The 72,089-nt window shown below is 36.2% G+C and overlaps 2 protein-coding genes and 1 long non-coding RNA gene across 5 annotated transcripts; 1 reads left to right on the top strand and 2 right to left on the bottom strand.

The window, feature by feature from the left end:
- The first annotated feature begins 26,343 nt into the window (after positions 1-26,343).
- LOC145092891 (uncharacterized) lies at positions 26,344-31,566 on the top strand. 3 transcript variants are annotated; one of them, XR_013702675.1, is made up of 4 exons: positions 26,344-26,667; positions 26,812-26,953; positions 30,110-30,714; positions 30,933-31,566. It is a non-coding gene; the product is annotated as an uncharacterized LOC145092891 (long non-coding RNA). The 3 variants fall into 3 exon arrangements; XR_013702676.1 differs by having other exon boundaries at positions 30,110-31,059; positions 31,145-31,566; XR_013702674.1 differs by having other exon boundaries at positions 30,110-31,566.
- A 7,198-nt stretch (positions 31,567-38,764) lies between these two features.
- Positions 38,765-43,293, bottom strand: LOC145095536 (uncharacterized). The gene is made up of 6 exons (XM_079033394.1): positions 43,203-43,293; positions 41,231-42,534; positions 40,236-40,629; positions 39,886-40,093; positions 39,350-39,368; positions 38,765-38,815 (listed from the first exon to the last, which is right to left on the bottom strand). The coding sequence occupies exons 1-6, from the start codon at positions 43,291-43,293 to the stop codon at positions 38,765-38,767; spliced, it is 2,067 nt and encodes a 688-aa protein (XP_078889520.1).
- Positions 43,294-49,138: 5,845 nt separating this feature from the next.
- LOC145095535 (uncharacterized) lies at positions 49,139-50,707 on the bottom strand. Its single transcript, XM_079033392.1, has one exon. It carries the CDS (start codon positions 50,705-50,707, stop codon positions 49,139-49,141), a length of 1,569 nt encoding a protein of 522 aa, XP_078889518.1.
- Positions 50,708-72,089: the final 21,382 nt, after the last annotated feature.

The following is a 72,089-nucleotide window of genomic DNA, read 5'->3' as shown; positions in this document are numbered from 1 at the left end:
CACATTGATAATATGTAAACGCACTAGTAACTTGGTGTTATAAAACATATTGTTGTGTGTGATTCGGTGAGTGAGTGCAAGCAAGCATTGTATCAAAGTTTATCTGTTCCTTTTATTCAAAGTAGGATAAAAGCGATATCTTTGGGCCCCTCGATGGTTTAGTGATGACAAACGTAAATGCTCGGCCGGGCTAGGGCTAATTTGATTTGTTCAACTAGTCAGTCCTCTTAAATCGGGATTTGAGATATAGTGAAAAGAGAATGATTAGAAATCATGTCTCATACGTTATCTAGAATGGAGGAATATATGATCCCTTACCTAAGGACACGCGTATCTGATAGGATCAGAGTTGACAGCGGCTTTGGAAAGCTACGATTGCATATCAGGATCTGAAGTCATACGCATGATAGTTATTAGACTTATCCAAGTGGGAGACTGTTAGATTAGTGTCTACGTCCATAACTATTTTGGTATGTACTTGAACCGATGGTGCATGGTCCTTTTGGGTTGCCTTCACCAAAGCAACTTGATAGGATGAATTATGGAGAAATGATGAAATAAGATTTATTAATATATTATGAGAATAATATATTAAAGGAGAAATCATATTGTTTAATATTAGTCAAGAATTAATTGGTAATTAGTTTTGTGACTAAAAGAGATTAATTAAACTTAAGGGACTGGAATTGTAATTATAAGATAATTGCAATTTGGGCCATAGATTGCCTTATATTATAAGGTGGACGAATTCTATGGGGGAAGCCCATATGAAATCGTCCAAGGCCTTATGGAAAGGGCTCCATGGGTTGCTTAGGGCTTAAGCATCCAAATTAGGGTTTCCTTGTTAGATAACCCTAATTGCCTCATTATATATAGATCCCTTAAGGACCAAAAACGTGGACAAGCTTCTTGCTAGGGTTTCACACGAGTTTTGGCAGCCTCCATCCTCTCTCCTCTTCATCCTCTTGCTTATGGTGTTTGTGAACCATTAGAGGAGTGACACTTGTGACTCTAAGCCTTCCAAAGTCAATACAAGGAGATTTGGGATTGTTATTGTTGGAGAATTCAGGCAAGGAGCCGAAGAAACTGTGACCCAAACGTTTGATTGCTTCAATCATCTTCTCAGCAAGATGATCAAACATGACATCGAAAGGAAGCTTATCGAGCAGAAGGTTACATTTTTAAATGGTCTAAGATCAGAGTGGAGAGCAGTGGTGTCTACAGTTAAAGCCCATGAGCAGTTTAAATCATATTCTTTGGCGAAACTGGTGGGTATTCTCAAGTCTTAGGAGAAAATTGTGCTGCAGGAAAAGAATGTTGTCTCAAGCCTAGGTTCGCTGGCCCTCCTGTCAAAAAGTAAAGTTGTGATGGAGGACGAAGACCTCAACTTGGAGGAGTATGACCTCACGGCTGAGGATTATGCTATGATGGTGTCTAACCCCAAGAGGTTCATTAAGAAGAGATTCCCTAGCAACAAAAACCGAAACTGGCAGGGGAGTTATAGTTCAGAAAAGGTTAAAGATGAACCGAAGGTTGATGAATCTAAGAAGGAACCGAAGGCAGATGGTGATTCTGGAGTAAGCTGTTACTACTGTGGAGGGAAAAACCACTATGCTAAGGACTGTGTCCTCAAAAAGATGGCTAAAAAGGATGAGGAAAAGGATGAGGAAGCTTTGCTGCAAAAGAAGCTTGATGAGATGAGGAAGAAGAAATCGACCGCTAACCCTTCCATGAATGTTCTAATTGTGCAGGGTTCGGTTGCTAATGACGAGTTCGGTGGCGTGGAAGTTTGGTCAACCGACTCTGAAGACGATGAAGTGAGGAAGCCTTCTCATGGAAAGGCTTATGTGGCAAAAGAGGAGAGCAGTGGAGGAAGGTGCTTGATGGTGTTCGAAGTATCTCAGATGAGGGGATACAACATTGATGGTGGAAGCAATGAACCGAAGGAGCAGCAGGATATGTGCTTTACAGCCAAACCGCTCAGCGTGCAGTTCAACAAACTCGATGAACTGATCAAGAAGGTACAATCGGTTTTTGTTTCATTTCAAGTACCACAATGCTCATATGAAAAAGAACTAAAAAATGTTAATTCACGAATCTCTCATCTAGATAGTAGTTTAACTCAAACTCGAGTCACCAATTCTAACCTAACTGATCAATTAAGCAGGGTGTCTTCGAAGAGTGAGGAGCGGCGCATGTGGATCGAGTTGAAGGAGTCAGAATTAGTTAAAATAAAAGATGAAAACATTTATTTACAAAGAGACAATTTAAAGTTGTTAAAACAACGAAATGTTTTTTGTTTGATTGCAAAACGTCTTTACACTAATATTACTCAGCTTCACTTGGACTGTGAAATAGGACAAAAGATTCATCGCATGATTTTGCCCTTCCTTGAGTTTAAGGAGGATGAAATTGATGCTGAAGCTTATAATTGTGAGAGTGTGATATCATCTGATGACGTCAATCCGACCTATATGTATGGACTGGACAAAATAGAATCTTTCATTAAATCCAAGGACCATAAGGACATGCTTAAAAACCTTTTGGATGAAAATGATAGACTTAAACTGAGAACCGAAACCATACAAAAATTTGACTCTTTAAACGCCAACTTGAGCTCAGAAAACAAAATTGATGTTGAAAATGCATCTGAGCTTAATGAGGATGACAATATGAGTGAAATTTCTGTAGAGGACACGGTTAACTGCTCAGAATTTGTGAAAAGTGAACCTGAAAACCACAAGAATCTAATTTCAGAAAATTCAGTGAAGTTCGCTCGATTGTCCCAACAAAAGTCCCCGATCTTAGCAGAGAAAGCGGTTGTATATCAAAAGGTCAGGACCACTCCAAATCAAGTGTACAAGGTCACAGGAGTAACCGAACATCAGACTGCTGAACTCACAGCTATTGTAAACGAAGACAATGCTGATGGCTGCGATGAGTTCTTCTGGTCAGCTCCAATCGATAATGCAGATGAAACGGTAGGCTTATCAGAAAGGACCTCATGGATAAGTAAAGGTAGATACATACCAGAACCCTTGAACAAGCCAGATAATTTCGATGTGCCAAGTACCAGTGGTACGAAAGACATTCCTCAAGAAAATGGAAGTTCGGCAAAAGAAGACGTTCCCTCTAGTTCCTCGGTTCAAAGTAAAACTTCCACAGTTCAAAGTGAACCAGCCAAAGAGAAACCAAAAATGAAAGCCAATATCCATCATCAACCGAAGCAGATGAGGAATCAGAAACGTCAAAGGAACCAGAGATACAGGAAGAATCTCTCTGAAAGGAAACAATTTTGGCAATCCCAGAATGCATATTTCTCACATCAAGACAAGAATCTGAAGTTTGAGAATAATCCTGTTAAAAAGCACGAGAGCCATAACAACCGAAAGCCAAGGTTCGGTTCGGAAAAGAATACCAACCGAAAGCAAAGGTTCGGTTCAAAGGATGACTCCAACCGGAAGCAAAGGTTCGGTTCAGAGAACGATTCCAACCGAAAGCAAAGGTTCGGTTCTGAAATCAAAAACTCTAAGGTCAGTCCCACCAATGATCAAAAGTAAAAGGGTCACCTAGAGTCTCCAGACAAGAAGTCATCTAAGCCCTCTCCTTCTCACTCATCTAATTCTTCTAATTCTTCCAATTCATCTCCATCTCACTCAAAAATTCATTCTGTTCGTTCTCAAAAATCTCATTCGTCAGCTGAACAAAAAGGCAAACAGAAGGTTTCTGCATCCAAACCAGAGTCTAAACCGAACGCACCTAATCCTAATAAAATCAAAGTTTTTACCATCAAAAAGAAAGATAAAACAACACTAATAAAACAAACATATCTTGTTGACATCTCTCTTACTATTCCTTTACCTGTGAAAGGCTCACGAGGACCCAAGAAACTTTGGGTTCCTAAATCTACTTAATTTTTGCAGGTTATAAGTGACGAGCAGTTTGACGAAGAATGGTACATCGACAGTGGCTGCTCGCGTCACATGACAGGGAGGAAAGAAGAGCTCAGAGAATACAGGTCTCTTTCAAATGGTGGCAACGTCAAGTTTGGAAACAACTCCTTCGGCACCATAAAGGGATACGGAATGATTACTAATGGTGATTTTACTATAAGGAAGGTGGCATACGTGGAAGGACTACAACACAACCTCATCAGTGTATCTCAGCTTGTTGGAGGTACAGTTCTCAAAGTCTCATTCGACGATGAAGGTTCTGAAATTATTGAGAAGAAGACGAAGAAAGTAATTCTCAAATCTAAGCGTAAGGGTGAAATGTTTCCTCTAAACCTCAAACCCATCAAAGGAAACCCAGCTATATGCCTGTTATCAAAAGCACAATCTGATGAAAGCTGGTTGTGGCACCGAAGACTGTCTCATCTCAACTTTAAAGATATCAACAAACTTGTCACTGGAGGTCATGTTCGAGGTCTTCCATCGCTCAAGTTCGACAGAGATCATTTGTGTGCTGCATGCGAAATGGGGAAACAGAGTCGTCAAAGTCATCCATCTATAATTAACACGAAAGTTGTTGAACCACTCGAATTACTTCATATTGATTTATGTGGTCCATCATCTATCGAAAGCATCGGTGGTAGCAAGTATATTCTTGTTATTGTTGATGACTTTTCGCGGTTTACATGGGTGTTCTTTCTAAAGCTCAAATCTGAAGCGACTCATAAGCTGAAAGTGTTCATCAAGCAGATTGAAGTACAGCTCAAGAAGGTCGTTCGCAACATCAGGAGCGACAATGGTCTGGAATTCAAAAACAGAGAATTTGAAGAATTTCTGGCAGAAAAGGGAATAAGTCACAACTTCTCAGCTCCCTACACACCTCAACAGAACGGAATTGTCGAAAGACGAAACCGATCTTTGTGTGAAGCTGCCCGAACAATGCTAAGTTTCGCTTCATTACCTCTTTATTTTTGGGCTGATGCTATTTCTGCTACTTGTTTTACACAGAACAGGTCATATCTCAACAAGCGATTCACGCTCACACCTTATGAGATTCTCAACAACAGGAAGCCCAATGTGAAATTTTTCCATGTGTTCAGCTCACGGTGTTTCATCTTTAACTCTAAAGAACACCACAACAAGTTTGATGTCAAAACCGACGAGGGAATCTTTCTAGGCTACTCTCTCACTTCCAAAGCATACAGAGTTCTAAACAAGCGTTCGAGAAAAATCGAAGAGACTTATTACGTGACTTTCGACGATAGCTATGTCAAAAAGCTACAGGCCAAAGAAGACACAGCTGGGGAAATCTTTCCTCAAACTGGCCAAGTCACAGTCTCGATCGCTAATCTATTCGAAAAGTTTACGGAGCTATTTGACGAACCAGAGAAAGCTACTCTCTCAGAAGCAGGCGCAGCAGACAACAAGGTAGACCATATGAAGTAAATTGTCAAAGAAGCTGCCAGGAGAATGAACGAAAGAGGATCGAATTCTGACGAACCTCCATCAAACGATGCTTCAGTCGAGGGGGAGGATCAAGCGTCATCAACTCAGTCGACCTCACATGTGGAGGGGGAGCCAAGCTCTCTAACTGCTCCCGAAAGTACTTCTCCAACCGAAAGTACTCATTCAACCGAAAGTTCTTCACCATCCGAAGGTGCATCAACGCCTGAAAGCCCAGCACCACAAGAAACCTCTGATCCTCAAGTTTCTCAAAGCATTCCAGAAAGCCCATCTATCAAGGGGGAGCAAGCTGATATGTCATTCGACTACGAAAGCCAATCCGAGCCAGAAGAAATGATCAATGCTGAACTGGACCCAACCTTTGATCCAAACTACCCTCCTCTTACCAAATGGACCAGAGATCATCCTATCTCTCAAGTTGTTGGTGATGTTTCTGAAAAGGTTCTAACCCGATCACAACTCAAGGCAAAACAGACATCCTTATTTTCCAAAGTTGAATTTTGCATGTTTAACTCATTCGTATCAAAAGTTGAACCGAAGACAGTTAACACTGCTCTCGATCACTCCGATTGGGTTCAAGCGATGCAAGACGAACTGAACGAATTTGAAAGGAACAAAGTCTGGCGCCTCATTCCAACTCCTCCAGATGCCTCGGTTGTTGGTCTCAAATGGGTCTTTAGGAATAAAATGGACAAGAAAGGGAACGTTATAAGGAACAAAGCTCGTCTGGTCGTAAAAGGATATTGTCAGGAGGAAGGGATTGATTATGAAGAGACTTTCGCTCCTATAGCTAGGCTGGAATCTGTAAGAATATTTCTTGCTTATGCTGCCCACAAAAACTTTGAAGTTTTCCAAATGGACGTCAAGTGTGCATTTCTTAATGGAGAACTCGAAGAAACAGTGTACGTGGAGCAACCTCCTGGTTTCGTGAACGAAAAGTATCCCAATCATTGCTATATTCTGGATAAAGCCGTGTATGGACTCAAACAAGCTCCGAGAGCCTGGTATGAAACGCTAACTAAATTCTTAAAGATGTCCAAATTCAAACAAGGTTCGGTTGACCCAACCTTCTTTCACAAAAAGGAAGGTAACCACCTTATGATCGTTCAAATTTACGTCGATGATATCATCTTTGGCTCAACGAATCCCAGCCTAACAGCTGAATTCAGAAAGCTGATGGAGACTAAATTTGAAATGAGCTCAATGGGTCCTATTAACTTTTTCCTTGGTTTAAATATTAGACAGGGACCCGAAGGCATCTTTATCAATCAGGAAGCTTACACGAAGACTCTCCTAGCAAAGTTTGGTATGATGGGAGATTCCAAAGTCAAAGTCCCAATGGCATTCGGCACCAAGTTAACTCCATCCCTAGACAAACCGGCTGTTGATATCACGCTCTATCGTCAAATGATAGGCTCACTAATGTATCTTACTGCTAGCAGGCCTGACATCATGTTTTCTGTGTGTTACTGTGCTAGATTTCAAGCAAACCCACGTGAACCTCACATGCTTGCAGTGAAGAACATTCTACGCTATCTCAAGCGAACCACCTCCTTAGGTCTATGGTATCCTTCCAACTCAGGCTTCTTCGTTCAAGCCTACTCAGATGCAGATCTTGGAGGATGTGGACTCGACCGAAAAAGCACCACTGGCGGCTGTCAATTCCTTGACGGGAAGTTGGTTAGCTGGCAATCAAAGAAAAAAACGTGCGTGTCGTTGTCTACTGCCGAAGCTGAATACATAGCCGCTGCATCCTGCACCTCCCAAGTGATTTGGATCCAGAGTCAACTTCGAGACTATGGACTCAATATGAAGAAGATCCCACTATATTGTGACTCAGAAAGTGCAATTAGGATCTGTCATAACCCAGTGCAATACTCTAAAACCAAACACATAGCACTGAGGTATCACTTCATCAAAGATCATGTGGAAGATGGAAACGTTGAAGTACACTTTGTTCGAACCACTGATCAACTAGCTGACGTCTTTACCAAAGCTCTTCCTGAAGCATCATTCAACAGAATTTTACAAGGGCTAGGTATGATGGAATCAGAGTCAGTACCTCAAACTACCTCTCAACCTCAAACGTAAGAAGTGAAATTGACCGAACGTTCAGGTTCGGTTAAATAATCTGACTCGCTCATTACCACAAAGGTAGATTTCTTGGTTGTATATTTCATGTACAAAGTTGTTTCTCTTATTGTCAAAGGTATTTTCTTATTGCAAGCCTAAATTCCTTGGTTTTCTCAAAACTTTCCAAAACCGAAACCTACCGAAGGTTCGGGTTCGGTTTCTCAAAATTTTCCAAAACCGAAACCTGCCGAAGGTTCGGGTTCGGTTTCTCAAAATTTTCCAAAACCGAAACCAACCGAACGCTCGGGTTCGGTTTTCCAAAATTTTCTTAAACCGAAACCAACCGAACGCTCGGGTTCGGTTTTCCAAAATTTTCTTAAACCGAAACCAACCGAACGCTCGAGTTCGGTTTTTCAAACCTTTCTCAACCGAAACCAACCGAACGTTCGGGTTCGGTTACCAAATTCTTCCAAAGTTTTTTTTTTTTTTTACTCTTTCTAAGTCTTATTTTTTTATTTTTTATTATTTTCTTTTAATTTTTTTTATATATATCAAAAACTCCAAAAATATTTTCTTATTTTTTTTATGTGTTCGTTCGTTTATGGGGATATAATTGTTGGATTACTTAAGTGTCCCTAGAAGCATGCTGTTGTATGTGTCCCAAGCCTCATAAGATTTTGAATAATAGTCTTAATGACCTGGTATAAACAAACCTTGTCTTCCCAATTAGGCTACCACATTTATTCTAATCGTGAGCTACCTCACTCTCTTCTCACATGAGATAAGAGTTTCCTGCTTGGTCCTTATTTTCGCAGCAGAGGTACTTTAATTTCTTACACCATCTCCATTACATTTCTCCATTACATTCGTTTCATCAACGTAACCCTTGAGACTCTCAGAAATTACCACTGAGGTTTAAGGTTACACAACAACTGTGTTTATGATCTTAGTTTCGTGCCACTACGAGCTGAGTGAAACCCAACATTCAACACCAAATCTGAATTGACGGTGAACAATTAATTTGTTCAAGTTTTCACCAAAGAATTGACGGATGTATCTTGATGAAATCTCAAATTTTTATTTTGTGTGGTTCCTATGAAATTGTTAAACACCATAACATTTCTTCCCTTGGGAAGCCAATGTAAAATTAATTCCTACCTACTTGTTCAACATACTACACCGGTCTCACAAGTACTTTGATCACTTTCTTTCTTATTTCAAGATTAGAATTGTTGCATCAAAGCGAAAGCCACCCTTATGTAGCCTAATTAAAAGAAGCCTTTCAACATTTATTAATAAGTGTTTGATCGTCATTTAACGGGAATCCACATAAACACTTAAGGTCTCTCTTGATCTTCAAGGAAGAGATTCGTGCCCGGGATCATTTGTTTCGTGTCATTATTGACATCACATTTATTCCTAAAAAGAGTTGCTTTATTTCTTTTCTTTTTTACACTCTTAGCACGAAAATCTTTGATTTTCCAACATTCTGGTACTAATAATTACAGGCTGTATTATTGCTTTGGTGGTTCATTATCGGGTTATGGTCAAAAATAATCCACGTGGGCAATTACTTCAAAAGATGTCATTTAAAAGATAAGATTAAGGGTTGCTGACTCAGGCGGGAGATCAAAGGATTAAATTTCAAACGGCAGTTAAAAAGGGACGTGTGCGAATTTGAAACGCCCATTCTTTTACTGACATAATGGACGCGTGTGCGAATTTCAAACGGTTCCTCTCTGGCACTTAAAGGCGCGTGTGGATTTGAAACGGTTTGTTCTGAAACGGCGCTTGTTGGGCGGCGTGTTCCTAGGAATCTGACACTCTCTCTCCTACGTGATCATCGCATGCCTTAACTGTCACGCATCTGTCATTCCGGAAAACCTTTTCGTATTTCCATAGAAGATTTGAACCGATTTTTCTCTCTCCTTTCACCCACTATAAAAGGCAGTCTCCACTCCCATTTACCTCTTTACTGCATCCGGATTTCCAAGAGAGCAAAAACTCCCAAAAGCTTTCCTGTTCATCTTCTTCTTCCTACCTTCAACAATGGCAGAATCATCCTCAGTCCATGCCACATCACACATCCTTCCCATTCACCCTCAACAGTGTTTGGTGATTGACCTAAACCCGCTGGCGTACGATTCTTATATGTCTCCGATCATCGAGTGCCTGAAGTACTCACAAATCGCTCCTGCACTTTCTAGGGTTGAGTCTGTGCCCATGGAGCTCCTATCGCAGGTGTATACGACTGCACATTACGATAAAGCAGTTGATAGGGTGTTCTTCGAGGTTTCTGATCACAAGACCTCCATTTCTAGACAACGATTTGGCACACTGCTAGGGTTGGCTGCTGACCCTTCAAGAATTAATCCGGAGACGATTCCGATTGGGCATCTTTACAACATGTTTTATAATATGGGGTACACGGAGGCACTCACCTCCGTCGCGAAGTTTAAAAAATCCTGCTTGCCGCCACAGTGGAACGACATGTTTACAGTCCTCTTCAAGGGCTTATCTAAACGGAGCTCAGGATCCGATGATTCTAGTCGACTGTTCTTGTCGATTATGTATGGCGTCTACAACGGAGTCAATCTTGACTATGGGTTTGTTCTCTGGCAACAACTCATCCAGAGCCTCTCTTCTTCTTCACGACATTCTGAGGTGTCGTATGCCCGGTTCTGGATTCTCATCACAAAATGGGCGATGGATAAATTTGATGTCCCCACTGCTGCTGGTGCATCGATGTCTTCGATCGGTTCTTTTCATACCACGAAGATCATCGTCTCTGATGCATCCAAGTTTTCTTTCATTGGCTCCATTCTGGAGACAATGTACGGCGATGTTCCATCTGACAGCAGGATCATCCGGACCATTAAGGAGTTCAGGGCGACTGGACCTAGGGAACTCACACCGGAAATGCTCAAGTCCATCCATGATGCTAACAAACCGGTTAATAGGGGCAAACAGGCGGATAAAGGGAAGCAAGTGACCAAAGCTGCTAAAGGTCCTTCTCCCAGGAAGAGGAAACCAACCAAAGTTGCACAATCCCCGCAGCCGAAGAGACGGAAGACTTAACCGAAGCGAAAGCTTCTCATCGCTTCCTCTTCGAGTGACTCAGAAGGCGAGCGTTCGGGTTCGGACGGCTCTCAAAGAGGCGAAACCCCTCCAAGAGGAAACACCCCACCTCGATCACCTACCCCAGACATGGAAATTCATGTCTCACCCATTCCCTCTCCTACTCAAACAATCCCTACTTCCATTCCCACCATAAACCCCACTACCACCATTCCTAAAACCTCTTTCCCTATACCACCACCCATTTTCACAGATACCACTACAACAACTGCAAAGGTTACAACCAACGTATCTGATACGGGGGTTCATACCGATGCAACCGAAACACCACCTGTAACTGAACCTCCTCATACAACCGAAACCCAGCATACAACCGAACCTACCAACACTCAACCACCACCCGAAACTACACCCACCAACACTCAACCTGAACCTACACAAACCACCACACCCCCAGCTTCCCCACATCCAACATCTCCAGATCATGCCTCTGATGGAGATAACCCTTTCCTTGGAGGGGAAAATATGACCTTCGATTCGGTCTACTTTAGTCCGTTTCAGGTTCAAAGCGACAACGAGGACGATGCTCCAGTAACAAAGAAGCATCTTAAGGAGCTAAACGAGAAGGTCGACTTGCTTCTTGCTTCATCCTCCAACACTCAGTCCTCTCTCTCTGAAGCCGCTCTTCAGAAGATTATTGATGCCTTCTCCAGGGCTCAGCATGATTCCGTCGCTTCAGCAACTGCATCCATTGACGCCTCCACAAAAGCTTGTGAGGCTGCGACCGCAAAAGTCGATAAACTATTCACTGAAGCCTCTTCCCTATTGAAGTCCTTACAGGAGAGCGCTGTTTCTACAAAGACAACGTTGGAACCAATCGTTCAACAATTGGCCACGTTCGTCTCAACGAAGTTGCAGTCGTTCGCTTCCCTTCGCCAATCCATCAGCGACGACAACTCGGCCCTTCGTGCCTCCATTGACGAGCGCCTCGCTAAACTTCAAGAGGATCTCGCTGCAGAAAACTCATTAATGGACGTTCTAGCAAGTAAAACCACCGCCCTGAAGGTCAAGAGCACTCAGCTTTCAAACTCTCAGCAACAGATTGAAGCTCTTCGATCCGAACGGGAGGTTATCAAAACCTGTGTTTCGGATGTACACTCTGCCCTATCCAACATCCTGGAAGCACACGATCTGATTCTCAATCATTCGGTGAGGCGAACCCTTGCTGAAAAACTTGCTCCTGCCCTGGACCTCCTCAGCAAAATTGAAGGGCTACCTAGTTTCATGTCCAATCCGAAACAAGGGGGAGAAGTGAAGTCCGGATCGAAACCACCTCCTTCCTCAAAAGCTGCTTACACAACCGAACCACCTCCGACTGGTCAAACTTCGGGTTCGGGTGTGAAGGATAAAGGAAAGAAAATAGCTGAGGAAGAAGATGAAGATGATAAAGAAACCATTGCGGACATGTTGAAGCGCAAAAACAGTCGCAATGTTGATGATGATAACATTCGTGTGGCGCAAGAAGCTGAAGAAGCTGAACGCAAGAAGAAAGAAGCCCACGATCTCCTTGAGAGCAGGAAGACTCTTTTCCCTGCTTGGACTCGGGAGAGAATGATAAAGGAGGCCATAGATACTCCTAGCATCCTATGGCTCGAACCGGTGATCTCCTTCGACTGCTACAATTCTGTCGATTCGCAGTTCGATATGCCATTGACTCGAAAGGCGTTTATCTTCCACGCCTTCTCCAACATTTTTGAAGTCCCTCATCCTAATCCTGAGGTCGATAGGGAGCTTATCGAATTCTATCTGAAGGCCGCTCAACCACAGTATCAAACATGGAGCGCTCAGAAGATCGTTAATGTTCGAGTTTTAAAGCCGTATACCGAAGGGAGATTCATCAACGTTCGGTTCAGGGTGATCAGAGGGTCTGCAAGAACCGAACATCTTATATCCTTAGCAGATCTACCGAACCTAAACCCTCATGATTGGATCGTTTTGCATAACATCCTTTTGACGAATGAAGCTGAATATGGTCCAATTGTAGACCATCTCAAAAGGATGTTAGTCTGTTACATCATGGAGGTCACCTTGATGGATCAGGAGGTAGCCACTGTCTTCAAGAAGAAACCGAAGATATCTCCTGTTGGATCGGCTAGTGATCTCAATCAAATGAAGATGGGCAAGATCGACCCGAAGCGTAATTCGGTCATGTTCACTAGAGCAGAAGGACAGAAATGTCTCTTTGCTTTAGCGGATAAACATCTTTATACCACGGCTTGTCTAGAGCATGTGTTGGAGATCATCCGTCGGTGTAAAGAGAATGCAGCAGACGATGTCAAATACTTCAACGATATGATCCAATGGTACATCAGATTTAGACAGACGATACTTGCTCTTATCTCTTGTATGTTTCAGACTGTAAAGAAGAAAGTACCTGCCGCTGCTGCTGGCCCAAGTAACAAGTGAAGATCTCGCTCCAATTGACGCAAAGGGGGAGATTGTTGGGTTGATGTTTCGTTTAAGTGTTGCGTCATTGGGCTCGGCTGTTTGTCCAATTATTTTGTACTCCGGTTTGGGCCTGTCCAACCGTGAGCCTGTTAGGTTTACTATATAAGTATATGCTTGCATGCATATTAGGTTAACGATTTAGAGAATACGACTGATACAAGAAGACAGCATTACATAGTTCTTTCTTTATCGTTCCTGTAAACCTTCTAACCCTCTACAGTTGATGTTCTTGATCGAGCTCTTCTGAGGGTTGTTTTATAATCATTCGACACGTTTGATTCATTCTTGAGTTGTTCTTTATTTTTGCGTTCTTGCTGTTTAATCTTTATTTACCTGTTTAAGATCTAATCGATCTTCAAGATTAAGTTTTAATCTCATCAGTTAGTGCTACATAACAATCAACGTAACATTATAAACGTATTCTCATGTTAATATGATTATTTAAATGCTAGAATTAGGGTTTATAGTCTTGGATAACTTGCATGTACAATAGAGAAACCTAGATCCAAGCATTAGGGTTTGTATGAGCACATAGGATGTTCTTAAGACAAATCCCATCAGTAGGTGTAATCCCTCAGTAGTGAAGTGTATTTTGATAGTTATAGTGATATGCTTTCAACATGGTGACGTTGTGTGGAAGGCTAGTGGGCGGATCAGGCACTGGAGAGGGATCAGGATCAGGTTTAGGGACCGAGTAGCTCGAGGAGCGTAAGAGAGAGTTTGTATCAGCTGAGATCACGCACAGTATCTTAGACCAGACTCATGAGATCTTTGGCACGGTCAAGGAGGGTATACTAGATATTTTGGATGAAAGGCTTGGAGCCTTTCGTGTAGAGATGATGGCTTTAATAGGAGCGAGTACGTTGACATTTCGAGAGTTTGGAGCTTGTGGAGCACCAGATTATCATGGGGATAGGGACCCCATTGCTAGCAGCAGATGGTTAGCAGATGTTGTCAACGCTTTCCGCATGAGCCAGTGTCCCGAGGGGGACAAGGTCAGACTCGCCTCCTGTCTTCTGAAGGGCAGAGTGTGGGATTGGTGGGAGGAGGTTGTTCATGCCTTGGGGGATGATGCCACGTTGGACGCGATGTCATGGAGTGATTTCTCGGCTAGGTTCAGGGCTGAGTATGCACCAGCTATTGAGGTGCAGCAATTGGCATAAGAGTTCCAGGATCTTCAGCAGACTACTGAGACGGTGGTGGAGATCACCGCCAAGTTCAGGGAGAGGGCTCTCTTGGTTCCGTAGTATGTGGCGGACGAGGAGATGAAGAAAGCTCAATATCATGAAATGCTGAGATATGACATCAGGCAGTTTGTGAGCAGGTCCAACTGCAAAAGCGCTAGAGGACATGATTGCTCGGGCCAGTGAGAGGGAGATTGATCTGGAGATCAAGAAGAAGAAGCCGGAAGAGGTTCAGGTAAACACGGGTTCGGGCAAAAGGCCCAAGGGGTCAGATTCGAGATCAAGAGATTATCAGAGCCGCAACCGATGTGGAAAGTCGGGCGGGACACACGAGAGTTCGTGTAGGAGTGGTAATGGTGGTGATTTTGGCTGCTTCACGTGCGGCAGGACTGGTCATTTTAGCAGAGATTGTGCTGTTACCACCACTCGGGGGTCAGATCTGATATGTTTCCTTTGCAGTCAGTGGGGCCACAGGAAGGCCCAGTGTCCGAGTTTGTTTCTGGCAGTACAGATGATATCACATGTCCCTACCACTTTGAGGATCACCGACGGCCATCAGGACTGGGTAGAGGCGCCTACGGAGGGAAGCAGGGCTTTTCAGTTGTCTGCAGTGGAGTCGCTAGCTGTTCGCCAAGAACTACCCAACAATATTGGGCTAGCAGCTAAGCTTCAGGGTCAGTTAGCGACTACTCAATCGATTAATGAGGTAGTCCGGGTAGCTCGGGAGAAGGAGATTGGTTTGGATGGGGCAACACGGTAAAAGGAAGCGAGCACTTATTTCAGGACAATTGGGAAGAAGTGAAGAATCATACTCAGCTGACTTGGGTGTCAAAAATCAGGAAGACCTTGAGGTGTGTGGAAAGTGTGGAGGAACTCATAGGTTTTCTTGTCACAAGTTCAGGTGTTTCAAGTGCGGGGAAAAGGGGCATGTGTATCGAGATTGTAAGAAGGATCAAATATGTCTTGATTGCCACCGGCCTGGTCATTTCAAGTCTTGTTGTCCTGTTTTGGTGGTGGAGTGAGTCCAGGTTCAGGCGCCCATTGTTCCGTAGGAAGTCAAGATCGAGCCGTACTAGATCGCAGTAGCGTTAGCAAGTATGTGTGAGACTCGGTAGCATCTCATTACCTTCAGGAAGGTGTGGTTCGGGTACAGATTGGTTATATTCTAGCTCGAGGAGCACCTGAGGGAGGTGCTAGAGACTGTGAGGAGGGAGAGACTTTTTGCAAAGTACTCCAAATGTGAGATCTGGTTGTGCGAGGTGCAATTTCTTAGGTACCTTGTCAATCAGAAGGGTATTCTAGTCTTTCCGGCTAAGATAAAAGCCATGATATAATGGGAGTTTCCGAGGTCTCCAATTGGGATTCGGAGCTTCCTGGGTCTAGCAGGTTATCACGGAGATGTATTCAAATTCTTCGAAGTGGTGTGATCTTTTGGATTGGTTTGTAGCGACACACTAGCAATGACAAGAATGGTTTTCAGCAGTTTGGGCATAGAATGGTAAGAAGCATTGAGAATCCTTCCAACATTGTGTGCGATAAGACGTTAGTTGAGTCAAAGTGGGGGAGAATCATCCAAGGATTCAGAAGTAGGAGCAGTTTTGAAACTATGATAAGTTTTGCATCCTTTTCAGAAAAGGGAGACAGCCCAGGCAGTTGTATGATTTGAGGATAGTGTGAGAGGGAAGTTTGGAAAAAACTTGCCAATAAGGAGGTCGCATTCCCGTAATGTTTGCTAGCAGTCAGATAGTGTTAGAGTGTTGTAAGTCTGTGGGTGTAGTTGTTGCATTCACTAGCAGTCAGATAGTGTTAGAGTGTTGTAAGTCTGCGGGTGTAGCCGTAGCATTCACTAGCAACCAGATAGTGTTGGAGTGTTGTAAGTCTGTGGGTGTAGCCGTACAATTCACTAGTAGTCAGATAGTATTAGAGTGTTATAAGTCTGCGGGTGTAGCTGTAGCATTCACTAGCAGCCAGATAGTGTTAAAGTGCTGTAAGTCTGCGGGTGTAGCCATAGCATTCACTAGTAGTCAGATAGTGTTGGAGTGTTGTAAGTTTGCAGGTGTAGTCGTAGCATTCACTAGCAGTCAGATAGTATTAGAGTGTTGTAAGTCTGCGGGAGTAGCCATAGCATTCACTAGGTTAGTAGACAACGTTAGTCCATGGTTAGGACGCGGGAAGGACAGTAGTACCCACCAGTTCGGGTGTATCAGTGAGGAGATGGAAATCCACAGATTGGATTTTGAAAATTTACTCAGATGGGCTAGATCTAGTTAAGCCATAGATGAGACTGTAGAAGCACTACTACAGCTATGAGAGCAAGGAAGTAGTGGACGGATTAAGGTCATTTATGACATAAGGCTACAATTGGTCATGTAGCAGTCACGTTTAGCTGTGGTCTGGTAACATCAGGATTTGACCCACAGACCCGATCGGTTGGATCAGGAGGTTGTTAGAGTCTCAGTGACATGATAACTAGTGGCAACTAGTTCCAGAGAAGAATTTTATTCAGAATTCGTGAGAGGCGGCTAAATAGGGAGTCCTTTGGCTCCACAGCCGGGCTGGAACCTGATATTTCAGATGACTGACGAATGAATTGAGACCAGGAAGGTCTCGATTGATGTTGGAAAGCAGCCAAGTAGCAGCATGGTGGTTCAGGCAGTTTTGGGTCTCCAACGGTAATGGTATTTGAAAATATCATGTATGGTAAGCGTAACAGATTGTTGAGTAATGCTAAGTCACACCCCCCCCCCCCACGGGGTTCATCTATAATGATTTAGTATGAGTGGTATGCTAGGGATTCAGACCATCTCGAGACAACATATTTCAGACAGAGTAGATGTGATCTTGTTGCAAGGAATTTGTTCATCTGCAAAATTTAGGGCCTTGCGAAGGATGGCCAATTGAGTAAATTGATTTCTCAGGATCGTTAGGGGAAATTAGAGTGCACTTGAGGATTGTTATCTACGATGATTAGTTTTAGTCTGAATGATTGGGTGAAACGTCAATGGAAGTGGCCAGCAGGAGTTAGATTCTTCCGGCAACAGTGTTGAAAGTAGATTGTAGAACAGTTGGACGTAGCGGACTTCAAGGACGAAGTCTAGTTTAAGTGGGGGAGAGTTGTAACACCCAGAATCCAAAAGACCAAGAAAGGAATCAAAAGCCCTTAGTCAAAGGATTCAAATCGTCGAGTCCAAGGAGGAACTCGACAAGTCGGAGCGTAACCTGTGTCGCAGATTAAGTGACCGACTCGGCGAGTCTGGTCTGGATTGAGATACCCTAATTTCGGGACTTGACACCCTATTTAAGCATCTCATTCTCATTTCTAGGGTTTCATTTATAGCCTCCGTTGTCCAGAGACGAAACCCTAGCCACCCAACTTCATTCTTGAGCTTGTGTGAGAAGATTAAGCCTCTTGGTGTGCGTCTTGAAGATTGTGGAAGAAAGGGAGCAAGGAAAGGAGTATAGATCTAGAGTTCGGGTGACATTCCAGATCATTTGAAGGTATAAAGCTTATACCTTGGTTGTTAATCATCTAGATCCCTTTTCTAGCTTATCTTTTGTTACATTTGGACCGTTTCCAAGTGGAATTCGGGTGTTAAGCCTTGGAGGATGGTTTGGACATTAGATCTGGACACTTTTGAGCTCTAGAAGCTATGAGTTGTTGGCTTTATCTAAGCTAAGGCTCCACGTCTTGACCTTGAACTTCTTATTAGCTTGGATTTGGTGTTCTAGCCTCATAACCCCTTGCATGCACGTAAAGTTAGCAACTTTATGTGCAATACTAACATAAGAAGTCCATATCTATGAGTTGGAAGTGTCGTGTAGACTGAAATTAACAGATTAGAGTTGTCTCTAGGAGGACTCAGCGAGTCAGTTCATGGACTCGGCGAGTCGGGTCGCATACCTAAACCCTTCTATTATGACTCGGATTAGTGAGTGGGGTTAGAGAAGGACTCAGCCAGTCTGTGTCCATGTTAGACATGAATATCATGGTACTCGACGAGTTCGAGGAGGAACTCGGCGAGTCCAAGGTGATCTCTTTAGCTGATGAAGATGGACTCGGCGAGTTGTAGAACAACTCAGCGAGTCGGTTGAAGATAGTCTCGAGGTGTTAGATGAAGGAGAACTCGTCGAGTTCTCTCTAGACTCGACGAGGGGAGTCTAGGATTGTTTGGGATTTGAGGAGCATGGACTCGGCGAGTTGGTAGAACAACTCGACGATTCGAGTCATTTGGAAGGTTGACTTTGTCCAGAGTTGACTTAGTTGACCTCGCGAGGACAGTTTAGGCTAAGTGTTATTATAGGTATTCGTAGTTCAGGGATCTAGAGGAACAGCATTTCAAAGAGTTGTCGGTTAGCAGCCAGAGGGTTACCGGCCGAGTTCATCAGTTCAGATGAGTTTCCTTCCAGTAGGAACGGGTCTACGGCCACAATGCCGACCCGTTAAGATAGCAGTAGTTCTGGACTTTGGTCCGATGCAGTAGTTTAGTATGCTTGATGTCTTCGTGATTCGGGCATGTCTGTGTGTTAGTTAGTCTGGACCCCGGTCTGAAGCAGTATGCAGTATATGTGCTTATGTTATATGCTATGATCATTTTACGCTATGTTCAGTCATTTCGGACTTCGGTCTGATGCAGGGAGCAAGGCCGCAGTTAGTCCGGACTTCGGTCCGATGCAGGGGGCAAGGCCCAAGTAAGTCCGGACTTCAGTTCGATGCAGGGGGCAAGGCCCCAGTTAGTCCGAAATTTGGTCCGATGCAGGGGCAAGGCCCCATTTGGTCCGGACTTTGGTTCGATGCAGGAGGCAAGGCCCCAGTTAGTCCGGATTTCGGTCCGATGTAGGGGGCAAGGCCCCAGTTAGTACGGACTTCGGTCTGATGCAGTAGGCAACGCCCAGTATGTGCTTTATATGTTATTGTGTGGTATGTGGTAGTTTGGGGGAGCTCACTAAGCTTCGTGCTTATAGTTTTCAGTTTTGGTTTCAGGTAATCAGTTTTCAAAAGAGGAGCTCGGAAAGATTGCAGTGCACACACCATTTGTTCAGGCTGGGATGTTTATACTCTGATATTCTTGACAGTTGTTATAATATTTTGGGATACATTGTTTATTATTTTTACATGAGGTTTATCGACTATGATTTTTATTATTAAATTAAACGAATTTTTCAGACTGTGTTTTTGGGATGTTACAAAATGGATCCATGATGGTGTGGTTTTGTTATGAGCTAAAAATAAACTCGATATTTTGAAAGTATTCCGTTACCAGTTTTTATGAAAAACAAAATTTTATTTCGTATCAAAACCCAACATCAAATCTGCAAATTCAAAGGTGAGTCGATAGAATTTTTCATAAAGCATGTACATAATCGAAAACTACTTTCCTGAAACGGCTATTAGTCAAATTAGGATAATATTAATTGTTGATTATGTCAATATGTGCAATATGAGATATGACATTGTTTTGCCTTCTGTGACATTTGTATGCTTAATAAATTTGGTTGATATGCCTACCTTAGTACTTGATTTATGATAGATTATGCGGGGTTATGCATAGAGGGCAAGGGTAGAACCTAACACTTAGCTTGAAACCCTCTACGGATACCTTCGAGGTTGGTTGGTTAAAAACTAGCTTCTAGGACAATATCTTAAGCCACTTACGAGTTGCCCGGTCTTTCTAGATGCCCGTACAACAAATGGCATGTGTACACTTTGGTTTTTGCAGACTGGAGAGATGTTGGCCATTCGAACAAGGCTTATACAAGCATCACGTAGGTGTTAGGAGGTGTCGTATGAATGTCGCCACTTGTACAAACACCATAACGACACTGCAATGTACTTGTACATTCCATAGTCGGAGTAAGGAAAGTGGAGTCTCGGGCTCGGTGTTATAGGTGGGAGTCATGAACCACCTAAAGCATGTGGTTGGCCAAGCACACAAGTAGCGAACATGTTTTTCCTTTGGGGTTAGGTATCACTATGAAACTACCTATGATGATATGATGCTATACGATTAGGATATGATTATGCATGCATACGATCGATGTTACACAAATGAATGAAAGGTGAATGGATGATACAACATTGAATGATTGAATAATATGTGAAAGATGATATATTAACGATTGATATGCAAGTTTTGTTTATGTGGTTATAGTTTGAATGATTTACCCGTTAGGGGATGGTAAAATTTCTCTTTGATTGTGTACAAACTCCTATTGGCTCACAAAGCATTTACTGACACTTGTTTCTTTGCTTTGTGCCTTTATGATTAGTACAAGTAGCTTAGGAGCCTGGCTTGGTGAGATACGGTCACTTTTGGGTAGTTTATCCTTAGAATAAAGATGCCACTTAGACACATTGTTTACTTTTTGATACTTATGCTTAAGCTACAATTAAATACTTTTGATATTTTTGTCACACCCCCAAACCAGAACGGCGGAAACGTCTGGGGGCAGATGGATTCACTTCATGTATAGTAAGATAACAATTGAATACAAATGAAACATAACAACTCAAACATCATACATTGATATTTCAAGTTTACATAGTTTACAAACGTTGTTTTTTCAAAAGCAAATACAAATAATTTGAATTCATAAATCAAGATGTAATGACGCTTGTGCCCAAAATGTTTTCGTAATACCTGTTTCACTGAATTCCTGAGAATACAAGCAATTTTGAAAAGTGTCAACATTAAAGTTGGTGAGTTCATAAGCGTTTTTTATGAATAAAATCTGTAATGTTTTCTTGTAAATGATAGCGTAAGACTTTCCAGAAAATCCAATATTTTCTTAAATGTAAACTGTAGTCTTAAAAACCCTAAGACCAAAAATGTAAGTAGTATAGTATTGTAAAATAGTATCACATAGCTTTATATATTTTATAAAACCAATGAAGATGCATTAGCCATGTAAACCAAATGAATGTTAATACCCTATGTGAGTTATTATAACAATACTTAATACGGCTAGTAACCTGTACGACGTTCTCTAGGTGTCGGAGCTGGTAGACATTTGTCACCCTAGACTTCCGGTCTAACTATAGTGAACAGCTTAGGTGCGGGGTTGTCAATCCCGTATAGATCTATACACAACGGTCTCGCTCTCTATGCAGGAGACTCTGGTTATAATGCAGGACTTAAGGTGTACTTTATGTAAAGTACGTGAGGAGAGTGTATCTCACAAACTGTACTAACGGGTTACGTGTAATGTAGTGCAAATCCGTTTTATATGTAGAAGCATTTCCTTTCGATAGAAGTTTTTATAGAGTGACATAGTTATAGTTTGAAATAATCATCTGTAATAGGCCCGAAAACTGTTAATTAGTTGAAATGAACCACAAACTATACCCATTATAGTTTAACTGAAAAAGTTGTAGTGTTAGTGAAACGTAAACCCATTATACATTTTATTATACAAAATAATAGGTTTAGAATATTTATATTTTGGTTAAAACACAAGAGAATATTGTCTTAGAATAGTTATGAAAACTCATTGTTGATAGAAAATTTCCTTTTATCATAAAAGTCATAATTTTCCGATTTGTTCATGTAATATATTTAAACTTGTTTTTGTATAGTTATATGCTATAACTTAATCGTACTGTGCATGAAAGCTTGAAATAACTAGTAAAAATCACATAGCATGCACAATAAACCCTATAACAACATATGGATGAACACATATAACAACATTTTGCTATAATATAGTTTTGCTTATAATCCCCCTCCCCCCCCCCCCCCCCCCACCCGAAAACATGAAAAATCTCAAAAAAAAGGTGGGGTATGAACTCACCATGAGTGGTTTTGATGGGTTGATTTGAAGAGATGTTGAGAAGTTTGCAAGTCTAAATACTTGAATGGAGTTGATGAACTTCCTTGAGAATAATGTTATCCTAAGGGTTTTAACACATTTAAAGTGTGTAAATGGAATAAACTAAACATAAGAATGTAAAGGATGCTAAGTAGTCTTGAATTTACTTACCAAAACATAGCAAATACTTAGAAATAAGCCCCTTTTAAAGCATGGAACTTGACCTCTTGAGAGCAAATGGAGTTTTACAGTAAGTGAAATGGGATTTGTGGTATGTGAGGGATTAATTTCATCCTTAATAAAAGAAAGGAGATGATAGGATGTTTTCTCGCTTGCCTGGAGGTTAAAGCATGGATATTTGGTGGGTAATACGTAGGATACTACTATTTTATTGGAAATGGGTGAGAAATCAAATCCTAAAGTCAACTTTCCTTGTCTTATCCTTAAATGATAGTTAATTGATATTCATAAATGAATTTTATATATATATATATATATATATATATATATATATATATATATATATATATATGAACAAGTAATATTATCTTTTACTTATTCATATATGAATAAGTAATGTAAAGCATTACATATGAATAAGTATATTTTACGTATTCATATATGAATATATGCTACTCAGTTATGAATAATTAATATTATTAAAAATTCAGTTAGATGATTGCTCCTTCTTTAAATTGTTGCTTCCATTCATCATAACTTGTATCATCTTTAGGTCATTGGTCCAGTTGTATAAGTATGGTTCCACCAGGTGGAATGCCCAGCATGTCATGAAGAGACTATGCTATTACTTTCAGTTCCTTTCCTTCAACATCTATCACCATTCTCTCATAATCAAATTTTTAAAGAATATAAAATCCCAGCTTCAATGGTATATATGTGATTTTCAGTTTTAACAAACTTCCAAAACCCATAGATCTTACACATTCTTTTTGTTGTTTGCTCAACCTAAGGATTATAGATAGTAATGACTCTGGTGAACAACTGTTTTTCATCGAGTAAAAATCTTTTACCATTGGTTATTTTTTTCTCTTTCTTGATTGGTGACTCTTTTTTTGCCTTCTTTGATGGACGGCTACTTTCAAAATCAGAGTTTTAATCATGTAGTTGTCGTTTTTCTTTTTGATGGACTGTTTTTGCTTTGATGCTTTGTTTTCTTTGGTGTTTTTTTCTAGGAAATGAAAACATACAATACTTGAATAAGTTGTAATTATTCATATATGAGTAGTGCAAATATATAACAGGTATATAGAAGTTATTGATATATGAATATGATATATAAGCCATATATAGTTATCCATATATGAATATCCTTGTTGATTTATTAATATTTGTTTTTTACGAACAAGAAAACAAGGATATACTAGTTTATTCATATATGAATACATTAGATATGATAGGAATTTTATACCTTTAGCGTTTTCCTCTTCAAATCTGTTTCTCTCATTATTGGTGGGTCTTTATCAGAAATGTCAACTTCTTACCTTCATACATTAGTAAGTAGAAGATAAATAAATCTCAAATACATTTTACAAAGAAACTATTATATATTCATAAATGAATATAACAGATATATCCATATTTATATATTCACATATAAATATATATATGTTATATTCATATGTAAATATACTGAAGATCAATCACCAATTTCAAAAGAAAAATGTTCCAAAACAAAACAACATAAATGTATGAATAATTGTTTCCATTCACATATGATTAACTTTTGAATACAAACAAAGCTAAGCCATATATATTTATTCTTATACGAATACATGAATTCAATAGTTTGTTTTTTAATATAAAAATATATAGATTGAAGTATTCATATGTTAATAGAAAAAAATTATAGTAGAGATATAAAAGTTATTCATAAATGAATATAACAGATATATCCATATTTATATATTCACATATGAATATATATGTTATATTCATATGTGAAGATACTAAAGATTAATCACCAATTTTAAAAGAAAAATGTTCCAAAACAAAACAACATAAGGGTATGAATAATTGTTTCCATTCACATATGATTAGATTTTCAATACAAACAATGCTAAGCCATATACATTTATTCTTATATGAATACACGAATTCAGTAGATTTTTTTATTATAAAACATATCGAGATTGAAGTATTCATATGTTAATAGAAGAAAATTATAGCAGAGATATACAAGTTATTCATAAATGAATATAACAGATATATCCATATTTATATATTCACATATGAATATATATGCTATATTCATATGTGAACATACTTAATATCAATCACCAATTTCAAAAGAAAAATGTTCCAAAACAAAACAACATAAAGGTATGAGTAATTGTTTCCATTCACATATGATTAACTTTTGAATACAAACAAAGCTAAGCCATATATATTTATTCATATATGAATACAGAAATTCAATATTTTTTTAATATAAAACATATCCAGATTGAAGTATTCATATGTTAATAGAAGAAAATTATAGATATGATATATAAGTTATTCATAAATGATAGTAGGGATGTACAAGATATAATATGAATTTTATACCTTTGTGAATTTTCTGTGTTGATCGTGTTTTTCTTATTGTTGGTGGGTTTTTTTCAGAAATGTTAATCTTCTTACCTTCATTCATTAATGAGTAGAAGATAAATGAATTTTTGATATACATTTTACAAAGAAACTAATTTATATTCGTAAATGAATATTTGAATAAAACACACACATACACACACACACACACACACACACACATATATATATATATATATATATATATATATATATATATATATATTCATATTTTTTATTCGTATATGAATATGTATGTTATATTCATATGTGAATAGAACATATATAAGTCATTTTTGTTGTATTCATATTTGAATAATGAATATATGAAAACAAATTATGTTCTATTCATATGTGAAAATAACAAATATAAATTAGTTTTATTTGTGTTCAGAAGTAAACAAAACATATAAAAAAAAAATTTTCTTCAGTATCCTTATTTTATGTTGTATTTTTAAGTAAAATCTTATCTAAATGTTGGCAATCACTTATGAATAAAGTTAATCAGACCTAAATGGAATACCCATTTTATTTATCTTTTTCATTGATTTTTGTTTTTTGTTTATATATATGCTTCACTATTGGTGTTGTTTTTATAAGGGTAAATAGTTAATATTAGGACAACATAAGCGAAATATAAAGTAACGTTTATATTTTAACAGAAAATGTTTGAATAAGTATGAAAAATGAAGAGAAGATGTGAAATCATTTGTATATCAACTAATAATGGATGATTATTACAAAAATTTCAAGTAACTCAAGTCATAATGAAGGAGGATTACGAGAATGAACGAGGATCACAAAATTTGAAGTAAACAACCTAATTTGAAGAATCAACCGTATGAATACAAAATTTTAGTTCTAAATCAACTAATAATGACCGATGATTACGAAAAATTTCAAGTAATCAAGTAATAAATTTAGAAACAATTACAAATCATTAAAAATCGAAGAAAAAAAAACGCCGATAATTACCTTTCTTATAATATCTATGTTTTTTATTAACTTTTCAATATCATTATATACATAATTTATTTATTTATTTTTGATTACTAAATATACTAAGAGGTCAAGAGGTCAATATGTTTTCTATATGTTACAAACACATAATTTTTTTAATGATATTTTTATTTTATCTTTCATTATATTTTAATTTTAAATACTTTTATTTATTTACTAATTAAATAATTCTATTAAATATCAAATGATATCTTATTCATGAAAAACAACTTTATAACATATAATACGTTGAATATGTTTATAACTTTGACGTTATTTTTTAATTTACATTTATAAATTATTTACCTCATGTAGTTGTATTTCTGCTCTTGTTTATTTATGTGGGTTAATATTTTATGTTAAAACTTGACGTGTCTATAAAACATGACTAAATAAATTTATGGATTTTATGAATTATTTTAGGTAGATATGGATAATTATACTATATATCAAAATTGTGTGTTCTTAGCTACAGTAATTTGTGCTCTCTTTTGTCAAAATTGACAAAATTTTCCCTTCTATTATGGTCTTCTTGTCTTTTTTTTTTTCACCTGCCTTCTGTTTTGGCTTATATGTCCCTTCTATTTTTTGTGTCCTCTGTTCATTCGTCCTTCTAAATTGTTGTTTATCGCTCTGTACTTATATTTATTTGTTATTCCTTTATTTTATCTGTTAAGTCTTTTGTCAACGTAGATTGTTGACTTACTTTTAAATTTTCTACGTGTCTTTCTTTCCAGTCCTTTGTCGTTTGTTGTCCACGTGTTCTTCTTCTCTCTTTCTTTTGGGTTCGATGTCCACCGCCCTTCGCCGCCTATCTCTCGATTACATTACTATGGTTTCACATTTTATTTTATCCTCCCCAAATCGAGTCTCCTCTCTTCTTCTACCTGCTGCTACCTCCACCGCTTCAGGCGATGTACCGACAACCAACCACCGGAGTTCGCCGTTTACCCTCTGCTCCATATAAAGATGATCCAAAAGCAGAAACAAGGTTTCAAGGAGTATCAAAGGAATATGAGGTATTATTACTAACTATAAAAATGATTTAGGTTTAATCAGGCACCTTACCAGCTTGCTACAAGGTAATTTTTATTCACAGACCATTTGACTATGTTTGTATATCTAAAATATTTACGTTAGCGGTGCTTGTCTTTTTTCGTTAGCGATGAAGGACGGGAGGTTAGGGGCTGTGGAAGATGCGACGACGGAGGGTTCCAGAGTCAAGATCGATTGCGACAGAGGATACAAACAACTGCATCCATTATCAACAATAGACTGAATGATTGAAGCTCTGGAATCGATGAAGTACGTTTAGGATATATATATATATATATATATATATATATATATATATATATATATATATATATATATTCAACAGCTCTAACAACTGAATTATGCCCACCAACTGTTTGTGAAAATGCCAAGCAGAGGTTTTTGGTTTGTTACATCATTGGTTGCACATATGGTGAATGTAACCTCACCAGATCTCTATAATTTGTGATTGAGGACAAATTATAGAGATTAAGTTTTTAACATGTTCACGGAATGGGCCCTCTTTATTTTTATTTGTATGTGTTTTATATATTTTGCAGACATTAAGTTTTTCTTAAAATTGCAATTGATAATGACATACCATACATACTACACAAAAATTGTTTTCAGTTTACCTGTTTATTATGATTCCATATAAATTTTGGCTAATTGATTTCATTTGTTTTCGACATTTTGGTATGAAATGCTAAAAGCTGCCAATTAAAAACTTACTTCAGGTTATTCACTTTATTTATTCGATTGGTCAAAATATCTATTTTTATTTATATATTATTGGTAAATTTTCTCACTTTTGATTTTTTTTTTTTCCGAGTAGCAGATTCAAAAAACCTCTTCATCAACATCTATGGTAGGTTTATCTATCAAAAAATTTATCATCAGTTTTGGTTTGTTTGAAGATTTTTATTCCAAGAAGAAGATGAATCAATCAAGTTTCATTTTGACCAAAATATATGTCAACTTTCAGGTCGGGATTTTCACGATGGCGGTTTCAGGTTTCGTCATTATATATAACATTTCCCTCAAAATGGGAATGGAATGCATTAAAACGTAAAAGTTTCCTGTAAAGGACTGGAATGCCCTATTACTGGAAAAAAAAATTACAAAAAAGACCAAGACTTTGACTTTTGTCGGCTTTAGTGTATTTACATTTTAAAGTTCAATATTCACTTTAACAATTTCAATAGTTATTCCTATATTATCTATTTTATAATTTATAATTTCATACATCAAATTTTTTTTTATCATCATGCATAATTTTCTAATGTCCCGTTTTTTATTGTCGATTCCTTTTTTTACATCAACATTTTTGATGAACTCATCCAATTGATATGGCTGCAACACATGTAGCATGAATGTGTTTTGTTCTTCTCTAAACACATGATGATGGTGTTAAGGCTTTTATTATTGTTCTTACTCAGTTGATGCCGGTGTTGAGGTTTTTATTAGTCCTAAAAAAAATAAGTAATAATAATTTTCTTTATTATTATTATTATTATTATTATTAGACAAAATTACATAAATGGTCCTCATGGTTGACAAAATCGACCAATTATGGTCCTTATGACGAATTCTTTACACAGATGGTCCCTGTGGTTTCAAAATGTTGCAAAGACGGTCCTTTTGACTAACGACGTTAACCTTTTCAGTTAAGTCCTATATGAAATAACATATTTGCCCTTCATGCATAAGGACGCTTTATGTAATATGTATCTACCACAGGGACCATTTATGTAATTTTCTCTATTATTTATTATTTATTTATTTATTTTAATTATACATTTAAGGATTTAGATTTGTTTAAATTTATTGTTATATATATATATATATATATATATATATATATATATATATATATATATGCTAACATTTTTTAATGTTTTGCTCAAATTATTTTTTCTAATCGTTTTGACATTTTCTTCAAGTAAATTTATTAATGTTTTTTTTTTATTTTGACGTTTTATTCGAATATTATTTATTTATTTATTTATTTATTTGACGTTATGTTCGAATATATTTTTCAACATATAGTATGTTTATATTTGTTAAAGGATTTCACGGCTATTATAATTATAATTCGTAACTTAATTCACTTTCAACTATGTTTTCATTTTTTTTTCTTTTATCAGGTTATATAATTATTATTTTTTAATTCAAATATTTAATTACATAAGGTTGTATAATTATTATTTTTGTAAACTAATATATTAACATTTTTTATAAAAAAGTCTAAAATGTTTGTTAAACGTGAATATGATTAATATAGATTAGGTAGACATAGGCTAAGCTGAGACCGCCTCACAACGTTGCCGAGAACGACCAGGTCGTTTCACATTGGATTTAAATGTAATTATTTCATTTTTTTGTTTTTAGCAGTGTTGTAAAAAATCACAACGCAAAGGACGTCTAATCGGTCAGGTAGCGCTTAGGGACTAATATGAGATTAATCGGGACCTAGTTGTATTTTTTACAACACAACTAAAAACAAAAAAATAAATAACTCGAAATAATTACATTTAAATCCAATGTGAAATGACCTGGTCGTTCTTGGCGACGTTGTGAGGCGGTCTCCGCTTAGCCTATGTCTACCTAATCTATATTAATCATATTCACATTTAACAAACATTTTACACTTTTTTATATAAAATGTTAATATATTAGTTTACTAAAATAATAATTATACAACCTTATATAGTTAAATATTTGAATTAAAAATAATAATTATATAACCTGATAAAAGAAAAAAAAAATGAAAACATAATTGAAAGTGAATTAAGTTACGAATTATAATTACAATAGCCGTGAAATCCTTTAACAAATATAAACATACTATATGTTGAAAAATGTATTCGAACATAACGTCAAAAAAATAAATAAATAATATTCGAATAAAACGTCAAAATAAAAAACATTAATAAATTTACTTGAAGAAAATGTCAAAAAAGATTAGAAAAAATAATTTGAGCAAAACGTTAAAAAATGTTAGCATGTATATATATTAAACAATAATTTTAAACAAATCTAAATCCTTAAATATATAATTAAAATAAATAAAAAAAATAATAAATAATAGAGAAAATTACATAAATGGTCCCTATGGTAGAAACATATTACATAAAGCGTCCTTATGCATGAAGAACAAATATGTCATTTCACATAGGACTTAACTGAAAAAGTTAACGCCGTTAGTCAAAAGGACCATCTTTGCAAGATTTTGAAACCATAGGGACCATCCGTGTAAAAAATTCGTCATAAGGACCGTAATTGGTCGATTTTGTCAACCATGAGGACCATTTATGTAATTTTGTCTTATTATTATTATGATATAGTATATTTCTTTTGTTTTTCTTTTAAATCATTGTTTTTGTATACTCATTTTGTTTTGGATAATCTTTTGACATTTTTCAGGTTCAGTGCTTTGGATGCCCTTGGTTTTGGAAGTTAAGTAACTAATTGACTTATTTCTTCTGACGAAAATGGTATAAAAATGCAGTCACCGCCTCAGTAGAACTGATTGTAATTTATACAGGAGGTCTTCTTCTACATGACACGTAATTATAAAAGAAAAACTTTTGTAAATTGAATTAACCTTTTAAAATTTAATGATTAAGCAGAAGACATACATAGTTCCCATTCGTCGTTTAATTGCATCCAAGTTTCAATAAAGATTTGATACATTTTTTGGCTTCAATTTCAAATTCTATAGGTTGATTTAGTTTGAGTATACACATTGTAGACAAACCGTAAGCCCTCAAATAGGAGTAGTTGATACCTCCTACAAATGGGGTTACTTTTGGGGATTATGCAGTAAAAGACACCTCAAGACGGTTTAGGTTTGTGGTGTTAACATGAGTTTATATTCAACAGATGCATTAGAACATCAAATTACTTCTTTATATGCAAATATTTCAAAAAGGAGAAGGATGGTTTACATGATTTTTCTGCTGGTATGGTTCTTCAACAATTAGTCAGTAACAAATCTGACTTATTTAAGAAGCATCCAGTCCAACATGGTAAATTTTTTTTGGTTTTCTTTATAACAAAGGTTACTGGGATTTGGTATCTATATGAAATAACAATGGGGATTGTCACATCCTAATATAATATCTCATATATCTAATGACCTGAAATAAAAGAAGACAGTTGTTGCTACATCTGTTGAAATAAGAAAGTCGTTGATTGAAGTTCTAATTCAAGTCTGAAGTCTGAACAAATGAATGTTATTCTGTAGGAACTACTATTGCACGGTATGTGTTTGTTGAAATGTCAATGTTGATGAAGAGTTTGTTTTTTGATTTGGGATCGGTGATGATGGAGATATGAAAGATTTATGCCATCTCCTGGAAAAATTAACTATGGTATGCTCCACAAGAGTCTATGTCTGCCTCTCATTTTCCAGTCCTAAATGATTTTTCTATATTCATATTTATTTTTTCGTTTTAGTTTTCTGTGTATACAGTTTACTTATGAAAGATGTTAAGTCTGGACTGTAGATGTAGGTGAAGTCGTTGAAGGCGGAAAGGAGTTCGAGGGAGATGGGGAACAAATTAGCATTTGTGGATGTCGTGGCAACATCCGGTATTATATAGACTTAACAGAAATTGGCATTTGTGTTTGCTTTTTTCTTGCATCTTATGATGTTATTGTTTAGTTTGAACTTTTAAGGGTAAAACTGACAACTGGTATCGACATAGTTTTCAGGGAATTGATAGTTTAGGCCATAATACGGGTTTACAACGACAAAAACCTAATATGCAAAATCAACATTGGTTTTATTTAGTATCATAACAGCAACAGGTCTTAGGACATACCCATGGGCAACATTACATTGGAGCTTCACCGAATAGTAATTTCTTTTGGTATAATGGGATGTGTGTATCTACAATGTCCAAATGTATATCTATTTGCTTCACGGTTCATCATTATCATTTCGGACACTCATATATATATATATATATATATATATATATATATATATATATATATATATATATATATATATATATATATATATATATATATATATATATATATATATATATTAAATTCATAATAAATAAATAGAAAGACAAAAAAACAACAATAAAAAAATAAATTTCAAATCAAAAGGGGTTTTTAAGAGAACAAACTAAACGATAATTCATTTTATAACTTATTAATAACAATATTTTTTTTTTGTTAAATACTCGATATCATTAGACACACGATTTTTTTTAAATTTTTTTTTAATTTTTATCGATTACCGAATATATTGAGCGGTAAATATGTTTTTTATATTTAATTAACACTTCAACTTTTAATTACATTTCAGTTTTTACTTAATTATATTTTAACATTTAGTATTTCTTTTATTTACTAATTAAATATGTGTGTTAAACACCAAATGGTATTTTGTTTATAAAGTACAAATTTATAACATGTAATATTTTCAATATATTTATAACTTTCACAACTTTTTTGTTTTTTCTTTTTTTGTATTTAAAATTTTTTAATTTATAAATTATTGACCCCATATAGTTGTATTTATACTTTTGTTTATTTATATGCTCACTATTTTATATTAAAAGACGACATGTCTATAAAACATGACTAAATAAATCTGAGGGTATTATAAAATATCCTAGAAAATATGGATAAATTGTTTAGATATTTATAAAAAAAAACTATTGAAAGATGTTAAGCATTAGAGATTTTATTTAATAAAGTTAATATAAGAATAAGTTAACAATTGTTTTGAATGATAATATGAATTTGCTATTGGAGACGTTTTAAACTAAAAACATTAAAAAAAACACTAAAACATTAATAACATGCGGTTCAATGTATATCTTCAGAAAACAATAAAATTTTAAGACAATGACATTTATAAATTTTAAAATTAAAATTAAAATAATAGTCAAAATGGTTTGGTGTGTTTCTATATATATATATATATATATATATATATATATATATATATATATATATATATATATATATATATAATATGGAATTTACGAACTTTATTATGATATTAGTCGACTTCAATTTTCGAAATTTAACAAATTAGCAATTAATGGTCATAAATTAATATGACACTTAATCTCCATCTAACCGATTAATCTAATAATCACAGTCTATAGACTAGCTATCGACGAACATTTTTCACAAACTTGATATATATATATATATATATATATATATATATATATATATATATATATATATATATATATATATATATATATATATATAATCGTTCGTCAAAATATCGATACAAATCACATCAACATCATCCTTCGCCTAGCATCACCTTTAGCCTTAAACTCATCCATCACATGGATTATCTAAATGAAAAAAAAAATTAGGACATTAATAACATGTGGTGCAATTTACATATTCAACAAGCAACAAAATGATTAAGTGATGACATTGCTAACTATAAAAATTATAATAAAGCTAAATAAGTAAAAACTAGTAGTCGAAATGGTTTAGTATTACGTTTAGCCTTAAACTCATCCATCACATGGACTATCTAAATGAAAAAAAAAAACATTAGGACATTTATAACATGTGGTGCAACTTACATATTCAACAAACAACAAAATGATTAAGTGATGACATTACTAACTTTAAAAATTATAATAATGCTAAATAAGTAAAAACTAGTAGTCGAAATGGTTTCGTATTACGTTATATATATACTAGGTTACAACCTGTAATATCCACGGGTGACAAAACGAAAAAAAAATATTGAAATTTCAAAAGTATAAATATTAATTATAGATTTGGAAACAAAGATTTATTTGTAAAGTTATATGATTTGTTAGTAACAACGTATGAGTGTTCGTTTGGATGGATCAGTTTGATCCGTCCGTAAGTGAATCCAAATAGATTTTGGTTTTCAAAACATGGATCCGACCGTTCAAACTAAATTCAAATCTGATCTGAACCAACCAAATTACAATTCGGTTGGATCGGTTTTTACAATTCGGTTTTCAAGAGACGGAACATTTAAAAATTATATAACTTGAATGTTAGGCAACACTAAACAAAAGTAAATTGTTTAGTTATGAATTAAAATTTAAGAATAACCTTTAAGAAAAATATGTTATTATTTAATATTCTATAGATAAAAACACCGAGAAGTACATATTTAGGGTTTTTATTGGGTAATATTTTCGAATCTATTTAAAAATTAACTTACATTTAATAAATATTTAAAAGAAGTATATTAAAAACAAAAATATATATAAATAAGAAAATGATAAATTGTTATTTGGTTTTTATGGACTATTTTTTTTTCTTTTATAAACCAAAACCAACCGAAAACTAAAATAATGATTGGATTTTGCTAAAAACCAAATCAAAAATCCGATTATCCGAATCGAATAGGCTAATCCGAATTGTCCTTGGATAATTTGGTTTTATCGGAATAGTGAACAACCCTAGTAACAGGAAAGTGAATAATTTCTTTTCGGCGAATGGATTCTTTTATCGATTAGTTTTTTTTTTCGGCAGACATCAAATAGTTTGCTATCGTTGATTACATTTTTTGAAACATTTTGTATTCCAAAGAACTTCAAAACAAAATATGTATGATATTTCTGATTCAAAAATTTAAGTTAGCTAATCCCTTGTGGAATATAACATGTATAGAAAAAATCACAATTCCAAAACAATTAATATAAAAATGGTAAACGGGCGTTACTTGAAATTATAATTCATCGAGTTTGCCACTCTTTTTCAAGGAAAGCAAAGAACAAAATTAGGAAAACCACGGAGTGAGTATTATATCTCACATTATATGATAATTATATTGAGAATTAGCAATTTCGATGACCTGCAACCCAATATATATTGCATGGAATTCATATGCATGTTGTAAATCATACGAGTGAGAAGAATAAAATCCCTACAAAAAATTGAACATAATAAAATCATTAAAACAAAATAAAATATAATAATAAAATTGTAGTTATATTCAGAAAAATAAAATCACAACTTTAGTGAACATTGCTAAATTGGGTAGATTTTTTTACGAAATATAATGTTGTAACAGGGAAAATTTAAATAGAATGCTATTATAGAAAATAAGTTAAAAGTAGATTGTTGTTTTTTTATTTATTTAACATAGAGGTGTCTTGATAAATGGAGTTTAAAATAGATTAAAGATGTCTTCACACTTTGAGATATGAAAAAAGGGCTAAATATAAAATATAAAAAAAATAATCAAAAGTGGTTTAACTTTCTGATGCTGCAATGAGATACCATTTATGATAAATTATGAACTAAAAAGGTTAGGTATGATCAAGTTAAAAAGGTAGAAATGATTTCTACCATCCCAATTTGGACTTGCAATTTATGGAATAAAAATGAAAACTGTGAAGTAAAATAGGGGTGAAAATATGAAATAAAAATGAAACAGTAACCTATTGCTTTCTCTAATGTTAGATATCGGAATGAAATTTATACAAAATGCATTTGGTGGTGAGAAATGAGTTAATTAATTAGTTTCAACATTTAGTCACTTAAGTATATTCATTCATAATTAAAACATTATAAGTTCGACTGTTTAAGAAATAAACTTTTCATGGTTACCACATATTGATATCAGGGAAAAATAAAAAATACAAAAAAGCACAACTTGCACTCACCATTTCTCACATCATCTATCCTAGCATCAATTTCTGATTACCACCGGCAAGTTCATGCTCTCTATTTTTGTACCTTCTCATCACTTTTCTCAACTGAATTCTCCTTTCCAACAAACTATTATCGCTGTAGAAAAATATGATAGAAATGAAAACCCTTAGAATCGTTCGTAACACTTTCTAAAGAAACAAATCCTAAACAATATTGATAGTCAAAATACACAACTCAACAAAGTTATTCATGTACCACTCTTAATTGTATCATGTTCCCCATAAAACCTATGCTTGGATAGTACAATATTAATTTGATCCAAAACCAGATCATGTAGTATAATATTGATTCGATCCCAAAATTTTAAGAATATAATCTTTTGATGCTATCTTATGGAAAACATACCACTATCCAAAATGGTAAAACCAAAATCATAAAAAATTTCTCCCCTCTTTGATGAACACCGAACACACACATTAGAGACACACACCCAAATACATTTTGTAAAGTTATTTCATGATGACAAAACAAAATAAGTGAAGAACTGGAATACAAATAAAAGAAATACAATGTTCACTTCACTTATTCGACACTAGTTGTAAGACCCGTATATTATACGGGTTGATTAAAAGAAAATGTTAAATATGAACAATTAAATTGGAAGTTTATTTGAATTTGAAAATTATGAGAAAAAACATGCAAAAAATAAATTAATTAAAATTTTGTATTTAGTTATCAAACTCGTGTATTAAAATGATTAACTATAACAAAATGTTAAACACAAAGGTTTAAACTGTAAATTTATTTGAAATTGAAATTGAAATTTAAAGTTTAGAATTTAAAATTAATAGTTATGGTAGGTTTAATTTATGGAAACTAAATTAATGATTAATTAAAAATGAAAAATGAAATAAATGACAAGTGGAAAATCAATATATTTCAAAATTATGACAAAATGACATGTGGTCAATTAAATGAGAGAATGACATGTGGCAAAATTATTATTATTTATTAGGGTAGATTACTAAATGAGTGTAATAGTGTTTGATAAGAAAAAAATATTTTCAATGACATTTTATCAAACACATAGAGTGCAACATCAAATTTCAGTTTTCTATCACCACATCATGTAAAAATTGTTTCTGAATATCATTTATTATGCTAGGTTAAGAAGGCAGAATTAAATGATTGATCAAACTAATACTTGCTTTTAGAATCAAGAAAATAACGAAAACAATTGAATGTACGTTCCAGTTATATACGAAGTCGATAGAAGAATGATTGAAATTTGGAGATTGAATCCTTATTTTTTTATTAACGTGCTGATTTATTGATGATTGCTCAATTGCAGGAAATCAGGAACAAAATCAAGATACAAATTTTGAAAATACCGGATTTCATGCACCAAATAAAAGGAAGATAGTATCTTCTTGAAGAGTAATTTTGGACTTTCAGTTAGACAATTTGAGCAAGAAAAGACACATTGGGGAGGGCTGAGCAATTGCCTCATGGCAATTTTGTACTGTTTTATTAGGATAGGATATATATATATATATATATATATATATATATATATATATATATATATATATATATCAATCATTCATAAAAATAACGATACAAAATAGATGAAAAAAATGTTTTCTAAAAAACAAATATTTTAAAAACAATAAAATATAATTCATTAATAATAATAATAATAAATAAATATATAAATAAATAAATAAAATTATTAAATAGTCAAAAAAAAAATAACAAAAATACATAAACAAAAGTAAATTCAAATGGAGTTTTTAAGAACAAAATGAAATGATAATTGTTTTATAAGTTACTAATAGCATTGTTTTTTATCAACTAATTAATATCATTACACACATAATTCATTTGTTTTTTTATTGAATACTAAATAATTAAATATATTAAGCGGTCAATCATTTTTATATTTAAGTAAGACTTCAATTTTTAATCGTATTTCAGCTTTATTTTTAATTATTTTTTTTTAATGTTTAGTAGTTTTATATATTTACTATTTAAATATGTCTATGAAATATCAAATGGTATCTAATTTATAAAATACAAATTTATAACATATAATATTTTTATTATTTGTATAACTTTAACATTTTTTTTTTCTTTTTAATATTTAAAATTTTTAGCTTTATAAATTCTTGATCCCATATAGTTTTATTTCTACTATTGTTTTATTTGTCGCCTCAATATTTTATGTTAAAAGATGACGTGACTAAATAAATTTGATGTTATTATAAAACATTTTAGAAAAATATAGTTAAATTAATTAAAATTTTATTAAAGAAAACTATTGAAAGAGGATAAACATTAGAGATGTTATTTATCTAGAAGTTAAAATTAATAGCATTATGAATTTACAATCATTTTGAATGAATTATGAGTTTGCCATTGAAGATGTTTTAAGCTAAACATATAAAAGACAAAAACAATTAGGACGATGATATTTATGGACATTAATAACATCTGGTGCATTGTATATATTCAGCAAACAATAAAATTATTAAGACGATGATATTTATAACTTTTAAAATTAAAATAAAAATAAAATAGTAAAAATTAATAGTCAAAATGGTTTTGTATTATGTGTGTGTCAATATATATATATATATATATATATATATATATATATATATATATATATATATATATATATATATACTAGGTATGTTTGAGGTCCGTGCTTAACACGGCCCACAGAGGGTAATTTGAGTATTCATGTACCGTTGTCTAAAGTGTATTGTGCTAATAACCAAAAAAGTGAAAAAAACAATACTATAAAGAGATGAATTTTCAATGTACAATGCGTGAATAAGAAAATGAAAATGGAAGTAAATTGTAATAATCAACAAATATGTGGAAGCCTATTGTAAGTTCTTGGTAGATATTTTCATATTATTAGAAAGCTCATAATCATTTGTTGAACGCTAAAAGGATAATGAGATTAATCATGAGACACCATCTTTAATTTCCTTTTAGCGTTCTATATGACCTAAAAAATTACGCATGAATTAGAAGTATTTGGGACTCTAAACAATATTTTTTGCTCATGCATCCTTTATAACATGTTTGGTGTTAATATTAACATCAGATAACTAATTGACAAGTTATTTAATTGAAAGAGAAAGTGATTCATTATTACTACATTCTTAATGGATATTTGTGGATGTTGTTGTGACATGTAGATTCAACAACAAAGGTCATGACATAGGACACATGAATCTTTATATGGTTTGATAAATGGTTAATTGCATACCTTCATCTTTATAATCTGTGATGAAACAAAGTAGATCTTAACACCATTTGGCTAGAAAATATGCAAAAGAGGAAATTGGTTGCTTGTTGCACACATCAAGAATAAGTCGAGTAGGATGCTAGATGGACAATCCCCGTCATTATTTTATTGTCTTCCTAGTTCAAAGGCTCATCTTTCTTCTTTCTCCTGATGCATTCAGGCTCTACCTAAGATAAATGCAAAACAATAAAAAAAATATATTACTAGTGTAAAAAACTCAAAATCTGAATTTAAAGAAAGTCAAGTGTTTCTCCAAAAATAGATCTCTCAAATTCCTTTAATTTTAAAAGCTATAAGCCCAAGTAGTATCCAAATCCAGAAGTGTATAGTTTGCTTTAAAAATCACTCAAAATAAAGAGCATATGACTTGCATTCTAAAAATTTACTGGTTAAAACATTTTAATAAAAAATTAAAAAGCTTTATCAATATTATAGAAAAAATGACAACAAAAAGCAAAAACTAAAGTCATACATATTACATTTTCGTTATTGGGCATCTATTACCGTTACCTCTTTTTCAAAATTGATACTTGCTATCATGATCCATTGAAGTTTTGGTTATGGAACAAACAAACTTCTATGTGCTTATATACTCACTACTTGCAACTTTAGCCTCTTCAATCATTTTTCTTTGTATGAACATATACATCTAGTCTGTTGGATATAACTTAAAGGAGACAAACATGTAAATGGTTATTTACCAACATGATGCAGCGACAACTAAAGATTTAGAAAAATTGGGTTATGTTTTGTCGAACACAATGAAAACTTGGGGATAACACAAATAGATAGAGAAACTCTTCTCTGACTCTTTTGTATTAAAGAAAAATAACCTCTGCCAAAAGAATAGTCTTTGACCTGTTTATATAATGCTACTAAACGTAACCTAGAAGAAGTCTATAACTTATAATTTAGGAAACTTGGAAGGAACACCATGAAGGCGAACTACTTCTTGAAAAAATAGCATAGCAACATTAGAAGCGTCATCCGTCTTTTTACAAGGAATAAAATGCGCCATTTTAGAGAACCTATCAACGACCACAAAGACCGAATCATTACCCCTAGATGTCATTGGTAAACCAAGCACAAAGTCCATAGAGATGTCTTCCCAGGAACCATCAGGAATGGGAAGAGGGGTGTATAAACCTGTATTCTGAGCTTGTCCCTTGGCGGATTGACAAACAAGACATTTTGCAACAAATCTCCCAACATCATGTCTTAATTGGGCCAATAGTACCGTTCTTCAAGTAAAGCAAAAGTATTGTCCCTTCCAAAATGACCGCCTAAATCACCTCCATGTAGTTCACGGATAAGTTCTTCACGTAAAGAAGTACGAGGGATACATAGACGGTTATTATAAAATAAATAACCATTGAGCTTAAGCATCGGTGGTTTGAGTGGTTCGTTCCACATTTGTTTGAAATGATCATCATTAGCATACAACTCTTTCAAATGATCAAAACCAATGATACTTTTAAAATAACTAATAATTCAACACGTCTACTTAAGGCATCAACGACCTTATTTTGCTCCCCAGATTTGAGCTTTAAGACGAAAGAAAAACGCTGAAGATAAGAGATCCATTACCATGCATTCGATTGATCTTTTGTTGATTATTGAAGTATTTTAATGCCTGATGACCAGTGTAGAGAATAAACTCTTTATAAAACAAATATTGTTCCCAATGTTGTATCGAATGAAAAATGGCATAAAACTCCAGTTCGTATGTTGTCCATTTCTGTCTTGCGGCACTTAGCTTCTCATTAAAAAATGCAACAGGTTTGTTGTCTTGAGATAAGATGGCACCAATACCAACAATCGAGGCATCACACTCTAAAGTGAAGACTTTATCAAAGTTGGGCAAAACTAATAAAGGAGTTGTGGTTAATTTATCTTTAATAAGATTTAAACTACGAGTGGCCTCATCACCCCACTGAAGTTGACCCTTTTCATGCATTGAGTGATTGGGACCATGATGCTGCTAAAATTACAACAAATTGGCGATAAAAAGTGGCCAAACCATAAAAGCTTCGAACTTCACTAAGTGTGGGTGGAATCGGCCAGTCGCGAATAGCACGAACCTTCTCATCATCCACTCGAATGCCAGTTGAGGTGATCATAAAACCCAAAAATAACAAAATGATCAGTCAGGAAAGTACACTTTTTGAGATGAAGATAGAGTTTATTTGTGGCGAGAACGGAGAGAACCCCCCGCAAATGGACGAGATGATCATCCTCGGTTTTACTATAAATGAGGATATCGTGAAAGTATACGATGACAAAAGATCCAAGAAAAGGTTTGATCACTTTATTCATGAGCCGTGAAAAAGTGCTTGGAGCATTAGAAAGACCAAATGGCATGACCAACCATTCATACAACCCTTCCTTGGTTTTAAAAGCCATTTTCCACTCGTCACCGGGTCTAATGCAAATCTGATGATATCCGCTGCAGAGATCAAGTTTAGAAAAGAATTTTGATCCTTCCTACATGTCAAGCATATCATCGAGACGAGGAATAGGAAAACGATATGCGACGGTAATTTTATTAATGGTCTGACTATCAACACACATGCGCCAACTACCATCTTTCTTTGGACTAACAATGCCAGAACAGCGCACAGAATCATACTTTCACGAATCAGCCCTTTGTGCAATAAATCTTCCACTTGTTCCTGTAATATCAAGTGTTCTTTAGGACTCATCCTATAATGCACCAAATTAGGGAGCTTCGCACCCGGAACAAAATCGATGTGATGTTGGATATCACGCAGGGGAGGTAACTCAGATGGTAATTCGTCAGGAACTAAGAATTGAAATTCGTGCATAAGAGGTAATAACTTATTAGGAATGTCGTTATGTATGCCTTCTTGTATCGTACCGATAGCTATGACTGCATAAATTACTGAATTACTCTTGATTTCTTCCTCAAAGTCGCGATGGGCCAGAATTATCAGGTTGTTCTTTGTAGTAGTTGTTGGTTTAGTAACTAAGGGCACATGTTCTTTCAAAGGAACAAGCATCATTTTAACTTCGTTAAATGTGAATGTATATGTGTTATCCCTTCCTTTTTGTATTGCATTTAGATCAAACTCCCAAGGTCGTCCGAGTAGGATGTGACAAGCATCCATGTCTACAATATCAAACGTTACTTCGTCCTGATATTTACCAATAGAAAAAGGAATTTTGCACTGTTCAGTGACTTGAATGTCCCCAACCGATTTGATCCACCCTATTTTATAAGGGTTGGGATGTTTTGTGGTGGGTAAGTTTAAACGGTGAACAATGTCGTGTGATACAATTTTCTCAGTACTTCCATTGTCAATGATGACATCAAAGATCTTTTGATGCACAACACAACGGGTACAGAAAAGAGTATGTCGTTGTGATGGTTTCTTGGGTTCTTTAGGAGCTAATAGGATGCGACAAATCACCCAATTTTTTGCTGTATGATCGTCCCAAGAGGCCTCATCCGCTGGGTAACATACTTCTGCGACCTCTTCTTCGGTCTCGGTGTTGCTACCTTCTTCTTGCAACTCATCCTCCCTGGTGGTTAAATATACTTTGGCCAAGGCCCTGCAATCACTCGAGCGGTGACCACGAACCCCACATTTAAGACATTTTCCTGCTATTGGTCGAGTATAAGGGTTAGCCATAGTTTTGGTGGGGTGTAGATGATGTGGCAATACTTTTCCCGTGGTCCAAGGTAGTAGTTTTGGTAATTGGTTGAGTATCTTCAATGACAGGTGCAGGGAATGTGGTGGAGGGTGGTTTGGTACGAGTATATTAGTGTTCCATGTTTGTTTATTCTTGAGGATTTGGGATTCTGCTTGAATTGCTAAATTGTAGGCATCATCTAAGCTGTAAACAGGAACTAAAGAAATCCTGTCTTAAATATTGGGACGTAGTCCATTAATAAATCGAGAAACTTGCTATGATTCTGTTTCGGACAAGCTATTTCTGGAAAATAACCTATGAAATTCAGAAGTATATACTTCTATTGTATGGTGTCCTTGCATGCATTGTTGGAACATAGTAAACAACATTTGATCATGATTAGGGGGCAAAAATCGTCTATCTAACTCTCGTTCCATACGATCCCAATTAGAAATAGGTAACTTACCTTGTCGTTCCCGATTGATTTGTAAGTTTTTCCACCAATTTTGGGCTCCCCCTTTAAGCTTATAAGCCACCAACGTGACTCACTTCTCCATTGGAATCTCATAGAATTGAAAAAAAAAATTCTAGTTCACTTTTCCAATCTAAGAAATCTTCGATGTTCATGGAACCGTTGAACGATGGAACATCCTTGGCTCGTTGCTTGTAATCGAAGTCTCGGTTGTCCTTGCGCCTTCCAAATCGACCCCCTCTTACCTCTTCATCACCGTTGTCATCTTCCAAATCAGAATTCTCCCCAAAACGACCCTGTTCTTGTTGTCTCAGTCGCTCTTCTTCCGGTTGATTCCTTTGCCGATTTGGTTGCTGGTGATTTGGTTGTTGATTGGGTGGGTTATTTTGATTGTTCCGGTTTTGCGCAGCAGTGAGGGCCTGTTAAACCTTCTGTGATCGCTTGTAGTGATTGCTGAAAAGTGAGCATTGTTTGTTCCATCCTTGCAATTCGAATAGAGTCGTCTTCTTCTCCGGCCATCGAGGTCTCTGATACCAACTAATGTAGCGACAGCTACAAATTTAGACAAATTGGGTTATGTTTTGGCTGACACAATGAAAACTTGGGGATACTACGCGTATCAGACGCAAGAACACAAATAGATAGAGAAACTCTTCTCTGACTCTTTTGTATTAAAGAAAAATAACCTCTGCCAAAAGAATAGTCTTTGACCTGTTTATATAATGCTAGTAAACGTAACCTAGACGAAGTCTATAACTTATAATTTAGGAAACTAAATATTGGAAAAATAAATAAAAGACTTGACATAAATAAAATAGCTTTGTTTGGGCACTACTCCTCTGTATCCACATTATTTGGTACAATCGGATCCCCATCACAACGACATGTCGTCGGATAAGTGTCACATATGTCGTCTGGATAAGTATCGTCTCCATAGGGCTCAATCCTTGTAGTGCCTTGGTCATCATGACCATACTAAACAAACAAACAAAAACAAATTTAAGTTTTTATCATTATGCAAAACCATAATGGACATCGCTTTCTAGAAACATATGCTTGTCAGAGCATGATTTAATTCTTAAAGTCTTAGAAGTTTTACTTGAGTAAACATGATGTGATTAATAGGAGTGTTTAATTACATGAAACCATATCGTCCATTTATAATATTTTTTATTTCGTTTATTATCTAATTCTATGAATCCATCTTGCTTGCTTGGATTTTATTAGTTTATCTTCTACTTCAGGCATTCCATCAAACAGTTAATATGTATGCCAAATTATCACATATTTGATGTTTAAAACGATAGTATACCCAAATCCATGAGAAACAACTTGATTAAAAAAAGATAATAATAATAATAATAATAATAATAATAATAATAATAATAATGACATTAGAAAACTTGTATACCCACTTGCTTAATTGCCAGAATCCATAACCGCTACATACCATTTCTAAAAAATTATCAAACAGGTTCTAAAAAGATCAAAATAGAGAAAGTGAATCATCATGGAGCTCATTATCGTAAAAGGGAAGCAGGCCAAAAAGAATTTGAGCATTTATCTAAATTCCAGATTAACATTATAGTTCTAAAAGAAGAATACCTTGTCTATTGCAGATGTTCTTCCAAACCAGCAAATCACAAAGAAAAAGACACAAAAAGGGTTGATCGGCAAGGATTGTTGTCATCACCACTTGGATTAGCATCCTCATCATCCAAATAGCTCTAGAAAGCTTGTCTGGTCATCCCATCTAGTCCAGTGTAACAAACGCATCTTCAGAGCACATGAGAGAGAGAGAGAGAGAGAGAGAGAGAGAGAATATTCCTCACAAGTGCATTGGTATTGATAAGTTAGAAAGTTCCAAAAGAATCTGACCACTTAAGGAGTTATTGTGAAAATGGGTGAAAAATTCTACAACAAATGTCATGTAATCACATAAACAAATTAACACACATACCAATAAAATATAATCTTATGATCCACTCACGGAAAAATGTCCGGATACTACTCTCTCAGGATATTCATTAACCAGCTGTCGTATTTTCCTTATTTGTATCTTACCCACTTAGCATAGAATTCCATGTTATCTTGGTTCTCTATTTTAACTTGTCGTGTCATTCAATTTACTATTTCCACTAAATTTTAGTATCCAGATTCCAGACTACAAAAATTTACAAATCAAAATTAATAGTGGCGAGAAACCTGTGATAAACAAGCATGCCACCAAGCGTAGTTGTCTTTAGACAGTCCCTAATTAACCTTCCTTGTAAGTGCGACTGTATGCTGTATAGAATTGTCTTCATGGAGTTGGATGTTCATCTAAGTGTTGCAAATAACCAAATGTAAAAAAGAAATGCAGATTAGGGTCTGCAATAACACAAACAAAATGAAACACGGATATATCAATAAAGACTAAAATTCTGAAAATTTAGGGCAAAACCAAGTATTGCCTTCTGTTCCTTCTTGTACCTTTAAAATGCGGAAAAGTGAATCGATTACATGGCGAGGTTGATTAGGGTTCGAGTTTTCTCTTTCACCAAAGTCATGGAATCATATTCAATGTAAAAGAAGAGGCATCGGAGGGAGGATAAATGTCGAAGCGAGGATGATTAGCTTCTAGCACGATCGACCAATGAGTCTCTGTTGGGAGTGGAACGGGGCCTACTGTGTGACTGGTCCGCCATACCGGGCCTTCAATCCACCTGGTCCACCCTCCGAGTCTAGCCATATACATCGAGTCTACAGTGCGATTGGTCCGCCCACACCAGGCCTTCAATCCACCTGGTCCACTCTCTGAGTCTACAGTATGACTGGTCCGCCCGCACCTGGCCTTCAGTCAGCCTGGTCCATTCTCCGAGCCTCGGCACGTCTGGTCTGCCCACTTGGGGCCTACAGCCTATCCAGACCACTCGTTGGGCCTTCGGGATAACCGGTCCGCCCTGGGTATGTTGGCCTACAGCACAGAGCAGGACCCGCCTCAACCCAACTCCAGTCCAACAACCATGTGCACATAAACATTCAATCATATAACAATTCACATACAATCAAACCGATCTAGCAGATCACATAACATAACATCATCCAACCAGGATACCGACCTAACCGGTCACTAGCATATACCATCCTAACTACCAGGATGCAAGCAAAGCAAGCAATAACATAACAACAATACCCGGATTACAATCCGATAAAGGGTCGGCCTTGGTGCCATGGACCCTGTCGATATAGTGAAGATAACTCACCTCGCAACTGCCAAAACTCTGACTGTAGAAGCAGATGCCCGAACCACCATCTCACCAAAAATCCCGAACTATCCAAAGCAACAACATAACCATTAGCCCAAGCACAATATCGTTCCAAGGGGTAAATTGACCAATTTACCCTTAACTCAAACGGGTCCGAGACTAAGGCCCCACACTAGAATATGAAGGGCCCAACACTAGGTAAGCTTCTCAAGCCCACTAGTGACCCACCAATGGCCCAATTTGCTACATTGGGCCCAATCCCTTAATGGGCCTCAACCTAAGCCCACCATAAAATCCTTGGTCCATAAAATATGATTTCTGATGGCCGACTAAGGCCCAAATACCCAAACATGCCCCAAACTATGGCCCAAAAACTCATGATCCATGCAGACAGAGTACGCGGGGCGTACCTCCCATGTACGCTAAGCGTACAGGCAGAATGGTGAGTACGCTGGGCGTACATCACTTTACGCGGGGCGTAAACCTGCTGAACTCAAAGTCATCATAAGTCCTTAATGGTTTAAGCTCTAAAGCCCAAACTTCAGATCCATCGACCAAACATGCCTAGGATCCAAAAAGTCTCAAACTTTATCACTTGGGACGTCCATAAAGCTCTTAACTCAAGGTCTTAATCCATTAAGGCCCATCTATATCACATATGAGACAACCAAAGCCCTTGGGACCTTATTTTTCTTACTCAATACCTCTCCTAAGGTCTAAAAGGACAGCTAATCACACCCAACTCGAATCATGCATCAAGATGAGGCTTTTGGGACAAGAAAGATGTTAAAACTTCATAACACCTAGATCCACACAAAATAAATGTCAAGCAAGAGACTTTATACCACAAAAGGGCTCCAGAAGATGATGTTATTCCAAATCTAAAAGTTTCAACTTCCCAAGTTCCTCTTTGACAACTTCCTTTTTTCCTCTTCCAAGCTTAAACCTCCAAAATGAGCTTCCCAAGGTCAAGATCTCACAAAAAGGAAGGGTGAGGCGTTCTAGGGTTTCTCTGAGGTTGGGGAGACTGATAATGAGGCTAGGTTTTGAGCCATTATGTTCCTTATATAGTGGCTCACCCTCAATTAGGGTTTAAAGACTCTGGACGTACGCTGGGCATACACCCCCACAGACCCGTGTTCATTTACCCAATTACGCTAAGCGTAACCCAGCCTACGCTGGGCGTACCCAGCGTGTCCCATTCTCATACTTGGCCTTCCTTATCAACTTTTCCCATTAAGGGCTATAAATGTCAATATCTTCAAAATGTCATAACTCCTTTATTCTAAGCCCGTTCCCGACGAACTTTATATCCATGCGAAGGTGGCGAGAAGCACTATGCTTCTATCAACATACACCGGTCCGAAACCTCCTCGGATAAAACCCATTGCCCAAAAAGACTAAAACGACCTTACTCTTGATCCCGGGGATCCATGAATAATTACTCTTAGAATGGGGCGTTACACCATCCGTTGACATTTATCACAGCTTGAACAAAAGACATAAAAGTCATGGAAAATACTTGGCCAGTAAAATCCACTCTCTAAAACTTTTCTTGCAGTCCTTTGAGGACCAAAATGTCCTCCACAAGCATAAGAGTGACAAAATGTTAAGATAGAAGGTACCTCATATTGATCCACACATCGTCTAATCATTTGGTCAGCACAATATTTCCACAAATATGGCTCATCCCAAACATATCTCTTGGCTTCTTTCTTGATCTTGTCTTTTTGCCATCGAGTCAAATCTGGTGGAAACTAATTTGTGACAATGTAGTTCACAATATCGGCATACCACGGGGCAACTTTTGCTGAAAATAGGTTCTCATCGGGAAATGCATCATGAATGGGAGTTGAGTTATCAGGAGAAACAATCCTGCTAAGATGATCAGCTACAAGATTTGACTTTCCGCTCTTGTCTTTGATTTCAATGTCAAACTCTTGCAAGAGTAATACCCATCGAATGAGTCTAGGCTTCGAATCCTTCTTTGCAAGTAGATACCTAATATCTGCATGATCAGAATAAACAATGACTTTAGAACCTAATACGTATTGACGAAATTTGTCTAAAGCAAAGACAATAGATTGCAATTATTTTTCAGTTGTTGAGTAGTTGGCTTGTGCACTATCAAGTGTTTTTGAAGCATAGTAAATGACATTAGGAACACGGTCTTTTCTTTGCCCTAACATTGCACCAACTGCATGATTGCTGGCATCACACATGATTTCAAAAGGTAAACTCCAACCCGATGATTGAAGTATTGGTGTTGTTATCAACAACTCTTTCAACTGATCAAAAGCTTGCTTGCACTCTTTGGAAAATTCGAATTCTGCATCTTTTTGTAGGAGCTCACACATGGGACGAGATATCTTGGAAAAATCTTTGGTAAACCTTCTATAAAATCCTGCATGACCAATAAATGAGCGTACCTCACGAACACAAGTGGGATAAGGTAAAGATTTTATGACATCTATTTTTGCTTTGTCTACTTCTAGACCCTTAGAGGAAACAATATGACCTAATATGAGACCTTTGTCAACCACAAAGTGACACTTTTCATAATTCAAAACAAGATTGGTCTCAATACATCTTTGCAAAATCTTTTTCAAATTACCCAAACACTCATGAAAAGAATTACCATAAACTGTGAAGTCGTCCATAAAAACTTCAATGATTTCCTCAACAAATTCCGAAAAAATACTTACCATGCACCTTTGAAAAGTGGCTGGAGCATTGCAAAGTCCAAAAGGCATTCGCCTATATGCAAATGTTCCGAAGGGACATGTGAAAGTAGTTTTTTCTTGGTCCTCGGGTGCAACGGGTATTTGATGGAAACCGAAATACCCATCCAAGCAACTATAATGTGTTTTTCCCGCTAACCTTTCCAACATTTGATCAATGAAGGGAAGTGGGAAATGGTCTTTCTGGGTTGAGGAATTGAGTCTTCTATAATCAATGCAAACTCTCCACCCGTTTTGCACACAAGTGGGGACTAACTCACCTTGGTCATTCATTGTAACGGTAATACTTGTATTCTTGGGCACAACTTGGACTGGACTTACCCACTTGCTATCTGAAATACGGTAGATCATCCCTGCATTCAACAACTTCAAAATTTATTTCTTCACTACCTCCATCATTGGAGGATTCAAACGCCTTTGAGCTTCTCGGGAAGGCTTGTAGTCTTCTTCCATAAGGATTTTGTGCATGCAAAGTGAAGGACTTAGCTCTTTGATGTCAGCTATAGTCCACGCAATAGCATCATTATAGTCTTTCAAAGTGGTGACAAGCTCTTCCTCTTCTTTTGTTGACAGCTTGGTGGAGATGATCACTGGCAAAGTTTCTTTATCTCTAAGATATGCATACTTGAGATGCTCGGGTAAAGTTTTGAGCTCCAATTCTGGTGCCTGCACAATAGAAGGAACAAGTTTCTCATTAGACATTTGTATTTTCAGCTTTGGAACATCAAACCTCATTTTCTTCTTCTCATCCATGCAAGACACAACCTCCATAATCTCTTTATCAATTGTAAATTGATTGGCAAGTTTTTCCACTCTTTCCTTTTGAAGATTCCTGTCTAAAATGAGAGCTAACACATCAAGATTAAACAAATCAAAACACTCCTCTGTCAATGGTTCAGTGACATCCATAAAATTCAAAGATGAAATATCACTTGGATATCTCATAGCATCATAAATATTGAAATTTATCACCTCCCCATCAAATTCCATGGACAATGTACCATCATAAACATCAATTTTCATCCTGGCTGTTTTCAAAAAGGGTCTTCCTAGAAGAATTGAGCTCAAATTTGGTGAGTCATCATCATCCATGTCAAGGACATAAAAATCTGCTGGAAACACTAGTTCATTCACTTGGACTAACATATCTTCTAGCACACCTTTGGGATGTACTAAAGATCTATCAACCAATTGAATGATTACCCCGGTCTTCTTCAATGTGCCAATATTTAAAGTTTTAAAGATGGAATATGGCAAAACATTGATAGAAGCTCCAAGGTCTAGCATAGCTCTTGGAACATGAAGATTACCTAATTTGCAAGGAACCGTGAAAACACCCGGATCCTTACATTTTTGAGGTAGTCTTTTTTGTAACACTACAGACACATTTTCTCCTACTTTAACAGTTTCATTCTCTTTCAACTTTTTCTTGGATGTACATAATTCCTTAAGGAATTTAGCATACCTAGGGACTTGTTTGATGACATCAATAAGAGGAATATTTACCTCAACCTTCCTGAACATGTCCATGATTTCATTATCTTCCCTTTCACGCTTTGACTTGTTTAATCTTGAAGGAAATGGAGGAGGAGTGACTTTTGCTTCAATAGGAACTTGCTTTGAGGGTGTTTTTGACTTTTCGTCTTCTTTCTCTAGCTCCATCTCTTCTTCTTCTTCTTCAATCATTTTAGGACCTTCATGTTCTTTGCCATTCCTCAAAGTGATGGCACATGCACTATGTTTTGGATTCTTCTCGGTTTGCGCGGGTAGTTTGCCTTGTGACTCCAATTTACTCATAGAAGTGGCGAGTTGAGTCATTTGTTGCTCCAAAGTCTTGATGCTCGCCTTGGTCTCATTTTGAAATGTTTGAGTACTTGTGGCTAAACTCTTAACAATGTCTTCCAAAGACATTCCTGATCTGCTTGAACTACTTCCTTGATGCATGTTTTGAGGTTGCAATTAAGATTAATGAGGGGGTTGAGTTGGCTGGAAATGTGGTTGATAACTTTGTTGGTGATGCATTTGATTTTGAAATGGGGGTCTTGGTTGATAAGGTGGTGGTCTTGGCTGAAAATTGGCATTAGGTTGATGCCAATTTAAATTGCTTCTTGGCTGGAAGTTCCCTTGTTGTTGACTTGAAAATCCCATAGCTTGAACTGGCTCTACATCTTCTTGTAACATTGGGCACATATCAGTGGGATGTCCAACTTGTGTACAAATACCACAAGCTCTAACTATTGGTGGTTGCATGCCCTTGTCCTTTGCAAGCATCATCACTATCTTAGGCAACTCAGAAAGTTGACTTTCAATTTTTGGGGTTGAAATTTCTTTCACTCCTCTTGGTGTATCATTGTACAATTCTTCTTCTTGGACTGTATGCTTGGAATCTTCTGCCATGTTCTTGATAAGAACTGTGATTTCTATTGGAGTCTTATCAACTATAGATCCACCACTTGATGCATTAAGTAATCTCCTATCCCAAGATGACATTCCTTCACAAAAATACTGCAACAACTGATATTCTATAATCCCATGTTGTGAACATCTTGAGCATAATTTCTTGAACCGTTCCCAATAAGTATGCAAGGCTTCTCTTTTTTGTTTCTTGATACCAATTATCTCTCTGCGTAAAGCTGAAGCTCTCATTTCTGGAAAATATTTATCCAGAAACATCCTTGCAAGTTCATTCCATGTTGTGACTGACCCCGGTGGTAAGTCATATAACCACTCCTTGGCTTAATCTTGTAAAGCAAAAGGGAATGCCCTTAACTTGATTTGATCTTCTGTAACTTCATGCGGCTTCATACCCACACAAACAACATGAAATTCCTTAAGGAATTTATGTGGGTCTTCATTCTCAAGACCACGAAATGAGGGTAACAAATGGATGAGTCCAGACTTGAGTTCAAAGTTGATTGTTGTAGGGTAATTTATGCACAAAGGTTGCTGGGTGACATCTTGAGTGGCCCATTGTCTAAAGGTTCGTTCAGGTGGTGGATGTGGAGGATTTTGACCATGGTTGTCTCCCATGGTAGGAGTAAGGATAAAGGTTTCATATTCAGGTAAAGGTGAAGATGGGGTTGATGGATTTGATGAAGAAGCTCTGGATTGTTGTTGTTTCTTTAAAAGTCTGGCTTGCTTCCTTCTTTGTTTAGCAGATTTTTCTATCTCCAAATCAACTGGTAAAGGTGTACCTGTGCGAAAAGATCTTGGCATAAACAATTAGTACTACCGTATCCCTGGCAACGATGCCAATTTGTTTGGCTGTTAAACCAACAAATAATGGGATAAAATAATATTAATAAAGCTCAAATCGTTGTTATTTCTTATACTAAAGATAGTATAGGGTAAGTAGGGTCGGTCCACAGGAATACATGACTTTTTATCTTGCCATATTTTCATACAATATACAAATAATATTAAAATGGGGGATTGTGTTTGAACTTGAATTAAACTTCATAAATATGAAAGATTGATAACAAAACGCAGTAAAAGAAGTACATTTCTGATTCTGACTCTTATACATGTATTATGTTGAAACATGTAATATGATTATAACTCATGTTCAATCTAGGTTGGTAAGTTAGATATTAATAAACTCTAATATCCAAAATTGGCAAAAGATATTTTATTCAAAACAAGTTCTTCAAATAAAACTTCATTTAATTGATTCAATTAAAATAAGTTCTTGCATCAAATCATTAAATGACATTAAGTTCTTGCACTAATTACCAACAATGTTTAACATTCCTCTTAAGCTTGGGAATATAAACATTTAATCTTTGATTGCACTAATTTTGATCTAATTACAACCAAGTAAGTGTGTTACTAACATCAAATCATAAAACATATACGAATTTCATAATTTGAGTAACTAGATTGACTAGAACCCTAATTCACTGATCAAGTGAAAAAAAGAACCAACCAAACACATGATTAAGATCAAATCAAAGATTACTAGATGTTAAACACAAATCAAATTCAAGTTACAACCTAATAACACACACTTAAGAATTCGGATTCGGAAATGATAATGAAATCAACCACACATGTCTAGGTTGAACTACAAATCAAACAAGTTTAAACTTCAAATTGACTTACAAAAAGGAAATTAAAGTGTTTCCAAGTGTTAATCTACTTCCAAAGGCTTTGAAAATCGCCTTCTCTCTGCCCAAAATCCGACCTAACTTCCCACTAAACTGATTGTCTGAATTATATGAGAGTAGAACTTCTTTAAAAATCGTCGAGACGTTTACATGGCCCGTGTAAATTAAAGGGTGCCATTTACACAGCCGTGTAAACAAGAAAAGTAGAATGCTCAATCCTTCTAGGCCTTCGAAGTAGAATGCTCTTGTATATACGTTTACACGGCCTGTGTAAATTATAAGCTATCATTTACACGGCTATGTAAACTCCTGTGAAGCCAAATTCTCTATTTCTTCATTCTTTCTCTCTTCAATGCTCCAAAACTTCTGAAACTTTGTCTCCAACTCTTTATAACTTCCTCCATCAAGATCCAACCTTCAAAAATCCCTGAAATATCATAAAAGTGTGTGAATGGAATTGCATCATGAAAAAATCCCGAAAAATATGCAAAATGCATGAGTTTAAACCTAAATGCAATGCACTTTTATGAACTAAAACTACAAAATGAATGCATGAAATGCACCCAAAACTAGTCCCATGGTGTTGACTTGAACATGTTTTGTTTGCATGTTACGCTCATACGGTGGAGGAATGATCTTGGGATGCATCTTCTTGAACGATTAATAGTGTGTGAGAGAGTGCCCTTTTTTATGGCACCATTGGCACTTGCCAAGAATTGGTTTTGAACCTACATTAGAATGGACATTAGAATTTGGAGTGGGCAATATGCCTTGTCCATGATGAGGAGAACTACTGTAATGGGCAGAAGACACATTTTCGTTCTTGGGCGGCCAGGAACGATGGCCGGAACCTTGCCGATGGTTCTGTTGCATGTGAAACACAACTGCTGGTTGGTGAAGTCCAGTGACCTGAGTTTGTTGGGCCAGAGAAAGCTCATGATTAATTAGTTTCTCATGTAATTTGTTGAATGAGATCAGAGTATATCTAGCATGAATTGCATCAATGAGTTTGTATTATGATTGATCGAGGCCATCAAGAATGGTGTCAATGATGTCTTCATTATCCATCTTCTTTCCTAGGATTGCCAATTCATCCGTGATAGTTTTGATCTATCGCATGTAGTCAGAAACAGATTGTGTTGGAAGTTTTGTAGTTTGTTTCAGCCAATGTTTTAGCTGTTTTATGTGACCACGACTAAGAGAGGCATAGGTTTTCTCCAAGATTTCCCAAGCATCACGAGAAGAATCAAAACCTTGGATTATTGGGACTATCGCTTCAGAGAGACTCCCAACAAGAGCACAAAAAATTAGCCTGTCTTGTCGGAACCATTTTGGATAGTCGTCATGAGGAACTTGCTTTCCATTGGTATTAATAGTAGGTGACGGCTTAGGGTGAGAGCCATCGAGAAATTTAAAGAGATCAAGACTGTAGATCAGCGCCTGAACTTGAGTTTTCCAGGCCAGGAAATTAGATGAGTTTAGTTTTAGGGTTGTAGGGAATGTTACAGCTGTAAGGTTTTTCATGGATGGGTTAACCAAGAAAGACGAGTGGGCTGCAATTTTGATCAGAGATTTTGGATGAATTGGGATGAAGACTGAGAAGAACTTGGCGAAGAGAGATTTAAGCCGAGCTCTGATACCATATAAAGACTTTGATATCAATAGTTTTAGATGTAAAACTTAGAAGATCCCCTTATTCTTGGTTGCTTATAAATGGATATGCCTAGGAATAAGAGACAACGACCTACAATCATGTGTTTTGAAGCAATTTATGACCAAATTTGGCCCAAGGGCATAAATGTCTATGTTATATTGATCTGTAAAAACCAAGGTTGTACAAATCGTTTGACGATAGTTCGACGGTCTACTGATGTTAAGGGATTAATCGGTCTTGGCGGGGATTAATCGAGGATTAATCGGGGACCATAGATTATTAATAAAATATTAAAATTAAATAAATATTAATATATCTTAAAAAAAGTACTTCAAAATTAGAAAATAAGAAAAATTATAATTTGGAAATATAGAAATACGAAAATATGAACATTTTGATATAATATTTGAAACTTTGAAATTTTGAAAATTTTGGAGTAAAAAAAAAGTTGGTTTTTTGAATTTTTTAAAATTTTTTGACTTTTTTTTGACTTTTTTTGACCTATTAATCCCGCCAAGGCCGATTAATCCCGCCAAACCCGATTAATCCTAAATTTCCAATTAATGCCCTAATACTTGACGGTTGGAGAACGCCAAACGATTAATCCACTATTAATCGCCGATTAATCCCGATTTCTGCAACCATGGTAAAAACAGTTAAAAAAAATACCAATATACTTTAGAAAAGCATAATGTAAACATGAAATGTCTTTGTTAAGTTAAAAGTATAATGCGATAATAGCATTAATTGGTTAAAAGTTGAATTTGAAAGGATGTTGCAACGTTAAAAGTGTTATGCCATTTTATATGTCATTGGAATAAGAGATAATGACTTGAAAGGGTAATGAATTTTTAACTTTGTTCACATTTAGTCACTACATTTTTTTTTTCATTATCAATCTGCCACTAAACTATTGAAACTGTTCACATTGTACCCTTATGACCGGTTTACCAATAATGATTTACGTTTTTATACTCCAACTGTGTAAAATATATCAGCTTTTCTTTTTGGTATTTGCTTTTTTAGGATTTATGCTTTTATACTTCATTCTTCTACTTAATAAATTTTTAATTAATGTAATATGATATTTCTAGACAATAATGATTTATAAAATAATGATATATAAATATGATAAAAAATCAAAATTAAGATGCTGATATAATAATTTATTCAATTTTGTAAAATTTAAAAGAATATGCAGCTTTAATTAATAAATTTGTCTAAAACGTAAAATAAGATAATAATAGGAAGATTCATTAAAATTTTAAAGTTTAATTCCATTGGAGACAACCTTAGAAAATTGGAAATCTAATCCCAATTAAAGTTGACTAGTGACAAGAATTGGTGGGCTATTGTTGATAAAAAATGTGTTAATATTATTATCAAACATTAATGATAAGCTCGTTTACATTATTAAAAAAAAACAAACATAATAAATAAAACATTAATTTTCACAAAAATGTCATAGTTGTCTACCTCTTACTAATTCAACAATGTAAACACTCATTTGTGAAACGAATCTTATTGGTAGAATGAGTCGTTATATATTAAGTGAATTCGTTTGTTATGAATAAAAATTATATAATCAAAATCTGAAAAAATATATATTGTTAAAAAATAACTAAATAATTGTTATATATATATATATATATATATATATATATATATAGAGAGAGAGAGAGAGAGAGAGAGAGTTAGATTCAAATGTTTTTAGCAACTATTGTGTGCCTAAATGCACCAATGAGAATTCAAGAAATAATAAATAATTAAATAAATCATTAAAGGGTATTTTGGACCTTTTGTACTTTTATTTAAGGAAATTATTTAATTGAAATCATTCAATTAAGGAAATAAACTAATCATTCAATTAAAGAATTAAACTAAATATATTTGACCTAGATATGTTTGCGGCCGAACACTTCATCATCGACATCAACACCATCACCATCACCGATTCTACTTCTTCTTCTACAATCGACGGATCCAAAAGGGAGCACATACTCTCGTCTCGCAATTGATGATGGATTCTGGGGTCGATGAGGCTGAAGAAGGGGATGCAGAGGAGCAGTGGCGCTGTTGTGGGGTCTATGAACACGAATGAGAAGCGAGGAGCAAACGGTCAGGAAATCCCGACGATTGCATGTACTTGGATGGAGGTATCCTCCGGCAGCCTCCTGTTCTTCTTTCTTTGGTCCGGTAATCCAACAACTAGGGGATATAACTGGAAATTATTTACCTTAATCGAGATTGATTTTATCTCGATTTTTTTTCAAGATCGAGATTGTGTTCATCATCTTATTAAATTCGATTTCTTCAATGGTTTATTTCTGTTCGATTGAAGAAATATTATGATACAACTTGCACTTCACAGTCATAAGTTGGATTTTGTTTCGAAAAAGTCAAAATTGGTGTTCATATTTCTAAATCGATAATGTAAATGTGTGTTTGTTTCTTGAATTCATGACTGGGAATGAATGTATATGTGTGTTGATGATTCAATCACAGCTATTGAATTCTGTATACAATCACAACTCTTGAATTATGTAATGTATTGTATTAGAATTTATTTTATATAAATGTTTTCTGTTAGAATGTTTGAGAATAATTGTCAACAACAAGTACATTCTGTCAGAATTTATAGTTTTTATTCTCTTAAAATGCATTGAATTTTTTAATTTTTGAATCTTGATTATGTTTTCTTTGTGGATTTAGGTTTTGAAGAGGCTAACATTGATGTGGAGAAGGAAGAAAACATAGAGAATGAGAGTGTATTATACCAGAATGTGTTATGCTACAATGTATAAAATGTTGCTAAAAAATAATATTCTATCAGAATAAATTAGTGTTTTTGTTAGATTGTGATGTTTATTTTTTTTTCTTTCAGAATGTTGTTATTATTGAATGAATCACAATCATACAATGTAATTATTTGATATATTATTAGTTCAAGAATTGATTTTGTGTATTCTTTTTAGAATGTATTTACTAGTTTATGGTTGACATTCTGTTATTCTGACAAAATAAAATCGAAAAATATATTTACTAGTTTATGGTTAACATTCTAACATTCTGACAGAATAAAATTGAATTTTTAATTTTGAATTAATTTAAAATATTCAGATTTTTAAAAATAAAGGAATCAATTATCCCAAAAAATACGAAAATTTCCTTTTTTAATATAGGTTAATTGACTAAAATGCCCTTATACTGAAATTTGTGTGATTATATGATATATGTTATCCTATTCTACTATCATAGACCCTCAGATCATGACCTTTGATTATATTCCATCCGATGGTCCAGATCTGTGCATTCTGGCACACAATAGTTACTAGAAACAAAATAACCTAATTATATATATATATATATATATATATATATATATATATATATATATATATATATATATATAATGTAACATTTTCATATTTTATTTGGTTCGACATATGTGTTCTAAATTTACAATGGCAGACTTAGATCATCTTGTATTTTTTTGAATTGATGTCTCACATTTCATTTTCAATAGTTTTTTAATATGTTTATCTTTGGTTGTAAAATCCTTAGACTAGGTGGAGTTGAGTCGTCAAAAAGGGCCGCTAAGGCTCACCTAGGAAATGGAACACCGCCTCTTAGCGCTCATATGGGGCTCACGACGATGGAGTTGCTACCGACTTGTGGAGATGAGAGAGAAAGAATTTGGTGAAGGTGATTGGTTGCTTGCACTGCAAGAAATCAGGGCATTAATGGCGACACCAAGGAATGTCGTCACTAATACCTATGAATAAAAAACAGATATATTTTACCCCACATTTTTTATATTGTCGCTAATGCTTTGCAAATGTTGCCTCTAATACTCTCGTCGTCACTAATAGTGTCCGCACTATTAAAAACCGTGATATTTTACCTCATATTTTTATATCGTCGCTAGTGCTTTGCAAATGTTGCCTGTAATACTCCCGTCGTCACTAATAGTGTCCCTATTATTGCTCACGATCCATCTGCTCTCTTCTTGTGTAATTCAGACCCTCTATCTTGTAGACAATCCAATGTCCACCTTATATTATCGTGATCTATAAGCCAGCCTTGGATACCACCCACCACAATACTCTCTCTCTCTCTCTCTCTCTCAAAACTAAACTACAACCGCCACTATTTTCCACCATTAAACACCAACAGAAAACCCACAAGTACGCCCATCTTCCACCATTGTCCTCTATCAACCATCATCAAACAACATCTCCGCCGTCAACTTCAAGAACCGCCTTCACTAGGTTTACATTTATGAAATTGAGAGATAGAAGGTTATAGAGAAAGAGACTGTTAGAGAGTTAAATTAATAGACTTTTTTGTAATGTTAAAGTAAACAATTTTTGTGGAATTTTTTTTATATAAAAAGAGATGTAAATGACAAACCTTTATAAGGAATATATGTAGAAAAATGACGAACTCCATGAAAGATGAACAAGTTGGTCTTAGGGTAATCTTGCAGTCAATAATTTTTTATTAAAAAATTAATGAGAAATAGGGACGACACTAACAGAGGCGACATTGCCATTAGTGACGATTTTTAGCAATAGCTACGACGCAATATGGAAGATGAATTAGTGACGACGTGTCATCACTAAAGGCTTTAGGGACGATTTTTAAGGGCTTTAGTGACGACAAATGTCACCCCTATTGCCTTGATTCCTTGTTGTGTTGCTCTGTGAACGGATCCAACATTAAAATCAAACATAATTTCACTTTTTTTTTGGTAAAAAAACATTTTTTACCCACTCCCTATGAATGTTACCACTTCCTATGAAATTTTAAGAATTAGGTGCTAGCTAGGCGACATAAGAAAACGACGTGACACTCAAAAAAGTGACGTAACAAGGTAGTAGGAGTGTTATCACTCCCTCTAGCCTGAGACAAGTAAAGATGCTCACATGTAATTAGGCTTGGAACGGAGTGGTAAGAGATCTTTATCCATTAAAAACCGTTAAGAAAATATGCAGTTTTGGATCTTTTTATATATATATATATATATATATATATATATATATATATATATATATATATATATATATATATATATATATAAATAAGTTCAATTGAGAAAAACAATAAAGGTCTAGATTAGGGGAATTCTCAATCAATTTATTTTTACCGCAAAACACTCTGTTATACCGACACGACGGATGATAGATAATATTCATGTATGAATATAAATGTAAGTATATTCATATACAAATCCACAACCACCATTCCACCATCAACCACCACCATCGCCACCACCGCTAGTTCCGCCACCTCCGCCACCAACCACAACTGTCATATTCATATATTAATAATCACTTTTTGATATATTTATTCATATATAAATATACCTATTTCATATATGATTACATGTATTCATATATGAATATGAATTTGAATTGAGTGTGTAGAGAAATTTATGAGCTTGGATACCAATTGTAGTGGTCTTGAATATGATGACATATGCAGAATTGATAAGATCTAGTGAATCAACATACAAATCATGAAAACATGGATTAAATAAATATGGTTTAAGCTCTCATTAGTTCTTGATAGAAAGAGTACAAATGGGTCTTGCTATTTCTCTCTCTAAAACTAACACTCCAAAAATGATCATTATATAAATGAGTGTCACTCACATCCTATTTATAGGAAAGACAACTCATTACACAATACAAGAGGGTAAGCACAAATTATATCCAAACGTGACTTTGCACCCTAACATTCTCCCCCTCAAAATTAGGATGGGATGTCCCGACTTCAATATCCAACGGGCTCGCGCGATCAAGACCAACTCCCATTCAAAGTAATACTGGTCTTCAAACTCGCAACTGAATACCCAAAGCTTCGAATAACCACTCTTCATTCTCACCCATTTTATAATAAAAAAATGATTATAAAACCCATTAAGAGTGAGAAGCGCCTGAGGAATAATCTTAACAGAAATCCCCCTTGATGTGTGCCAAAACTGAAACCGTGAAAAACTTGCATGGAAACACAATCACAAAAACTTTATGAAAATTTTGCAGTTTTATAAAAATTTTCAACTTTTCGGTGAGAATTGCAAGAATTTTCAAAATCCGGGTAAAACTGCCACTTTCAGAATTCTGAAGGGAACTGTTGTGCTAAAACAGTCTAAAATGTGAAACCTTCCCCTAATTGCGAAACTTGATATAAAGTGTTACGTCGCATTAACTGCAGGGGCTGAACTCGTAAAATCTTCATTTCTCATAATTATCTGCCCAATTTCGAAGTTGGGTAATTTCTGCCAAGTCTTCGAAACATCAGGGATATGAAACGAAAAGTCTCTATTTAACACAAAATTTTATCTTAATGTCAAATGTGGACTAAAACAACCTATTCTTTGAAAGAGAAAGGGTGTAATTCGAAACAATTCATTTTCTTCTTCACTTCGTTACACTGAAAATGAATGGACAGCCTTCGTTAATGAAGCACAAACCACAAACTTTTCATCACAAGTCTTTGTTAACGAAGCATGAACAACCCTTCAATACTCGACATCACATCGCTACTCGACCATAGTTACTCAACATCAACCTCTGGTTAACGAATCCATCGACCCTTCGTTAACAAACAACAATCATTCGCTAACAAACTGAGATTTTACGTCGATACCAAAGACTTCATCAACGAATCACAACAAATGTTCAAAAGCGAACCCATCAACCATCGACATCTCGATTCCAAAATCCATCGTATATCCATTGACATGGAGTCAAACCCATTCTATCATTCGACCATTTACTTTTCGTCCTTCGTTATCAAGCCATTAACCATCGATTAATTCCAACACAGTTTTCCAATACAACCTTCGCTTTTCATCTCAAATACTTCGACAACGAATAACAAATCCACAACCTTCGCTAATGAACCATCATTAACATCACTGGAACCCTTCTCTTTTCATTCAACCCAAGTTCTCATTACCAGCCAACAACTCAACCTTAACCATCGTTTCATTATTATAGGTCCTCCCAAAATCGAGTATCATCTGTTGGTGCATGTAAATGCTCCACAAATAATGAGTGATTATTAGGTTATATTTTCCCTTTATTTGTATTGTTGGTGTAAATACTCTCCCTCATATATAAAGGGAGAGTTGGTCACTTATTAGTTAGCTACCTCATTTCTTTTCCTTAGTTAGAGAATACACTTCTCACAATGTAATCTCTAGAGAGAGAAAATGGTGGGTTCTCCCACCCAGGGAGAGTTTCTCTCCCACCAAGTTCTTATGAATATTCTCTCTTTGTTCTTACTTCTTTTCTATGAACTCATCATATGTTCTTGATATTTTTGATACACGATTAATCTCAAGATTATTTCTTCGGCACTCACCGTTCATTATAAAAATGGGTCTCTACAATTGGTATCAGAGCCAAAGTGATTTTTTTTTGAATATCGGAACTCTGATTTTCTCATTAAGCCTTCTATACCACTAAAGCTCATTTCTCAAAAAAAAAAAAACAAAATGGCACAATCGTTATCTCTGAATGTCTCTAATAGTGTTGGTGGTTCTAACCGAGCTCCGATAATGGTAGCAAATAAATATCATCACTGGTCACAAAGAATGGAAAGGTACTTAAGAAGACTGGGTAGAGATGTAGGGCGATCCGTGGAAGGACTACATGTTCCAGTCCTCACACCAGTCCAAACTGACGGCGCGACAACCAGACTAGGAGGAGGTCAACCAACTATGAGCCGTCCTACCAAGGATGATCTCGATAAAATGGAAAATGATGCTGTTGCTTTTTATGAAATTTCTTGTGGTGTCGCTCCTGACAACTTTGATATTATCATAAACTGCAAGTCAGCAAAATAGATCTAGGATGTACTCAGAAACCTATACGAAGGCTCACAAGAAGCACAAGATAAGAAGCTCACTACTGCACTTAACGACTTCAATAACTTCAAAGCTCATGCTGGTGAAAGTTTGGAAGACTCCTTCAAGAGATTCAACCTAATAGTCACAAAGTTATCAAATGCTGGTACCATCCGCATCAACCATGTAACCAATCTCCAGTTCCTTAATGGCTTAGGACGACATTGGATTACGGCCAAAATGATAGTCCAAGGTGACAAGAAGATTCACTCTTTATCACTCTACAAACTCTATGGAGAACTTCAAGCACAAGAATCCACTGTACTTAAAGACTGTTCTGACTTCGGAGGACCACTTGCTCTCATAGCACAAGCTCCACCGCAATCACCCTACTCTTCGTCGTATGACACCCCACCACAGTCATACGAAGCAGATTCTGAGTCTGACGATGAAGAAGAATTTCAGAAGGCTATTGCTCTAGTTAGCCAATAGTTCAACCGCATACCACCTTCTTCTTTCCGCAAAAATCAACAATTCAACAAACCTCCATTCAACCGTAACTTCGGTTCTCAGAATAACCATTCTCGATATCCTAAAGGCTCTCAGAACAATCAACCAAAGGAGGTACCGCAATCTCCTCAGAACAATGACTCCGGTACTCAATCAGAAGACAAGACAGATGTTGTGATTTGTCACAAATGCAATAAAGAAAATCACTTTGCAAAAGACTGTTAGGCCAATGTAGTCAAGGACAGAGCATTCTATCTTAGAATTGCTCAAGAGTTGGAAGAAAAAGAAAAGGCAAGGGCATATGTGGCTCAAGTTAAAAGAGACCATCACGTTTGGTCATTAGGAGATAAAGAAGAGACCATCAGCAGTGTTAAGGGAAAAGGGAAAATCTGCATGCTGGCCACTGCGGATGATGATGGGTCAGCAATGTTGAACAAAAACTACTACTACATGGCGAAAGATGGGACTCTAAGGATCGTCGAACAGGTAAAACTCATCATCCAAACTTTAAACTATAGCAAGCATGACTGTCAACCCTACATAGATGATCTTAATGACACTTGTGCTGTCGTCCTTACAGACTATAACAAAGCCCTAGATGAGAAGAACATTGCATCCCAAGAGATGTTCCACGTGAGAGGAAGACTGGATAACAAGAGACTTAAGATTGCAATGTTAGAAAAGGATCTAGAATTAGAGAAAGATGCTAGAATGTTAAGTGAAACCCAATTAGAGATAGCTTTGAACCAGAGAGATTTAGCTCAGAGAGAAAATGTACGCTTAAATCTCTTAATTGAAAAATTGTTTAATGAAGGTGAGGCTATTGAAAATTTGGTAAACAATGGAACCGTGGACAATACATATAATTGGGGTTGGTCAAATGGGTATCCTACTGCAATGGATTCCTCACCTCGGTTCAACAAAGACAGAGTGTATGTCCCTCCTGATAGAGAATTTCATTTCCCTGTCAATGACAAGACTTTTCCCGAAGATATCAAAACTCACTTCGGTAGATTACACAGTTTGAGCAATAATTGTGTCATTGAGGAAATTGTGCCTGAGGATTCTAGTCACACATGTGATCAAACTCCCATCAGTGGCACCAGTCACTCAAATTCTCAAGTTTCATCCGTAGTTGATGAAGAAACTGTTGTTGAAGGCCCCGAAGTCTCAAAGGAATTTCCATCCTTGTCCTCAGACCACAGTGTTTCACATTATAGTCGATTGTCACATTGGTTATTTCATGCCGGTTATTATTGGAAGAATATTCCTGCCGTAGTCGGACTTCATATTATCTTTGTGACGCTTGCACCGCAACAACGATTGATCACCAAAGTTGTTTCGCATTCTTCACGATATGGGATTTTATGACTTGTTGCTTATGATTTTTGGTTGAAGAATCATGTATCTTGAGCATGTGGACTTTATTCTCTATTGAAGACCACTTCAAGTGTTCCGGCACCGCAGTTTGGATATTTGGATATATTTTTGGCATAACAGATTTTCTCAGCACAACTTCAGCAACTGTCACCCCCTTTCTCATGACCGCAGGAGTATTTATTTTACTCTTTCTCGTTTCTTATCGAGACCCTTCATACATTTAGGGAGAGCTTCTCTTAGCTCTTGGTATCCGACACTCTCCATCCGATGATTTGTTGATTTTTTATATCCGGTCATTGGTTATCAAAAATATGGTGAGAATATCATCCGGATTTGGTTATTATTGTTTGAGTTTGGATTTTTGAAGACTTTTGAAGACGATTACTTATTTAGTGATGCGATGTGGCACTTATTTTTGGTCCTTGGATCAAATTTTCGGCATTGCTAGACCATGTTTTTGGACTCACATTATTTTTATCCGGACTTCATGTTATGGATGCTTCACATTTTTAGCAGGTTATTCTTTGAAGAATTTCGGTGTATTATGATTCGAGAACTCGATATGTTTTTCATACTTTTGAAGACGAAGTGTTTCTTTTATTGGATCTTCTACTTGCTCATGGTAACCTCCTTCTTCGGGTGATTATGATTGGTTTGAAGATTTGGATCTTATCTTTTCTGCTTCATTGGTTGTGCTTTGAAGCCGAAGACCTTCATTTCAGAGAGTCATGGCCAGTTTCAGACTTCACAGACACTTCATAGTTTCAGTGACATTTCAGCACTTGAGTTCATTTTATTACCACAATTGCTAGTCAGATTACTGTATTATAGCCTTGTATCACTTATTGTATCTCTTATCATTTGTAAGCATTTAGGGAGAGAATGTTGGTGCATGTAAATGCTCCACAAATAATGAGTGACTATTAGGTTATATTTCCCCTTTATTTGTATTGTTGGTGTAAATACTCTCCCTCCTATATAAAGGGAGAGTTGGTCACTTATTAGTTAGCTAGCTCATTTCTTTTCCTTAGTTAGAGAATACACTTCTCACAATGTAGTCTCTAGAGAGAGAAAATGGTGGGTTCTCCCACCCAGGGAGAGTTTCTCTCCCACCCAAAAGTGTCCCACCGCAGTCTCATCTATAACCTACTTTGCGGTAGTCAAATAATCTTTACCACAGTTGAATAACAATGACTGCAACTCTTCAGTTCAAGGAACTACAACTCTTCAGCCTATTTTTCATGAGTTACCTATAGAAAATTTTGAAGTAGGCCAATGCTCTCAAATTCCAGAATCCTCAAGTTCTGATGATTCTAGTCCGCATTTTCAAAATTGTTCAAAAAATCTCAGAAAACCGCAGTTGAATAACAATGACTGTGGTTCACCAAAATTTTTAGCAAAAAGAGCTTTCAATGAAGAAATTAGATCTCGAAACAAAAGCAGACCAAGTTTTTCAAAAAATAAGAAACATATGAGAATTCCAAAATCCAAGAGTCCAGAAATATTTGTTTTCACAAATTACATTTCAAAAAATTCTTCTTTCATGAAAACAAACAAAAAGGGATGTTCAGTTTCAAAAGCCATTCCTGCTACTTCTGACACAACCCAAAAAGGTGTCAAACTTGTAAAAAACTACGTCTTTCAGGTCTATTCCTCAAATGAACCCAAGTGGAAAGGAATTTTACCCACTCCAACACTTTTAAAATCACATCAAAACAAGTGGAAAGGAATTTTACCAAATCCACCTAGAGGAACTCAAAGATTTCCACGTGTGAAACCGCATACAAAACAAACTTTTCAGAAATCAAATGTCAAATCTTTCAGAAGTTACCCACCTCGGACCAATTTCAAGTCCAATTCACTCCATAAACCGCTGACCAAGCACAATGTCAGATTCAATGACAAACCCTCTTTTTGCAAATGTCAGTGCATCTGTCAAAAGTTTTTATCTCAAGTCAAGTTAAATCAAAGTCAGAAATCTCGTACTTTTCAAAAGACTCGTAACAATCCAAATCTGAACAAACACCCAGGACTAGGTCTAAAAGATGACAAAATACCTATCCATGCAACCTCGGACCATGCATCATTTAAGAATACATCAATCGTCCCTGGATCCAAACTTGTTTGGATGCCTAAACTAACCGTATAATTCTCAGGCTTTGTGCAAGGAGGAATAAGAAGAAGAATGGTTAATTGACAGTGCCTGCTCCTTGCACATGACCGTAAGGTTAGAGTACCTTCGGGATTTCGGGCCTATATGAAATGGTGGAAATGTCACGTTTGGTAACAATGCAAACGGTGTCATCCGAGGTTACGATGTTCTCACTACGGGGAACTTTTCCATTCAGAAGGTTGCTTATGTAGAAAGCCTTAAACACAATCTTATCAGTGTTGGCCAACTATGTAAAGTAGGACACCGTGTTGAATTTGATGATCAATTCTGTTACGTAATGACAAGTGATCACAACACTTGCTTAATCAAATCTCGCTCTGATGGCACGATGTATCCTCTGGATGTCTCTTTCATCATTGGTAAACCGCAGCTGTGTTTTCTGTCCAAAGTGGTATCTGAAGTCTGCTGGCTATGGCATCACAAGCTAGCTCATCTTAAATTTCGTTACATCAACAACCTCGTCACAGGAGAACTAGTTTGTGGTCTCCCCATTCTCAAATTCAGCAACAATACTCTTTGTCCAGCGTGTGAATGCGGTAAACAATCAAAAGCAAGCCATCCTCTGATAATGGATTCTTCTATCTCCGAACCACTGGAGCTATTACATATTGATCTCTGCGGTCCCTCAACCGTAGCCAGTCTTCACCACAAAAGTATATACTGGTTATTGTTGATGACTATACACGCTTCACATGCGTCTTCTTTCTCAGACTCAAATCAGATACACCGCAAATCTTCATTAACTACATCAAAGAAATCGAACTTCAAATCAAGCTTCCAGTCAGACGCATCCGCAGTGACAATGGAACTGAGTTCACTAATCATCTTCTGAACAGTTTCCTAGTTTCCAAAGGCATCTCGTTGAAGCAGCCAGACCATGCTTAACTTCGCCCAACTTCCTCTCTACTTCTGGGCCGAAGCTGTAGCAACCGCATGCTTTGTTCAAAACTGAAGTATCGTATGCAAGCGTCTCAATAAAACACCATATGAAGGTCTCAACAATCGCAAACCCAATGTTCGTTTCTTTCATATCTTTGGATGTAGATGCTTCGTGATCAACAACAGAGACCAACTTAACAAGTTTGCACCAAAGTCTGACGAAGGTATCTTCCTTGGTTATTCTACTAACAAGGTTGCATATCGAGTGCTCATTAGAAGAACAAGGTTGATCATCGAAAGCTTTGATGTGAAATTTGATGACTCTCACATCCGCAGTGCAAATCCGTCCACCGTAACAACTGCAATCATGGAAAGTGACATCCCAGTCGCTTCCGGACCTCTGAATCTAGTTGAAATCAACTATGATGATCTTTTTGATCCCATTGAAACGGCGAAACTATCCAAAGTTCTAGTGTCACCCGCAGCTCAACAACAACATGCCGACGTATCTGGACCATCTCTATCTGAAGTAGTATCGCTCAATTCTTCCACATCTCCGGTTGAGGGGGAAAGCTCTACTTCGGATCTTATAGCAACCGTTGAGGTTCTAGTACCTGATGTTGCTTACATTCTTGCCCGAAGTGAAACTCCACCATCAAACGAACCTTCGGAGGACTCAGACGACGAATTCATAGAGAATATTGACACTAGATCTGATCCTAGAATTGTCACTCTCCCATCTGCATTCCAGGGGGAACCTTCTCAGGTTCCAGAGGAACTCCCATCCATAATTCAGGGGGAACCTCAACCTCTGCCTATTCCTCAAGTAAATTCTGATCCATTAGATCAAAATGATTCAGCAGGATGTTCTCAAGTCCAGGGGGAACTGCCTTCTCCAACCGAAGATTCCTCTGACATCCAAGATATCCCATCTACCGCAGCTGCTGATCATCTGATGCCACGTCTTCATGTATGGACAAAAGACCACCCACCAGGTCAAATTATTGGCAACCCATCCGTAGGTATCCAGACTTGGTCGTCCAAGGACTTATCTGACCACTGCCATTATGCAACATTTATGTCTACAGTTGAACCTCGAACATTCAAAGAAGCTTTGCTTGAACCAGACTGGATAGCCGCAATGCAAGAAGAATTGGAAGAATTTGAAAGAAACAAAGTATGACAACTTGTTCCTCTTCCACAAGGTCATACTATTGTTGGTACAAGATGGGTTTTCAAGAATAAGATAGACAAATCTGGCTCAGTCATCAGAAACAAGGCAAGACTTGTTGCCAAGGGCTACAGTCAACTAGAAGGAATTGACTACGATGAAACGTATGCTCCGGTAGCACGCATGGAAGCCATCCGACTCTTTCTAGCATACGCAGCCCACAAAAAGTCAAGGTACACCAAATGGACGTTAAAAGTGTTTTTCTCAATGCGGAACTAAAAGAGGAGGTTTATCTTCAGCAACCTCCGGGCTTTGAAAATGTTGAATTCCCTGACCACTGCTATAAGCTTGAAAAAGCAGTCTACGGTCTGAAACAAGCCCCAAGAGCTTGGTATGAGACACCTTCTGATTTTCTTGTCTCATCTAGGTACGAAAGAGGAGTGATTGATCCCACATTATTCAGAAAAGAAAATGGTGACCACCTTATGTTGGTACAAATATATGTGGATGATATCATCTTCGGATCGACTGATCAAGGAATGGTGGATAAATTTCCTAAGCTCATGACCAACAAATTCGAAATGAGCATGAATAGAGAGATTAATTTCTTTCTAGGTCTTCAAGTCAAACAAATTCAGCAAGGAATTTTCATTCATCAAGAAAAATACACCACATAACTTTTGAAGAAATATTCAATGGACAACTGCTCTTCTGCTAAGGTCCCTATGGCCTTCGGTTATAAGATCTCTGCTGATCCCTATGGTGAATCTGTGGATTACAAGACTTATAGAGGTATCATTGGTTTGCTGATGTACCTCACCGCAAGCAGACCTGACATTGTCTTCGCAACTGGTGTATGTGCAAGATACTAGGATGATCAAAAAGTGTCTCACATGATCGCAGCCAAACAAATTCTTCGGTATCTTAAAGGAAGCAAATCTATGGGTTTATGGTATTCCGCAGGCAACGACTTCAGTCTTCAAGCCTTCACCAATGCGGATCATGCATGTTGTAAGATCAATAGAAAAAGTACATCAGGTGGATGCCAATTCCTAGGAGGAAGACTTGTAAGCTGTTCTTCAAGAAAACAAACGTGTGTATCTCTATCTACTGCAGAAGCAGAATATGTGGCCGCAGCCAGCTGCTGTTCCCAAGATCTTTGGATGAAGACACAATTGCTAGACTACGGGTACAGAACGCTGTGGATACCAATTTACTGTGACTCTGAAAGTGCTATAGCGATCTCTCATAATCCTATTCAGCACTCCAAGACAAAACGTATTGAGTTACGGTATCATTTCATCAAAGATCATATTCTGAAAGGTAATATTGAACTCATATTTGTTCCTACTCATGAAGAGATTGCTGATGTTTTCACAAAAGCTCTTGACTCTACAAAACTCAATGCATTCTTACAAATGTTGGGAATGATGAATCCGGACCCGCAATTCTTTACGAAGTGTTAGCTACCGCAGACCATCATTGGTCTCCATTGCAGTTCTAACTGAGAATTACATATGATAGATGGTTTTGATACCGCAATCTAGGTACCACAACCATATGTCATACGTATCTCTCATGGGTTTTAATGTTCTTTTATTTATAACTTTTGTACAAGTGTTTTCTCACAGATTCTCTCTGAAATCTTTCTTTGTTCATCCACGATGAAGTTTCTTAACCGCAATGATTATTTCATCCGCAATTGCCATAAATAAATCACAACAGAATCATTAACTCTTGAATCTTTGTGTGCTATTTAATGATCCTTCATTAAATAAAATACAAACATTCCCTTTAGAAACTGTCACTTTACCTTTCTGGATAAACCCCATATCAGACCTATTTTAAGGATGATGACAAAAAGAACGATTCCTAAATCAATCCATTCTCAACTTGTCCTTTTCTCTCCTAACCACGTCCCATCAGTTACAACATTCTCTCTCATCAACCCACATTTACCTGACGTATTACATGCGTCTAATCCGCCATTAAATGCAAACCCCTTTTAAGATCTCTCAAAATCTCTCCAAAACCCGTTTCATCTTCGTGTGGCTGAGATTCAATCCCAAAATTATTGATTCCCCCCAAAAACCCCATTCAACTTCTTACCCCCTTCTATCTTTTACCTAGGGCTAAAATCCTTTTACCCCATTTATAAACCCACCTTCTTCTCTAAAATCGTTTACGCTCTCTGTGTATTCGATTATTCTCTCTCAAACTCTCCAAAACTCCCATAAGCTCTCAAGAATTCCAATCTCACATCTCTCAATGGCGAAATCAGGTGCATCCAAGAAGCAATCCAAGGCCTCAGGCTCCATGAATCAAACTGGTTCCACATCACCAACAATCGCTTCAAGCAACTTACGATTCGACGCATTCACTGACGTTGTTCCCGTTTCTACACTCTTCAAGTGTGCTCTTTCTGCATACAGACCACTGGAAAACCCACAAGAAGTGCATCTTAACCTCATCAATGATTCTTTGGTCATCTTGACCAAAGAGAAATTCTTGACTGCCATAAACCTTCTGATTCATCCATCAATCAAGATCTTCACACCATCTATATCTGACATCACCACCGCACTCTACCAAATGGGTTATCAGAAACCGATCCGAGGGGTTGGTGAGTTTAAGAAGAACCAACTGCCTGTGGTTTGGCAGTTCGTATGCCACTTTGTCATCTGCTGTCTGTCTGGCAAGACCGGAGGCATCGATAACATGGGTTTAAAGTTTCTTGAACTCGTATGGAGCATCTTTACAGGCCACGATGTCAATTACGGCCAGATTCTTTAAGATGATTTCCTCCAGTACATCCCCAAAGAGCAACCAAAGGAAAACCCAACCGAGCTCACTTTTGCTCGATTTTGGTCTCTATGTATTTCTGATCTACATGCGGATGCTGGTCTCGACATGGGCAGTGACATCAACTTTTTTGTCACCAAGGATCTCAAAAGGTACACTCCTTCTTCTAATCAAACTCTATTTGGACCTATCCGCAGGCTTCCCACACACATTCTTACCTTGCTTGGTCTTGAGACTGCTGATGTCTCAGATCATATAGAGGCCACAGAGGGTATTATCCCATACCCTTCTACCCCACCTCTTCCTTCTACTACCATTCTTCCTGAGGGTACCGCAGCCCCCTCTGCCACTACACTTTCTAACATTTCTCAATGGAGAAAATCTGTGGCTTCTAAAAAGAAAGCTACCACACCCAAGAAGAAAGCCCCAAAACAAACCGCACCTTCTAAAAAACGAAAAACCAAAACCACCACTGTATCGAGCAGTGATTCTGGTGAAGATAGACGACCTATAGCTATCCTCAAGAAAAGAAAAACAACTGAAACCACTGGCCAAAATCATGACCGGACTGATACTGTAGCCTCTCAACAGGCTCCGGTAGTCCTTGGGATGGCCGCACATCCATTCAATATCACTATCGAATACCACTCAACCTCATCATGTGAGATTGTTTCATCATCTTCTTCATCTGAACGTGGAGACAGCCCCCCAGTTTTATCTCAAGTAGATAAATCTGGCAATCGCCCTAAGGTCTCCAGGGCTTCCAGACTGCATATTTTATCTTCTGAGGAGT

This window comes from Lactuca serriola, chromosome 3 (assembly GCF_051521515.1).
Source record: "Lactuca serriola cultivar US96UC23 chromosome 3, Lser_US96UC23_V15, whole genome shotgun sequence".
Taxonomy (NCBI): Eukaryota; Viridiplantae; Streptophyta; class Magnoliopsida; order Asterales; family Asteraceae; genus Lactuca; species Lactuca serriola.
This window is presented reverse-complemented; position numbering and strand designations above follow the sequence as displayed.

What these genes read in the sequence shown, in the direction of transcription:
- LOC145095536 (XM_079033394.1), bottom strand. Translation starts at nt 43,293, where the DNA reads ATGGCCGGAGAAGAAGACGACTCTATTCGAATTGCAAGGATGGAACAA. An exon ending in TGTTAGTCCAAAGAAAGATG is followed by an intron (nt 40,630 to 41,230) that starts GTAGTTGGCGCA and finishes TTGTAATTTTAG; the next exon opens with CAGCATCATGGTCCCAATCA. An exon ending in AAAGATCAATCGAATGCATG is followed by an intron (nt 40,094 to 40,235) that starts GTAATGGATCTC and finishes ATCATTTGAAAG; the next exon opens with AGTTGTATGCTAATGATGAT.
- LOC145095535 (XM_079033392.1), bottom strand. Translation starts at nt 50,707, where the DNA reads ATGCATCAAGGAAGTAGTTCAAGCAGATCAGGAATGTCTTTGGAAGAC.